The sequence below is a fragment of the Squalius cephalus genome (assembly GCF_949319135.1).
Source record: "Squalius cephalus genome assembly, chromosome: 21".
In the NCBI taxonomy this organism is placed as follows: Eukaryota; Metazoa; Chordata; class Actinopteri; order Cypriniformes; family Leuciscidae; genus Squalius; species Squalius cephalus.
In genome coordinates, this window is record NC_137142.1 from 7,333,860 (window position 1) to 7,394,673 (window position 60,814).

The 60,814-nt window shown below is 38.9% G+C and overlaps 4 protein-coding genes across 7 annotated transcripts; 1 reads left to right on the top strand and 3 right to left on the bottom strand.

Moving 5' to 3' along the window:
- Nucleotides 1-3,616: 3,616 nt before the first annotated feature.
- On the bottom strand, nt 3,617-8,555 carry LOC307148750 (serine/threonine-protein kinase pim-2-like). Its single transcript, XM_079854544.1, has 11 exons — nt 8,250-8,555; nt 7,799-8,134; nt 6,868-7,053; nt 6,591-6,685; nt 6,380-6,424; nt 5,778-6,159; nt 5,496-5,675; nt 4,799-4,943; nt 4,453-4,533; nt 4,266-4,343; nt 3,617-3,970 (listed from the first exon to the last, which is right to left on the bottom strand). The coding sequence occupies exons 1-8, from the start codon at nt 8,275-8,277 to the stop codon at nt 4,840-4,842; spliced, it is 1,356 nt and encodes a 451-aa protein (XP_079710670.1). The 5' UTR covers nt 8,278-8,555; the 3' UTR covers nt 3,617-3,970; nt 4,266-4,343; nt 4,453-4,533; nt 4,799-4,839.
- On the bottom strand, nt 8,408-12,394 carry LOC307149483 (serine/threonine-protein kinase pim-2-like; the record flags this gene model as incomplete). Its single annotated transcript, XM_079855826.1, has 8 exons — nt 8,408-8,472; nt 9,607-9,786; nt 9,889-10,270; nt 10,491-10,541; nt 10,708-10,802; nt 10,985-11,170; nt 11,917-12,252; nt 12,367-12,394. 8 exons carry the CDS (start codon nt 12,392-12,394, stop codon nt 8,408-8,410), a joined length of 1,323 nt encoding a protein of 440 aa, XP_079711952.1.
- A 19,078-nt stretch (nt 12,395-31,472) lies between these two features.
- Nucleotides 31,473-36,790, bottom strand: c1d (C1D nuclear receptor corepressor). 3 transcript variants are annotated; one of them, XM_079855130.1, is made up of 5 exons: nt 36,747-36,790; nt 36,013-36,164; nt 35,846-35,912; nt 35,707-35,762; nt 31,473-32,550 (listed from the first exon to the last, which is right to left on the bottom strand). In XM_079855130.1, the coding sequence occupies exons 2-5, from the start codon at nt 36,148-36,150 to the stop codon at nt 32,356-32,358; spliced, it is 456 nt and encodes a 151-aa protein (XP_079711256.1). In that variant the 5' UTR covers nt 36,151-36,164; nt 36,747-36,790; the 3' UTR covers nt 31,473-32,355. The 3 variants fall into 3 exon arrangements, with proteins under 3 accessions (XP_079711256.1, XP_079711254.1, XP_079711255.1); XM_079855128.1 differs by having other exon boundaries at nt 36,723-36,775; XM_079855129.1 differs by having other exon boundaries at nt 36,741-36,762.
- A 584-nt stretch (nt 36,791-37,374) lies between these two features.
- slc29a3 (solute carrier family 29 member 3) lies at nt 37,375-56,184 on the top strand. 2 transcript variants are annotated; one of them, XM_079855126.1, is made up of 8 exons: nt 37,381-37,553; nt 39,041-39,172; nt 39,272-39,307; nt 40,856-41,255; nt 45,513-45,595; nt 47,132-47,358; nt 51,228-51,390; nt 55,192-56,073. In XM_079855126.1, exons 4-8 carry the CDS (start codon nt 40,929-40,931, stop codon nt 55,814-55,816), a joined length of 1,425 nt encoding a protein of 474 aa, XP_079711252.1. In that variant the 5' UTR covers nt 37,381-37,553; nt 39,041-39,172; nt 39,272-39,307; nt 40,856-40,928; the 3' UTR covers nt 55,817-56,073. The 2 variants fall into 2 exon arrangements, with proteins under 2 accessions (XP_079711251.1, XP_079711252.1); XM_079855125.1 differs by lacking the exon at nt 39,272-39,307 and having other exon boundaries at nt 37,375-37,553; nt 55,192-56,184.
- The last annotated feature ends 4,630 nt before the right edge of the window (nt 56,185-60,814 follow it).

Genomic DNA, 60,814 nt, shown 5'->3' on the forward strand with positions numbered 1-60,814 from the left:
TTTATGATGTATTGCCAACACCAACAAACCTCCAAAGATGGAGACTGACAGAGGATCCCTCCTGTGTGCTGTGTAAGAGACCGGCAAACCTGGAACACATTCTGTCATCCTGTCGGGCAGGCCTGACTGAAGGCAGGTTTAGGTGGCGCCATGATCAGGTGCTGGCACAACTGGCCGATGGATTGGAGAAGGAGAGGAAGCGGAAAAGAACCAAGGCCCAATACAAAGGCCCCCGCTTCATTGGCTTCCTCAGGCCTGGGGAGAAGGCGGGCAAGGAGGACAGATGTTTAGGGATCCTAGGTACAGCAGAGGACTGGGAGATGAGAGTTGACCTCGGAAGGCAACTCAAGATTCCGGAGGAGATTACCGTAACCAGCCTCCGACCAGACATTGTGCTCTGGTCCCAGGCAACAAGGCAGATGGCCCTAATAGAGCTGACGGTACCCTGGGAGGAAAGAATTGAGGAGGCACATGAACGCAAGCTAGGGAAGTATCAGTCCCTCATTTCTGAGAGCCAGCAGAGGGGTTGGAGAGCCTGGAATTTACCAGTGGAGGTGGGTTGCAGGGGGTTCCCAGGACAGTCACTTTGGAGGGCATTGGGGACTCTTGGGGTTAGAGGGGCAACTCGCAAGCATCTGGTGAATAATATATCAAAGCAGGCAGAGGCAGCATCCAGGTGGCTGTGGTTGAAGAGGAGCGAGCGGTGGCTAAACCAGGCTGGCAGAGAGGGTGGGGGTCAGAGCTGAGTGGTGAAGTCCTGAATGACTGAGGGAGCAGATCCAGGACGCTGGTTTTGCTGTCAAGCCCCATTGAGGTGTCGTGGGCTAGTTGACGAAACACCGGTGAAGTGGGGTGCCCACTTGAAAACCCAGTGAAGCCAACAGGTATGAACCATGCAGCTTTGCCCTCAGTTGAAGACGTCTGAGGGGAGCGACTTCTATGCTAGCCACCCACATAAGGAGCAGGACGTAACTCCTGCCAAGTGAGGTGGCTGCGATATACCCTATCGTTTAAAGACATTTGTCTTAGTTTTTATTTGTCATTTTATTATTATATAATTGTATAATTAAGTAGGCTATAATTATCAACAAATATATATATATATATATATATATATATATATATATATATATATATATATATATATATATATATAATGTCTTAAATACAAAAATTTAGACATTTTATATAGATAATTATAGCCTACTTAACCCTAAAACAGGCAACGTGACCTGGGAGTCACATAGTTTTTATTGTCTTTTTTGGGGCATAAGAACAATTTTTTTCATCAAATGCTTTTTATCATTTATCACAGCCTGGTCTGTCTTGAGTATGCTGGTCACATGATTTGCTTCAAGTTTTTTGTGATAAATTAGTCAGCCTGACCTAAATCCAACATGGCTACCGGTGATGCAGGACAGTCAGATTTTGAGGAAAGTAAATATATATTAAACTTACTTTTCTTCTGGAAAAATAATAAGAATACAGCTAACATTCATTTTGAACATTGTCTTAAGGTGCTGAAGAAGAAAATTAATTAATATGTTGTTCATGTTGTTATTTAGCACGTTTTGAAATACACTCTCAGAAAAAAAGGTACAAAAGCTGTCACTGTGGCGGTACCTTTTCAAAAGGTACACCTGTGTACCTAAAGAGTGCATATAAGTCCCTCAAAGGTACATATTGGTACCAAACGTGTACATATTATTACCTAAATGGTACATATTAGAACCCTTTTGAAGGGTACTGTCCCAGTGACAGCTTTTGTACCTTTTTTCTGAGAGTGTATATGTGTCTCCTGAGTCACGTTGCCTTTTTAGAGTATAAAAAAGGGATTAATTTTGACCATCTTTGTATTTTGAGTTTTTAATTCACTATATTACAATTAAATCCTAATCTAATCATGACAAAATATATATCGTTGGAAAGGTCTAAGACTCCTAAATAGATATTTTAGCACTGTTTTTTGTTACAAATTATGTAGGAACAGTAATAGATAAATTTATGACAAGAGTGCACCTCAAAAAATCTACATAACAGGAGTTCTGGCATTTGTCGCAAAAAAGTCGACACACACACTTTTGATAATTGAAACTTTGGTTTTCATGCTAAAAGTTAATAATAAAACATATAATCTTGTATTTGTCAATAAAAAATTAGCAAATAATATTATCCTCTAAAAAGTATAATATATATATATTATCCTCTAAAATAATATTATCTTTTTTATCGCCTTTCATCATATTTTTATCATAAATTAGAATTTGAAAGCTTACAAACTCAGAATTCATCTTGTGAAAACCGTTTTGAAATTGGACATTGCTTTACCATAGAAACGGTGCTCTAAATTCTTTTATCGGGCTCCTCCCCTTTTGTGCTTAATCATGTTTCATAATTTATGATCAAAACCTTTTCTAATCTTGACAAAATATTGTCAGAAAGGTCTGAGTCTCAAGGTTCGATATTTTCGGGGCAACAAACCAACATCTGGTCAAGATGTTGTAAAACATAACAAATAACAATTTCCCTGGGTCAGAATTGTATGGAAAAATGTGTCCATTTGTCTCTGTGAGTTGTTTACATCAGAAGTTATGGCACTTTATATCACATTAGATTTTTCGGGTTTGGTGCAAAGGGTTAAAAATAAAGCATTTTGGACATTATTTCAGCTTGGTACCCAATTTAATCTTAAAATAGACACTTGAATGATAAAGAAATAACAGGTTGTGGAAAAAAAATCACCCTATGCGCTTGAGAAAACAAAAAAATAGTTGATCCTCTACACATATTTGGCCATTTTTTGCTATTTTTGTCCAGAAATAGGGTCAATATGTTGTCAAATGTCAAAAATAACCATTCCATTAAATTCCTGGGGTCAGAATTGTATGGGAAAATGTGTTCATTTGTCTCTGTATGTTGTTTACTTAAAATGTTATGCCACTTTCTATATCATTTTTTTATTTTACGGGTTCCGGTTGGGTGCAGCAAAGGGTTAAAAATGAAGCCTTTGGGACATTATTTCAGCTTGGTACCTGGCAGATTCTGAAAATAGACACTTTAAGGTTTAAAAAAAATCAGGTGGCATAAAAAAAGCCGGGGGGTGCGCGTGGACCCCTATTTCCATCTAGACTACTGAGATTGTAGCTGGTTTTCTACTCTCAGAATATGATGTTGATGATGATATTATAATAAAGCTAATAAAAGATTTTACAGGATCCACCTCTTAGTTTCTTCAGCTGTTTTAATTCAGTGATGTATAGAAGCTTGTTTCTGCCACAGAATAAAAGGTAATTGTACCTTTTTATCTCACAATTATTCACATTTCTAAACTCCTTATATCCTGCAATACTGACTTTTTTCTCATAATTTCTAGCCTTGATTAATTTGGTCAAAAATCATCCCTGTACAATGTCCATTGCATTATGATGGTGGGAGTGGTCCAATGTCTGTACATACAATGCAGTTTTCTCTAAGCAGTTCTCAGAATTGCGTCCTTGGGACGAGGGCGTTAATTTATATATATATATATATATATATGATGTGCATGGATAAATCATTTATAATACATTATTATTTCTTTATTGCAATATTCAATAAAAACAAGAATTGTCCAATTGTCCATTTCATGGTGACTTTAATATGTTGTTCAGGCAACATGTGCAAAATATGATATAAATTAAATAAAACCGAATCGGGAAATACATGCATACTCTGTTTATCTTCAATGTATATTAATAATACAGAGAATATAGTATATTTATACATGAAAATTAGCTATTTTGGCTTTAAATGTAAACACCATTGTTAATTCATGTGTACCGTCCTAATAAATAAATAGTTTCATTTTTTTATTCAGTTCATTTTACAAAGTACAAATGTTGGTGATGCTTCGTTCCCTTGTTCATTCGCTGGTATCCTTAGGCATGCTCCGCTTTTTACATGGACTTCGCTGACTTGCACCTACATTTTCCTTTTGAGGAAATAGACATAATCAGGTTTAATAAGCTGGAAGGAGGTAAAAAAGACACATCACTTAACTTGTTTTACCACGAGGGGTCTATGAATTTGACTGAAATATACAAAGTATTCTAAATTGAGGATAACAAACAAAGTAGCTTAGTTGAAGACCGTGTTTGTTTTTAATAAATCTGAAAATAATTTATTATAATAAGAGATCATTTTCGACAATTACCCTGAATATCTGGGGGAAAATGTGGGTCGCACTCAATGTCTATGGTGGTTGCAGCCTTAGCTGAAGTTTTTACCTTGGAGGTCAGGAAACCAAGTCTTGCGTTTTCTCTTGAATTCAGCTTTCTCTTCTTTACTTGGTTTAGATTCAGATACTGGTGAAATGAAAAATAATAATTAAAATACAATTGGTGGAAATAATATATTAATAATCTAAAAGAAAACAGTATATTTTGTTGTTGTGGCGCTAGCTGAATTTCTTACCTTCAACGCCAGGAAACCAGGTCTGGAGCTTCCTTCTGAACTCAGCCTTCTCTTCTTCAGCGTGTTTAGAGTCAGAAACTACTGAATTAAAAAAACAAATAATTAAGTGGCACAATTGGTGAAAATAATATATATATATATATATATATATATATATATATATATATATATATATATATATATAAATGAAAGTGACTTGACTATAAAAAGAACATTACAATGAACAAAAATTTGAAAACCTCACTACAAATAATCCAGAATTGAAGACAAATGCTAATAATCAGTAGGATTATTGTCTGTATAATAATAATTATTATTATTAACTGTCTGTTACTCTTCCTCACACCTGAAATCTCTGATCGAGTGAATCTCCTGAAGTTCTCCATCCTACAGTAGATCATTTCTAATCCACTTATGTTGTAAGATCTGCTCTAACGTCGGGCGTTTAGTTGGATCCAGGGTTAGGCACTGGCTAATCAGATCACTGCATTCTGTACACATTTTATTAAGGAGAGAGCTGGTTAGTCATGACCATGTGACACTAATGTTGGCATCTATGAAAGCAGCATCTGAAACATGATTAACATAAGGTAAGGTGTTCTTTATCTTTACTTTAAAGGTGAAGTATGTATTTTCTTCTGCACTAGTGGCACATTGCGAAATTACAAAATAAAGCATATTTTACAAAACCTACGTCATCACGTCATCCCCAACTCAAACATCACAAACGCAGCTCTTACTGGTACTTGTGAAGGCATGTTTCAGGTCCAACATATTAGGAATACTTTTAGCTGTGTTGCATTTGTCTTTATGAACATTTGTCTTTTGATCTGTTCACTTTGACGAGTTCATGACCTGTTTAATCTCCGAAAGTAGAAATGCAGTGAATTTTGGCTTTCACTTCTGTGACTAAAGCTTCATTTCTTATAGTATTTAACTATATATAAAACATTTTACACACTTCACCTTTAACTGTGTCTGTACTGAGCCTTTTGCTTTATGTATGTGTGTGTTTATCAATGTTATCAATATTATTCACTCACCGTTGGATAAGCTGGTGTTCTGAAATGTAACTTTGGCTTCTTTGATTTCCGTTTGATTGTGAAAAGGAGGACATGCGTTCACCATCTCGTACAGCAACACTCCTAGAGCCCAGACATTTGCTGGGACGGCGTGAAATCGAGGTTTTGTGAAGACTTCAGGAGGGCAGTAATCCAGCACTCCTGTAAGCAAGACATTTGTGTGTTGTTGAGCAATTTTTTCAAAGTGTCAAATAATCAGCAAGTCATTACATCCAGGTTTCCACACACTCCCAAAATGCTCACCAATGTAAATGTCGCTGTCATAGCCATCACTACTAAGCAGCTGACCAGAGCCAAAGTCTATCAGCTTGAGCTCTAATGTGTCTTTCTTCAACAGGAAATTGTGTGCATGAACATCATTGTGAAAAACGTCATGATCAATGCAGTGTTGCACTGCCAGCACAGCCTGTCGCATGATGACCCGTGCGGTCGTTTCGTCCAGTTGAGGATTACGAATGATAAAGTCCAGCACGCTCTCGCAGGGTTCGGGATACTCCATCACCAGGGTGAATTTTCGAGGGTGCTCAAACCAATCGTGTAGTTGTATGACGTAGGGGCTTATGGGTTCTTGCCTCATCATTAGCAGCAGAGCCACTTCTGTAATGAGAGGTTCGGGATGTCCAGGCTAGAGAAAAGAAAAGAAGACAGAAGATTAGCTGGGTAAAGATCTGAAGAAAACTTCATTTTTAAAGGTACTTTTCTTCGATCTTTGTAGATCCGATCAACAGAGCCTTTCCAGGCTTATTTGTCTATTACATTTACACCTAAAGCTTCCTACAGGTGTACTGACTACAGTAATCAGCACTTAAACAACTAAATACACATTCAGCTTTTGGCCAACTTACAAGATAAAGATCGTTGCAAGTCTTGTGCATCCGCTTGATGGCAACCTGCAAAAATGAAAAAAGAAACACACTATTCAATAACAGTAACAGCATTCAAGCGCCTGACCTTGCACATAACATTTACGAGTTGAGCATCTAAGTATTAAACCATGTGTATTAAATATGTTTTGATGCATGCAAGAGCAAAATGTTTATACAAATCAGCAAAAACCTTTTTGCCGTCAAATTTGCGTGTTCCCTCGAACACTCTTCCGAATCCTCCGGATCCAATCATCTCTCCCGCGTTATAGAGAGACTCAAAGGAGTCTGAAAAATAAACAGGAAAATATGAGAAATATATGAGCTTGCTAGATCCTTTGTTTTATATTAAAAATATCAGTGCAGGTCGAAAAAATAATATTAATATTCTCTGAAAACAAGCCTCAAGATATCTTTAGTGGAAAACAAGAGGATAATACTGTTTAAAACAATAATGACTGCAGATTTACCATGATCTGGCTCGACGCCGGAGTGATCTGGATCAGAATCTGGCTCTGAGTCCAGATCTAGTGGAGGAACGAAAGGCTCCACAACATCCACAGCTTTACTGTCAGAACAGCAGCGGGACAGACTCGTCCACAAGTTCCTGATGAACCAACAAATTCTTTCCATCTTCTTATGTTTTGTAGGTTTTTCTGAAAAAAAATAAAAATAATTAAAAACATCTCTGACCTCACATTTAACAATGATATAACTTCCATTTTACTGTTAAATTCATATCTTTAATGTCACAAAATCAAAGTAATGCAAATATTTCCAAGCTATCCGCCTGACGAGGCCCTGTTTCTGTTTAATACCTGCATAAATGTCCCTTAGCGGTGACGAAAATTTTTCACAATATTAAGTAATAATCATTTTATTTCACGATAATGATAGTTATTTTTTTGTTATTTTGTTTGATCTTTTATTAAAAAGAGAGCATACATTTCCAGGGCTCATTTGGCACAGTTCTGGCAATGGTAAAGGTCATATGAGCCATCATGTCTTAAAATATATTTCACATTTATTTTTTATGAAATATAATATATTTAAGTAAACATTGATTTTATTAAATACAGCAATGTCTTATTAAAGACATAACTTAACTGACTCTGTTTACATGAATACTGGTCACAACTGCCATTTTGACACAATTTTGTCAGTATTTGACCATACAAACGCAATACAGAACTCTATTCAGGATCGTGCGTGTGTTTTCGGGTGTGTGTCAGACAGCGCAAGTGAGTTCATGGCTAATTGGCTTAACAAAAATATATTCAAAGAACGTTTTGTCCAACTAAAATATTTCAGAAGAATTTCGCTAAGAAACAGTAAATGTGACCAGACCTTAACTTGTCAAACATTTTAAGCAGTCACCATTCTGCCTTATTTCAGTCTCACCTGTCGAGCTCTTGTTCTCATCCTCCATGGCACCGTGAGCAGTCGGGACGTTTGAAGTCTCGACGGGAACTTGACCAGGCAGTGGAGGACACATCCACTCTTGGAAGCTGTCGGATCTGGACAAACTTCTGTTTCCGCCACTGCCTTGTTCATGTTGGCTCTCAGATCTGTTGTTACTGCTCCTCTTCTCGACGATGTACGTGCCTGTGCTGCTCAAGCTCGACGACAACCCACAAAACCGCCGCACCACATCCCTCACACAGCGGGACAAAGATGGTGTGGACATGATGCCCGGTGGAGAATCTGTGGAAGCAGCTCCACTAGATCTGCCTGAGGCTGGAATATACCAGACATTTTTAATAATATTAATAATCAATGTCAGTGGTCACACACAAAAAAAATGCAACTTTCTATTTTAAGCAGTCATCATTCTGCCTTATTTCAGTCTCACCTGTGGGGCTCTTGTTCACATCCTCCATGGCACCGTGAGCAGTCGGGACGTTTACAGATTGGTCATTTATAAAGCACTATATACATGAAGATGACTTGTCTTGACTTTTAAAACAAAGCAAAAGTGGCTGTGATGTCTTGATAACTTCTTTCCAGTCTTCAGTCTCTCATGTTCTGGCTCAGACGTGGACAGGCTCTGATCTCTAGTGTGGCGGCTTGAGTTCCTGTCAGGATGGGGTTGGATTTCAGGCATCAGGTCAAGTCTCGAGCTCGAGCCCTCCACCAAGGACAGCAAGTATGTTATTTCCTGTCCAATACAAAGATTATATAAGCAAGTCAACTCATGAATGTTTTTTTGTTTGTTCATTAAAAAAAAAAAAAAAAAAAGCTGATTTACACAACAGAATTGAATTCTTGGAATTGCATCACTGATTCTGTTATTTTCCTGTTTATTACCATGAAGCCGCTTTGGAACTATCTGTATTGTTTAAAGCGCAATATATATATATATATATTATTTGTGTGTATATATATAAATGAAGGTGACTTGACTATAAAAAGAACATTACAATGAACAAAAATTTGAAAACCTCACTACAAATAATCCAGAATTGAAGACAAATGCTAATAATCCTACTCTGTCTGTTACTCTTCCTCACACCTGAAATCTCTGATCGAGTGAATCTCCTGAAGTTCTCCATCCTACAGTAGATCATTTCTAATCCACTTATGTTGTAAGATCTGCTCTAACGTCGGGCGTTTAGTTGGATCCAGGGTTAGGCACTGGCTAATCAGATCACTGCATTCTGTACACATTTTATTAAGGAGAGAGCTGGTTAGTCATGACCATGTGACACTAATGTTGGCATCTATGAAAGCAGCATCTGAAACATGATTAACATAAGGTAAAGTGTTCTTTATCTTTACTTTAAAGGTGAAGTATGTATTTTCTTCTGCACTAGTGGCACATTGCGAAATTTCAAAATAAAGCATATTTTACAAAACCTACGTCATCACGTCATCCCCAACTCAAACATCACAAACGCAGCTCTTACTGGTACTTGTGAAGGCATGTTTCAGGTCCAACATATTAGGAATACTTTTAGCTGTGTTGCATTTGTCTTTATGAACATTTGTCTTTTGATCTGTTCACTTTGACGAGTTCATGACCTGTTTAATCTCCGAAAGTAGAAATGCAGTGAATTTTGGCTTTCACTTCTGTGACTAAAGCTACATTTCTTATAGTATTTAACTATATATAAAACATTTTACACACTTCACCTTTACCTGTGTCTGTACTGAGCCTTTTGCTTTATGTATGTGTGTGTTTATCAATGTTATCAATATTATTCACTCACCATTGGATAAGCTGGTGTTCTGAAATGTAACTTTGGCTTCTTTGATTTCCGTTTGATTGTGAAAAGGAGGACATGCGTTCACCATCTCGTACAGCAACACTCCTAGAGCCCAGACATTTGCTGGGACGGCGTGAAATCGAGGTTCTGTGAAGACTTCAGGAGGGCAGTAATCCAGTACTCCTGTAAGCAAGACATTTGTGTGTTGTTGAGCAATTTTTTCAAAGTGTCAAATAATCAGCAAGTCATTACATCCAGGTTTCCACACACTCCCAAAATGCTCACCAATGTAAATATCGCTGTCATAGCCATCACTACTAAGCAGCTGACCAGAGCCAAAGTCTATCAGCTTGAGCTCTAATGTGTCTTTCTTCAACAGGAAATTGTGTGCATGAACATCATTGTGAAAAACGTCATGATCAATGCAGTGTTGCACTGCCAGCACAGCCTGTCGCATGATGACCCGTGCGGTCGCCTCGTCCAGTTGAGGATTACGAATGATAAAGTCCAGCACGCTCTCGCAGGGTTCGGGATACTCCATCACCAGGGTGAATTTTCGAGGGTGCTCAAACCAATCGTGTAGTTGTATGACGTAGGGGCTTATGGGTTCTTGCCTCATCATTAGCAGCAGAGCCACTTCTGTAATGAGAGGTTCGGGACGCCCAGGCTAGAGAAAAGAAAAGAAGACAGAAGATTAGCTGGGTAAAAATCTGAAGAAAACTTCATTTTTAAAGGTACTTTTCTTTGATCTTTGTAGATCTGATCAACAGAGCCTTTCCAGGCTTATTTGTCTATTACATTTACACCTAAAGCTTCCTACAGGTGTACTGACTACAGTAATCAGCACTTAAACAACTAAATACACATTCAGCTTTTGGCCAACTTACAATAGCAAGATAAAGATCGTTGCAAGTCTTGCGCATCCGCTTGATGGCAACCTGCAAAAATGAAAAAAGAAACACACTATTCAATAACAGTAACAGCATTCAAGCGCCTGACCTTGCACATAACATTTACGAGTTGAGCATCTAAGTATTAAACCATGTGTATTAAATATGTTTTGATGCATGCAAGAGCTAAATGTTTATACAAATCAGCAAAAACCTTTTTGCCGTCAAATTTGCGTGTTCCCTCGAACACTCTTCCGAATCCTCCGGATCCAATCATCTCTCCCGCGTTATAGAGAGACTCAAAGCAGTCTGAAAAATAAACAGGAAAATATGAGAAATATATGAGCTTGCTAGATCCTTTGTTTTATATTAAAAATATCAGTGCAGGTCGAAAAAATAATATTAATATTCTCTGAAAACAAGCCTCAAGATATCTTTAGTGGAAAACAAGAGGATAATACTGTTTAAAACAATAATGACTGCAGATTTACCATGATCTGGCTCGACGCCGGAGTGATCTGGATCAGAATCTGGCTCTGAGTCCAGATCTAGTGGAGGAACGAAAGGCTCCACAACATCCACAGCTTTACTGTCAGAACAGCAGCGGGACAGACTCGTCCACAAGTTCCTGATGAACCAACAAATTCTTTCCATCTTCTTATGTTTTGTAGGTTTTTCTGAAAAAAAAAAAAAATGTTTTAAAAACATCTCTGACCTCACATTTAACAATGATATAACTTCCATTTTACTGTTAAATTCATATCTTTAATGTCACAAATCCAAAGTAATGCAAATATTTCCAAGCTATCCGCCTGACGACGCCCTGTTTCTGCTTAATACCTGCATAAATGTCCCTTAGCGGTGACGAAAATTTTTCACAATATTAAGTAATAATCATTTTATTTCACGATAATGATAGTTATTTTTTTGTTATTTTGTTTGATCTTTTATTAAAAAGAGAGCATACATTTCCAGGGCTCATTTGGCACAGTTCTGGCAATGGTAAAGGTCATATGAGCCATCATGTCTTAAAATATATTTCACATTTATTTTTTATGAAATATAATATATTTAAGTAAACATTGATTTTATTAAATACAGCAATGTCTTATTAAAGACATAACTTAACTGACTCTGTTTACATGAATACTGGTCACAACAGCCATTTTGACACAATTTTGTCAGTATTTGACCATACAAACGCAATACAGAACTCTATTCAGGATCGTGCGTGTGTTTTCGGGTGTGTGTCAGACAGCGCAAGTGAGTTCATGGCTAATTGGCTTAACAAAAATATATTCAAAGAACGTTTTGTCCAACTAAAATATTTCAGAAGAATTTCGCTAAGAAACAGTAAATGTGACCAGACCTTAACTTGTCAAACATTTTAAGCAGTCACCATTCTGCCTTATTTCAGTCTCACCTGTCGAGCTCTTGTTCTCATCCTCCATGGCACCGTGAGCAGTCGGGACGTTTGAAGTCTCGACGGGAACTTGACCAGGCAGTGGAGGACACATCCACTCTTGGAAGCTGTCGGATCTGGACAAACTTCTGTTTCCGCCACTGCCTTGTTCATGTTGGCTCTCAGATCTGTTGTTACTGCTCCTCTTCTCGACGATGTACGTGCCTGTGCTGCTCAAGCTCGACGACAACCCACAAAACCGCCGCACCACATCCCTCACACAGCGGGACAAAGATGGTGTGGACATGATGCCCGGTGGAGAATCTGTGGAAGCAGCTCCACTAGATCTGCCTGAGGCTGGAATATACCAGACATTTTTAATAATATTAATAATCAATGTCAGTGGTCACACCAAAAAAAATGCAACTTTCCATTTTAAGCAGTCATCATTCTGCCTTATTTCAGTCTCACCTGTGGAGCTCTTGTTCTCATCCTCCATTGCACCCAGAGCAGTCGCGACGTTTGAAGTCTTCATTGGCTCGACGGGAACTTGACCAGGCAGTGGAGGACACATCCACTCTTGGAACATTTCTAATAATATTAATAATCAATGTCAGTGGTCACACCCCCAAAAAATGCAACTTTCTATTTTCAATGACAAATAATTTATGATTCTTTAATAAAAGCCTCTTCTGACCTCTGCGAGAGCGTTTGGATGAAGTGGACGGACGTCCATCATCTGGCCTCTGCAACTCTCTCTTCCTCTGAGCCGGACCTGTGGACACAGAAACAAACTCACAAGACAGAGGTGTTAAATGTCCAGGAATAAGCTCCTGGCTCTGTGCCTGGCTCGGGCCTGGCATCCTCCTTCAAACTGTAATAAAAACAATACAAATACAATACAAAATACAAAATAATACAATAAAATAAAATTCTCCTCAGAAAAAACCCTCCCCCCAAAAAATAAAATAAAATAAATAATAAAATAAAACTCCAAACTCCCTCTAAATTTAGAAAAGAACAATCAAATAGAAGTGTCCTCAAAAATAATATGATAAAACTATAAATAAAACTATGTAAATGAGTATATCCTCCGATCTCCTTCTAGAATAAAAGTCTCCTCTCTGAAATCCTCCAAACAGCTTTAAAATCGCAAGATCAGCACAGAAAATATTCAGCAGAAATCTCTGAATTCGCCTCGCCTCAAACAACAGAAAGCGATCTAGCCTGTTGATATTTGCAGACAGAATTCATAACACGCGTCGCAATAACAAATTCATAACACGCGTCGCTTTAGCAACAAAAATTCGAAGCATTACAGTTACAGTATTATTCGAAATACCTGAAGTCGCGCGTGAGCGTACATCGCATCTGGAAACAAACTGAATCAGGACTGAATGTTTAGCTAAAAATTGAATAAAGCATTAAATAAGGTACTACGAATCAGTGAATTTGAGTTTGATGTATGTAACGTATATTATTATATCAGTAACAAAAATATATAAAAAATTGTAATCGTTCAAAAAAGTATTAGACATTTATGTCAATGCTATTCAGAGACGAATACTATGTTGTCCACCAGAGGGAGCCCCAGAACAGCAAATTAAAAGACTATGAAAATTGTTCAATAACTTGCAGTCAAAATAGCATACATTCATTATAGTTTCATAAAGTTAAATAAAGCCCAATAATGAGTTTGCAAAAACTTACAGACTTTTATTTTAATGATATTGACAGCATATTTGTCAAGTTGCAGACATGACAGAATGTATGTCCAATTGAAGAAGAGGCACTAAACTGTCTACTTTTATATAGTACCTATATTAATACTTCCATAAAGAGACACTTAAAAACTTATATTTTATTTGAAAAGAGACATGTCCATTGTATAACTATATATCATCAACACAAGCCATTGTGCTTGAACACCGACGATCGCCTCAAGTTAAACTGCATTGTTTCATTGACCTTCTGTGTCATTGCCCACAACGCTTACGTGACAGGACTTTGAAACAGCAAACAGCTAAAACAATAAAAGGCATGACTTACATCGCATCCAGCTAGCCAACTCCGTCCAAGCTCCATCATCCTTATTTTTTCTTCGTTTGAACGCCCTGAGAAAGGATTTTGTAAAGATAAAACCGATTTTAAATTCATCTTGAAAGAGATATTGCGGCTGGCTTTACCTTGAAAGTCGAGAATGGTCCAATCACACAAGGTCAAAATATTAAAAAAAACAACTTTGATTCGCTGAAATAAACAAGGGCAATATGAAACAAACCAATTAGAGCTCAGCCTCAAGTCACATGCGTTTAAAAAAAATAATAATTAGGCACGTTGATTTTCTGATCATATTTTTTTTCTCCAGGCACATTTCACCAATTCCAAACCACATTAATCTTAATAACTACTATTCATTTTGTATTGAATCATTTATAAGTGATATATAATTGTTCATGAAAGCTGGAAATGAAAAACGCCGTGTATTCAGGTATGCATAATTATTAGGCAAGTTTTCTTTTACAGATAAACTAAGCCACAAAAAAAGAGAGGTAAAGAATCAGAATCAAATAAAATCAGAATCATTCTCGCGTTTCGATGCCTCCCTAGTTATGTTTTGTCACTGAAGTTTTAATCAGGCTACTTATCCGGTAAAAAAAAATGTGAAACATCTCTGACCTCACATCACATTTGATGTAACTTTTGCTGTTAAATAAAAAAAATTTATGTTACAAATTCAAAGTAATGCAAATATTTCCAAGCTATCCACCTGACGACGCCCTGTTTCTGCTTAATACCTGCATAAATGGGACATTAGGGGTGACCAAAAATTTATTTCACAATATTAAGTAATAATAGTTGTTTTCTAACTAATTATAATAATTACTGTATTTTATTTGATATTTTATTAAAAAGAGAGCATACATTTCCAGGCCTCATTTGTTCTGCCAATAGCAAAGGTCATATGAGCTACAGTGAGGAAAATAAGTATTTGAACACCCTGCTATTTTGCAAGTTCTCTCACTTAGAAATCATGGAGGGGTCTGAAATTGTCATCGTAGGTGCATGTCCACTGTGAGAGACATAATCTAAAAAAAAAAATCCAGAAATCACAATGTATGATTTTTTAAACTATTTATTTATTTGTATGATACAAATAAGTATTTGAACACCTGAGAAAATCAATGTTAATATTTGGTACAGTAGCCTTTGTTTGCAATTACAGAGGTCAAACGTTTCCTGTAGTTTTTCACCAGGTTTGCACCATAGACTGTAAAAAAAGATGGACGACGCCCCTTCGCTCTCTTCCATTGATGAGAACTGAAGCCGCCAGAGTCCCGATATGGCGCTGACATATTGGAACTTGAGTCTGCGCAGTAGTGAGCAGGAAGTAAAGCCGCGAAATCAACGCTCCGCCCTCACTCTCGCAGGGAAAGTGCATTCTGCACACTTTTTAAAAAAATTGATTGCAGTACGACAAGAGGCTTGTTAAAATAAAGTAAATACAATCTCCTCAGTCCTCCGAAGATCCCGGAAAAAATGTCCGTTGGTGCTTCAGTGACTACTTCGCTCGGAGAACCTGTCAATCACAGCTGTCAATCATGACGTTACACCACCGCATCACGTAACTAACTAAAAACCAACTTATTTTTGAAACAGACACTTGAACTTACATCAGCGTGATAAAAACGACAGCAAATGAAAGAAACCACCTTTGGAAAAAAGATATTTGAAGTGTAATTTAATTGTTTAGTTGGTCTCGCGTCCCGTTGAATAACACAGGGAGGCGGGGCTTATGACCTATACTAGGACCAGTCACCGGGGGGCGATCGAGACGTTTTGGCTTCACTTTTCAGGGCTTGTGCGGCACACTTGGTTTGCACACACTGCAGGAGGGATTTTGGCCCACTCCTCCACACAGATCTTCTCTAGATCAGTCAGGTTTCTGGGCTGTCGCTGAGAAACACAGAGTTTGAGCTCCCTCCAAAGATTCTCTATTGGGTTTAGGTCTGGAGACTGGCTAGGCCACGCCAGAACCTTGATATGCTTCTTACAGAGCCACTCCTTGGTTATCCTGGCTGTGTGCTTCGGGTCATTGTCATGTTGGAAGACCCAGCCTCGACCCATCTTCAATGCTCTAACTGAGGGAAGGAGGTTGTTCCCCAAAATCTCGCAATACATGGCCCCGGTCATCCTCTCCTTAATACAGTGCAGTCGCCCTGTCCCTTGTGCAGAAAAACACACCCAAAGCATGATGCTACCACCCCCATGCTTCACAGTAGGGATGGTGTTCTTGGGATGGTACTCATCATTCTTCTTCCTCCAAACACGTTTAGTGGAATTATGACCAAAAAGTTCTATTTTGGTCTCATCTGACCACATGACTTTCTCCCATGACTCCTCTGGATCATCCAAATGGTCATTGGCAAACTTAAGACGGGCCTTGACGTGCTGGTTTAAGCAGGGGAACCTTCCGTGCCATGCATGATTTCAAACCATGACGTCTTAGTGTATTACCAACAGTAACCTTGGAAACGGTGGTCCCAGCTCTTTTCAGGTCATTGACCAGCTCCTCCCGTGTAGTTCTGGGCTGATTTTTTTCACCTTTATTAGGATCATTGAGACCCCACGAGGTGAGATCTTGCATGGAGCCCCAGTCCGAGGGAGATTGACAGTCATGTTTAGCTTCTTCCATTTTCTAATGATTGCTCCAACAGTGGACCTTTTTTCACCAAGCTGCTTGGCAATTTCCCCGTAGCCCTTTCCAGCCTTGTGGAGGTGTACAATTTTGTCTCTAGTGTCTTTGGACAGCTCTTTGGTCTTGGCCATGTTAGTAGTTGGATTCTTACTGATTGTATGGGGTGGACAGGTGTCTTTATGCAGCTAACGACCTCAAACAGGTGCATCTAATTTAGGATAATAAATGGAGTGGAGGTGGACATTTTAAAGGCAGACTAACAGGTCTTTGAGGGTCAGAATTCTAGCTGATAGACAGGTGTTCAAATACTTATTTGCAGCTGTATCATACAAATAAATAGTTAAAAAAATCATATATTGTGATTTCTGGATTTTTTTTTTTAGATTATGTCTCTCACAGTGGACATGCACCTACGATGACAATTTCAGACCCCTCCATGATTTCCAAGTGGGAGAACTTGCAAAATAGCAGGGTGTTCAAATACTTATTTTCCTCATGTCTTGTGCCCCTATTATGGATTTTTGAAAATTACCTCTCATGTATTGTGTAACATAGCTGTAAGTGAATGAAAACATCCTGCAAAGTTTTAAATCTGAAAGTGCACCGTATATATAAAGTTATTGTCTTTAAAATGTAAGAGTCGACTCTGAGTCAATTAAATGAATCGTTTATCAAACAAGTCATAAGCCGTTTCGTTGTGACATGAAGACGAAACATTAGCATATTGCCCGCCCACTTATCGCGCGCAGACACTAGGGAAAACTTGAACCTCAAACACTGCAGCTGATTCCTGTGGAGACTGGATAGCATCATTTTGAGTAGAAGCTGTGCTCTACAATGTGACGGTAAAGGCAGTATTTTTTCACTGCCCAAGGACATAAAAAAAAAGGAAATAAATAAGTACAAGTAAAATAATTGGTTTGTTGATGGACATGCACTTGTTAATGCTGATGGTGAGGAGTTACAGTTGCATCATTTCATAATGTACCTCAAAATGAGTAGTGCATCACTGAGAAACGTCCTGCTCGAGTCGTCCTTGAGATGGAGGTTCAGGTTGAATAACTAGCTCTTCCAATGTTTCATCATCGGACTCGCGCTCGTTTTGATATGCTAAAATCAACGTCATTGTTCGTTACTGTGTTTAGTTTACGGTGTAGGAAGCCTCAGGACAAGCAGAGCTGACATTGTTATGGAAATGGACATTTTTGTTTTCGACACGCGGAAAAAAAATACCGTTTGTTTTGTACACGGTAGACCAATCACAACAGACTGTCAATCAGAGCAGAGTAGCTCGTGGAAAGGAGGGATTTAGAGAGATTCATCTGACGAGTTGTTTGAGAATGACTGAAAATGTGGTGATGTGCAAATGTATATGATGAGAAAATTAAACAGTTTTTTGACCTTTGATGCATGTAAACCTGTTGTAGGGGACTCCAAAACAACATGTACCATATATGGGCTATGAATCATTCGTTCGTTTGTTCTGAATTAACAAATTCGGACTCTCTGTGTTTTCTAAGCACATTTATTCTGAAACCCAAAGCCTTTTTACACTCTAGACTGAGATATGTAAATCAAGGCTCTCGACAATCTAAATTACCATCATGGCTCCGACATGGCTGGGTTTAGATTGCTTTCTGAAACTTTTACAGCTCTCCCGACACTCTATGGCACCCTGGAGTATTACCAGAACAACATACACACACACACGCAAGCCTCAAAGAGATAAGGACTCTCTCTCTCTCTATGTGACATTCCAGACACAGAGCATTACACACACACACACACACACACACACACACACACACACACACACACACACACACACACACACACACACACACACACACACACCTTTGTATTAGAACTTAGCAATATCCTTTTGATATATGTACAATTCCATTATGCATGTGTGATTAATTTTCCTGCTTTATAATAGAGGTGTGGTTTTCTGGTGTGTAACTTCGAATCTTAAGGCCCCGTCCACACTACAGCGTTTTTGTTTAGAAACGGAGAATTAAAACGAATACGATCTCCGTCCACACCAGCGTTTTTAGCTGCGTATTAGAATTGATCTCCGTCCACATTAAAACGACTGAAAACGCGGATCACGTGACCATTCACCAACACTGGGCATGCGCGTGCCGGTGTAAACAGGAAACGGATTGACTATTCCTCAGATTTGATGAAGAAGAAAGTAGCTAACATTACCGCTGCACACGAGAATTGTCAAACATCGATCGAATTGGCAGTTATAGCATTGTAAAATGCAGAATTTAGGGAAGGAAGGGAAGGATACGCCATGACCGATGACACCCAATCATAGAGCCGAGCGTGAGCTTCTGCGTCATCGTTTCTAAAGTCCTCCGTTTTGACCCGTCCACACTAAAACGCCCTCCGGAGATTCAAAACGGAAAACGGGTCGGCAGCGTTTCTAAACTTTTCCGTTTTGGGTCTCCGTTTTTACCGTTTTAGTGTGGACGGGAGGTGCAAACGTAGCAAAAGTTCTCCGTTTTTAAACGAAAACGCAGTAGTGTGGACGGGGCCTAAGTGTATTTCTAAAGAATGAATCCCTAACAGGATCACATTCCTGTAACATTACCTCTGCTAGGTCATAAACTTTATGACCCCCCCCCCCCCAACAGGAATTTCAAGGGGAACACAACTCTCACTTGAATTCCGACAAAGAAAGAGGAATAAACCCTGCAATCATATATTTTCTATAGGTATAGCCACTTAAGAAATGTATAAACATGGATTTGATTTCCCTGTGTCATAGTAGCCGATATCATGGCTTGGTAGTGTGTGAATCGAACTTTAAATGTTTGTAAGATGCATACCGTATGTAACTTTGTGTTCCTATAATCTCCAAATGACGTGTTTCATAGCTCTGTAATTCTCTCAATCTAACGATAACCAACTGCAGTAATTTGTATCATTTGACACATTTCATATGTCTTGAGCAAATCTTCTCAAATTCGATCTCACTCATGACTCAGTCCAGTGGGCGTGGCCTACAGGACAAAGAAACTTCTTCCCGCTCTGAAATCTGAAGGTGATTGGTTCACGTACGCGAAATAGGCGTGAACCCATCTTCTCCATATGAGACTGACACCGAAGTTTCTGAGTCAGTGTGCACTTTTTCTGTGAGAGGTTTTCAAGATCCATGGCTCCTTCGGGAGCTTTTCTCCGTTTTCTCTTTTATTTTTCTTTAAGTCTTTTCTTTATTTTCGTCTTCGGACTCTCCCTACGTTCAGCGAAGCGAACGTAGCCGGCAACGTCAACTCAAAGAAAAAGACTCTTTTGAAATGACCGCGCTCCTCTTCCTTAGGGACACACGAGAGAGCACTTCGTCTGAGAGAATTCCTGGCTCCATGGCTCCTTAGGGAGTCCTCATCTCCGTTTTCTTTTCTTTACTAAGTTTTATTTTCATATTCACCTCTCCCTTCAAGAGGGAGATGAACTCTGAATCATGTCGTTGGTAACTTCACGTTCAGTGAAGCTTTAAAACTTCGCGCGAGTCTGCTCACACCGGAAGACACGCACGCCTTCACTCAGAACGACACACACGCGCCTTCGGGTGTCAGCACAACAGACCACATGCAAGTCTCGAAATCTAAATGCTGTTTAAGGTTGTATATTCCCTTTTTCAAGGTGATCTGATTCCTTGTTGTCTGTCAAAAGGTTGCTGTCTGTGAGTTTTGCCTAAACTGTGCTTTCTCTGATCGCACAGGTTGCTTTCATTTTCGCTCGCTCACCCATTCTCTATCTATCATTTTCCGATCTCTCTCTCTCTCTCTCTCTCTCTCATTATCTGTTATTTGTTTTTGTCTTGTATTGTTTTTACTGTTTATATTGTTATACGCATATTTACTCGTGTAAATTGTAGTATTTTGTATTCCTTACTTCAATGTATTAGTCCAATTATTAAAATTCCATATATCCTTGATTGCATCTGTCTTAAATGCTCATAATTACAAAGTCAATGATTTGTTGATCTTAAGCTACATGCTTACGGCCGTTTTGCTGGACAAACAACCGTTTGATGATTACATTAATTTCCATTAAGGGTTATCTCATAATCGATCTGAAATAGGATTATTGATATATGAATGAGGAATTATAATTCGTTGTGATTGATTATTCATATATACAAATTGATCTATTTTCAACTTCGAATAAATTAATGTAACTGTAAAATGCAAAATATTAATCATATTCATGATTAATTATTTAAATTCCCTATAAATCATTTGAGCTAATGTTAATGTTCTACCCAGTGCGGTTACAAACATTAGGAAACATTAAAATAGTATAATAGGGGCACTTTAAAATATTTCACATTTATTTATATGAAATATTTACATTGATTTTATTGTCTTATTAAAGGCAATCAACTCTGTATCCATGAACACTGGCCACAACAGCTATTTTGACATAATTTTGTGTGTATTTTACCATTCAAGCGCAATAAGTCTTGTAACAGAGCTCTATTCGGGATCGTATATGCGGTCTGAGAAGCGTCTTTCTGTGCGCGTTTCGGGTGTGTGTCAGACAGTGCGAGTGAGTTCATGGCTTATTGCGCTTCCCAGCTAACAAAAATACATTCCGAGAACATTTTGTCCAACTAAAATATTTCAGGAAAATTTAGCAGAGCAACGCTAACCTTAACTTGCCAAAAAAATTGAAGCAGTCATCATACTGCCCATCATTATTTCAGTCTCACCTGTCGAGCTCTTGTTCACAGGTGAATCTGTGGCACCCTGAGCAGTCGGGACATTAGAAGTCTTCATTGGCTCGAGGGGAACTTGACCAGGCAGTGGAGGACACATCAACTCTTGGAAGCTGTTGGATCTGGACAAACTCTTGCTGAGGCTGTCGGATCTGGACAAACTTCTATCATGTTTTCCGCTGAGGAGCCAAGACTGAATTCCAGGCCGTTCCAGCGGTACAGCGGTTGTGGCAGAGGGACGTAACATCTCCGTTCCTTCCTCAGGGAACGAGGGTTACATACGTAACCGAGATGTTCCCTTTCGTTTAGTCACTACGAGTTATGTCAGTGAATGACGAAATGGGGGTCTCAATTCAATCACGCCACAGCGACTGTCTTCCAGTGCCCTGTACAAGACTGAGCACAGATGAAGGGCTAGGCTTAACGCAGGAATACCAAGGTACACTGGGTGGCATATCCCAAGTGGAATATGTAACACAGCACCTACCCGTAGAGAGGACTTAGAATACACATATGACCCGAGGCCGGGATGCATATGGAAAACTCAGAGGTATTCAGCCCGCAGGGTGGAATGTTTCAACCTCGAGATGGCAAGAGGGGACTTGCCGAGGGAAAACGCATGCTCGGAGGCGACTTACCATGGAAATACACATGGAGCACCTAGCCAATCATGAGGGTTGACCGACTGGGCATGCACTCTTGTAACGGCACCGACAGTGCAGGAGGAACTCAGGGTCTAATGAGAACTCATCTGAGTGAAATAGCGCACATATCCAGTCCATGGAGTGGAATGGTGCAGCAAGTGATGACACCGAGCAGGTCTTACTTACTGGCTAGTGGAAGCGAGTACATGAGAGGACACTGGCTCTATCCGGAGATTATAGAATCTCGCAAAAGTGTTGGGTGTCGCCCAGCCTGCAACTCTACAGATGTCTGTTAGCGAGGCGCCATGCGCTAAAACCTAGGGAGAGGCCACACTCCACACTCACCCCTAGGGGGGAATGGTTGACCCTGCGTCGGTAAGCCAAGACAATGGCGTCCACTATCCAGTGAGACAACCTTTGCTTGGAGAGAGCCTTTTCCTTCAGCTTCCCACCAAAACAGACCAAGAGCTGATCTGAAACTGGGGGAAACGCATACTTGCAGAGGCAAGTAGACGCTGGGGTCCTGTCCAGGAGCCCGCGGCAGCATGCCCATTGCACATGGCACCCCAACCCATGGTGGAGGCATCTGTTGAGACAAGGAAACTCATTCTAAGGGCACTCCAGCCCGTAGAAAGGAGAGGTTCGACCACGGAGTGAAGGTCTGATGGCAGGCCAGAGTAACTGGTACTCGGAGTGTGCCCTGTTGCCATGCCCATCTTGGGACTCGATCGCAAAGCCAGTGCTGAAGCGGTCTGACATGAAGCAGTCTGAGCGGAGTGGCTGCCGCTGCTTATGCCATATGCCAAAGGAGTCTCTGAAATAACTTCAGTGGAACCGCACTCTTGCCCTCGAACTGACTCTAATTAAATATAATTCAGCAGTGACTGCACGCGCTCGCTAGTAAGCTGCGCGTACGTGGCAACCGAGTTGATTTCCATACCAATAAAAGAGATCCTCTGCATGGGGGAGAGTTGGCTCTTTTCGCAGTTGACCAGATGGCCCAAACGGGCGAGGTGCCGGAGCACCAGATCCCTGTGTTCGCAAACCTGGTCTCGAGAGTGAGCAAGAATCAGCCAGTCGTCGAGATAGTTCAGGATGTGAACCCCATGTTGCCAGAGTGGCACAAGGGCTGCCTCGACAACCTTGGTGAAGACGCGAGGGGACAGGGCTAACCCGAATGGGAGGACCGTGTACTGCTATGCCTGCGCCTCGAAAGCAAACCGTAGAAACGGTCTGTGTCGAGGAAGAATGGAGACCTGAAAGTACGCGTCCTTCTGGTCGATCACTGCAAACCAATCCAGTGGACAAACACATTCGAAAATGCGTTTGGCTGTCAACATCTTGAATGGAAGCCTGTGAAGGGTTCGGTTCAAGACCCACCGGTTTTCGTGGGTACAATGAAGTAGGGGCTGTAGAAGCCGGACTTCATTTCGGCTGGAGGGACGGTCTCAATCGCACCCTTCACCAGTAGGGTGGCGACCTCCGCACGCATGACAGGGGCGTTGCCACCCACCATGGTATAGTGGACTCCCCGGAAGTGGGGAGGAGACCGTGCAAACTGAATCGCATAGCCGAGCCTGATGGTTCTCGCGAGCCAGCTGGACAGATTGGGAAGCTCTAGCCAGGCTCCAGCGGGGTCATGCGAACCACAGACGTACCCACGATGGGGCAGCGAGGCGGAGTGACCGGCCCAGACGTGGTAGGTGGAGCGTCCCGGTGTGGGGGCATGGTCATATGCCGCATCTTGACAGAGTAAGCTAGGGAAGGACGAGCGTTCCACAGGGGTTTGGCGACAGAGGGGGATGAGAGTGGCGAGGCAGAGCATCGCACACTGCCATCCGCAGCCTCTGGGAGCTCAGAGATGGGAATGTCAGTTCTTTCTTTAACCACAAAAGATTCTCCGGAGGGCCGGGGGAAGGAGTGGCCCTCGTACCATCTCCTGTAAAGAACTGCAGCCCATCTCTGAGCAGTCCGCATCAGGGGTGCTGCTTCGCCTGGTGTTTGGCAGGCTGCGGGGCTGGTTCCCTAGGACGTTGGGACGTAGACGGGGGAGTGGCGCCGATGAGTTGGCAGCCTGTAGCGTGCAGCTGTGTGTAGTATTGTGTTTTAAGTGTTTTTTAAAAGTGCTTTTAATTTTTTTTTTTATTATTATTTTTAGCGTCGGATTCATGAGGATAAATTAATCAATTGATTGTTGATATGGACTTGATATCGGAAAAGTTTATGCGGGCAGAGGACTGTAACATTAGCCGAGAGGCACCTGCTTTTGTATATCCCCGGCGAGAACTACTAGACCTGGTACAAGGTTCAAAATTCGGGATTAAACATGATATCCCAAAGGAAATATTACGGAGGAGACACCGCGGAATTAGAGCTGGGGTGAAGAGAAATAAGAAGAGTAGAGAAAGAGTATGGAAAGAAACCTTTAAACCAGCCCTGCCATCTATCACCATGGGAAATGTTTGTTGTTTGACTAACAAGCTCGAAGAACTAGAGACTCTTGTCAGGAGCCAGAAAATGTATCGGGAGAGCAGTCTTATATGTCTGACCGAGTCGTGGCTGACGGACAATATCCCTGATCTCTTGACCAGCTTTACCGGCTTCAGGACGATACGAGCGGATAGGAACGCCGAATCGAGCGGTAAGCATAAAGGAGGGGGGCTTATCTTGCTTATCAATAACAAGTGGTGTAATCCCAATCATGCTACTATTAAGGAACAGATATGTAATAAGGACATTGAACTATTGGCAGTTAGTTTAAGACCTTATTACCTGCCGAGGGAGTTCACTGTGGTGATCGCCGTTGTTGTTTATATCCCTCCATCTGCCAATGCGGAAGTGGCCTATGACATTGTGCATTCTGTTGTCGCGCGACTCCAGGCGAAGTACACAGATGCGTTCATTTTTCTTTCTGGTGATTATAACCATGTATCACTTTCTAAGACCCTGCCCACATTTAAGCAGTTTGTTGATTGTACAACACGGGGAGATAAGATCTTGGACCTTCTGTATGCTAATGTGAAAAATGCATACAAATGTGTTGCACTGCCCCCTCTTGGCCGATCCGACCATGGTATGGTACATCTCTCTCCTTCCTACATGGCAGTTGTTAAGAGGCAGCCTGTTATTAACAGAACACTAAAATACTGGTCTCCGGAGAGAGAAGAAGCCCTAATGTGCTGTTTTGAATCAACATGCTGGGATGTTTTCTGTGAGGATTATGGGGATGACATTGATGGATTAACAGAATGCATCACCCATTATATTAAATTCTGTAATGATGACATCATGCCCTCCAGAGAAATTCGCTGTTTCCCAAATAATAAACCATGGGTAACTAGCAGTCTGAAGGTACTGTTAAATGAAAAGAAAAAGGCTTTCAGAGAGGGTGACAGGGAAAAGGTCAAAGAAATCCAAAGAGTACTGAGGGTGAAGATTAAGGAGGGGAAAGAAGCATACAGGTGCAAATTAGAACAACAATTGCAGCAGGATGGAGTGAAGCAGGTCTGGGCTGGCATGAGGAAGATCACAGGTATGAAGCAGAAGGGGGGTACGCTACTTGATGGTGACCAGAACCTGGCTGACGATCTGAACAGATTCTTTAATAGATTTGATAACCCAATGCCACATCAGCCAGCCACACCTGGGGCCCGTTCTTCATACGTCGCTAACTCACTTAGCTGGATTTGATTGTTGGCGATTTGGCATGATCTTGGATTGTTTGGTTCTTCAACGCTCATCCTGGACTTGCTGTCATAGCAACATGTGCGCAAACTTAAACCTGCTCGCGAGCAGGCTTATTTCATGTTAACAGGATTAGATCCCGGCTTCATAAGCGGAGCTGATACGGGAAGTCCGGCGCAGCGCGATAGTGCACTTTCTGAGATATTTTTTTTTTCTCGTGATTCGTGAGATTGTCGTTTTTTGTCGCTTTTAGGTTTAAAAAACAGTTTTAGGTTTTTTTGTGGCATTTCCAAGCCACTTAAGACCCAATGTTGTAAAGAATTTTTTTATATTTTTTTTAGGCTATCATAATTTTTTATGAAGATCATACAATCATGACCATGCCGATTACAGATATGTCACTCAGGCTTCACTAATTGATTGGTACCATAGACTATATGCTATAGACTGCCATCAAGGCCTCAATGAAGGGGATTATGTGAACAGAAAGGGGATTCACAATGTAAATGTGCAGCCCAGTTACTATTGGGATTCTTAATATTCCAGATTAGTAATATTATATCAAATAAAAAAAAGGCAGTTGACTAAAATCTTCCATATCACAAATGTGAAAGCAAAATGGCCAGGAACTGTGCATGACTTAAGAATTTTCAGAGATTCACATTTATGCACATTATTTGAAAGTGGTAAGAAAAGTTCCACAATTAAATATCAAGCTCACTGTATTACATACACTTATGCTGATCCTAACAGAACTGCATTTTTTCATAGGTGATTATGACATGTTCCTGCCTGCAGACAGGTGTTTTATGACCCCATTCCCTGACCCAAACCAGTTACAATGCAGCTCTAGCCAGGACAAGAGCACACAATGAAATTAACTTTGGCTAAAGGGAAGATTTCAGTGTCTGAAAAGTCTGAGGGTTGCACACCTGACAGGGCCTGTGACATTGTTGCATGTGCCATATTACACAACATTGCCAAAAAAAAAAAAAACACTTTTCATTAAATGTTTAATAAAAGACAAATATGCTTAGTTCCTTGAGTTTTATTTCAATTGTTCTTTGTAAAGAAAAGCCAGTGGTCAAGTGCCTGCAACATGAGATATTAGACACATGCCTCATGCAACAAATAAAAAGGAAAAGATGGCTATACACTGCCCACCTGTAGGCCTATGTCTCCTCTGTCTGTGCAGACTCTTCTGTAGGCCTTTCTGTAGATGTGGAATCCTGCAACTTATATTGCAGCCATAAAGCATACAAGTATAAATGAAGTAAAGTTATTTATGCACTTGCACGTAGGCTAGTTCCTCCATATGACCGTTATCTGAGAGGCTTTATTCACTGTCCAGCAATGGAAACAAATGGACATTACAAAGTCTTATACTTTCTTTCCTTTGGAAAGTTAGAAAATGTCCACTTACTGCACATATTTCAGCCACTGCTTTCTTGGGAACAGATACAAGTGTTGGTGTATTATGTAAAAGTGCACAAAAGAGGAAAACACAATGTCATTACAATGAACTACACTGGGGAAAAATGTGATCAATAACTCATGGCAAAATATTTTTACATTAACATAAGTTTATCAGTTTTCACTTTCACAAGTCAAAGCAATTCATCATTACTCAAGATTTAACAGTTGAAATGACTATACAGCCTTAATTTAATGCAGCAAAGCTACTAAGATCTTTTCTATTTTTTCTCAGCCTTTTTCTTGGTTGCTTTTATAAACAGAACACCATTTATTTAACAGTACCTTTTATAAAAGAGACTAATATAACTAAAAATTACCATTATGTAGAATATTTTTGTACTTCACTTTTATTTGTTCCCATGTTCTAGTATGGGGACTGACATTACAATGTACAAAGTAATTATGCAATTATTAAAATACAAAAATATAGGCTAATAAGTGATAAAAACATCTAACATGGCCACTTCTAACGGATTTAAATTGTCTGCTACTTTTTGCCAGCCCTCTCTCCTGGCTTTTGCAGACTTTGAGGTGTTCCCTGGCGTTTTGATTAAACATTAAAATTCCGAATAAACTTCGACTATTAGTTCTTGCTCTGCTGAGGAGAAAAACTGAGCGCGCTCTTTGGCCACGCTGAGCAGCCAATAGCAGCGTTGCTGATCAATGTTTCTACTATCGATACATATCCCCTTTTAACCAGCGCATGAACGCGCAATTATCTCAGATAACTCAATCCAGCGATACTAATCATATCCGGCAAGTGTGTTCGAAGAACCGAGTTAGCCAGATCATGATTCGCACGATGATATCATCTTGGATGTGTCATTTGATCTCGGATGTAATAAGCAACGTACGAAGAAGGGGCCCTTGGTCTGCTGCTGCCTGGTGTTTCCCTTCCCTCACTCATCCCATCCATGACATCATCCCCCCATTCTCCCATCGGCGACATCACCTCCCAAAATATCTTTCTCTCCCCCATCTTCTCTCCAACTGTAACCCCACCGACGGTGCTACATCAATCTCAGGTCAAGGGTGAACTGGACCGTCTGAAGCCAGGGAAGGCAGTGGGGCCTGATGATATTGGGCCCAGACTGTTGAGGACATGTTCTACCCAGTTGAGTGGTATTTTTACATACCTATTTAACCTAAGCCTGCACCTACAAAAGGTCCCGAAATTGTGGAAAACATCTTGTTTGATTCCAATTCCAAAGAAGAGATATCCATCTAACCATAACGATTACAGACCTGTAGCACTCACCTCCCATATCATGAAGACGTTCGAGAGACAGGTCCTTTTTTACATCAAGGCCAGTATGTCAAATTGCGTGGATCCGTTGCAGTTTGCATACCAGTCCAACATGGGTGTGGATGATGCTCTTATTTACATGCTACAAAGAACCTATGCACATCTGGACACTCCTGATGCATCCGTGAGGCTCACATTTTTTGACTTCTCGAGCGCCTTCAATACGATCCAGCCCCGACTGCTGTGAGAAGATGAGGAGGATGCAGCTGGATTCATCATTGGTCCAATGGTGTATGAACTATTTATCCAGTAGACCACAGTACGTGTGTCTGCAGAATAGTGTCTCTAACACTATTCTGAGTAATACGGGGGTGCCACAAGGAACCGTGCTGGCCCCGTTACTGTTTACTATCTATACAGCAGACTTCCAGTACAATAGTGGCAGTTGCTTCCTCCAGAAATTTTCAGACGATACGGTCGTTGTTGGCCTAATTAAAGGAGGTGAGGAGGAGGAGTACAGGAGAACTATTAAGGAGTTTGTGGGTTGGAGTGACCACAACCATCTCCAACTTAACATCTCAAAAACAAAGGAGATGGTTGTGGATTTTAGGAGGAGGAAGAAGACACCGTTAATCCCAATCGCCATCCAGGGCAGTGAAGTGGAGATGGTCTCCAGTCACAGATATCTCGGCGTACAGCTTGATGATAAGCTGGACTGGAAGAGCCACATGGAGACAGTGTATAAGAAGGGTCAAAGCTGACTTTATTTTCTAAGAAGGCTGAGGTCATTTAACATCTGCCGTCCTCTACTGTGCAACGTCTATCAGACAGTGGTGGCAAGTGCTCTGTTCTTTGCTGTGGTGTGCTGGGGAGAGGGTGCTCACATGGGAGATCTAAATCGAGTCAACAAATTGATAAAGAAAGCAGGCTCGGTTGTGGGGACTGAATTTGATATGATCCAGCATGTGGCTGAGAAAAGGATACTCTCTAAGCTAAAATCAATCATGGACAATTCCTCACATCCAATCCATGCTCTTGGGGTGATCAACAAGAGCACCTTCAGCCATAGATTGATTGCAACAAAGTGCAAGTCTGAACGTACCAGGAAGTCCTTTGTATCAGCGGCCATCAGAATGTTTAATGTGTTATGAATATTCACATGTTACTGAATATTCTATATTAATTTCTGTTATTGAATATTCTGTACTGAATATGCATCTGTTACTGAATATTCTATACAGGTATTATTATTATTATTATTATTATTTGTTGTTTAACGGTAGATTGGTTAGAAGTAATCTGTTCTGTTAAATGTGGTGTTGTTTTGTTTTTTGTTTTATTTTGTTTTTTGAGTGTTAAAACTGCCGTGACAATATAATTTCCTGCAAAGGATCAATAAAGTATCAACAACAACAACAACAACAAAAACTGGTGCGGACTGGGGCGCAGACGGTGCGGCCCGGGTGAAGGCTACTGCTGGGGCCGGGCGGGAGGGGCAAGAGCCGCAGGAGGTCGCCCTCAGCGGCGGCTGGGTGGGGCATCGTCGGGGCTTTGTAACCCTCAGGTCACCCTGGCCACCAGCCAAAGTATCGCCTCTCGCAGAGGGGATAGATCGGGGTGTGGCAGAGGGGACTCTATACCTCCGCGGAGGTCATTGAGGCTTGACCACAGCACCCGCAATGAGAACATGATTCATCCACAAACGCTGCCTGAGCGTGATCGAAGCCCAAATACGCCAGGCTGCGATTGTGCCCATCAGATGGTAAAATGAGCCAACCGCACCCAGAAGTGCACGGGTGAGACATCTTTAAAAAGACGTGCCACGCACAAGCTCTTTTGTGATGAGAGGAAAAAGCTCAGGAGAGTGTTGAAGCACCCAGGGAGAAGCACACAAACTGTTGGCAGATCACTGCACAGATCAAACACAGGCAATGTGATTTCGCTGGAACGCGCCGTTGCACCAACACACTCGTCTCGTAGGTTTCACGAAGAACTCAGAAACAGGCTTGCAGAGGAGTGAAGAGATGCTCTTGGCTCTGAAGCAAAAACCTGATGCGTGATTGCCAGCATCCTCCTTTTATACCCACGCGGTGGGGCAGAGTTGCGCTATGCAAATTCCACAGACCCATGGCATTTCCATTGCCATTGGCTCGTTTTGTAGAACTCGAAGGTGATAGGCTTCTAAGCGAAACCCCCATTTCATCATACACTGACGTAACTCGTAGTGACTGAATGAAAGGGAACCTGAATATTTGCTGTGTTTGGAAATAAAGCTTTTGAAAATGTAAGTATTTTTACTGTGCATGGACTCTTCCTTACATGTTTTGTCAGTGTGACATTTCATTTCAAAGGTCAGGTTTTTGTCCAAAACAGCATGTACAGGAGTACTGATTTATCCACTCATGTAAGAGGTATTTATTACAGTACTGTTTTGCATTTCTTTTGTCAGGGTTGTCCCTGAAAGAGTTATCAGTCAGTGCTGTGATTTCACAAAGTTCCAAATTATTTATCTGAAAACCTATTGTAAAGCGTTTGGTAGCGGTGTTTTGAATGAATCCCTCCAGTGTGTAACAAACAGTCATGTAGTCTGTGTTTTTGACAGTTTGTGTGTATTGTTGTCTGAGGGAAAAGTCTGAATAGGTATTCAGCTGTTTGTACCGTTGGGTGTGAGTTTTTAAAATTGTTTGTGAAGATTTGAGAAAATGGTGAGTTGTTCCCAGAATTGTGTCTAAGCAATTGATAAAATGTGTATGCAAAAAAAATTAATAAATAATTATATATATATATATATATATATATATATATATATATAAACAACAACAAAATCCTGAAGCAATAATAATTACAAAACAACGACAACGACAACAAGCCCCCCTCCCCCCACAAAAAACATGTCTAGTATAATCCTATATGTGCAGTAGGAATCCCTGCGGTCAGGAGGCCCTTCTGTGGTCATTGAATGCATTTTGTGGGAAAGCAATAAAAACTGATTCACTGTTTGGTCCATATAGACTTCTGGTTCGCTGACTTTGTGAAGAGCTTTGAAAATGTGGCTTCAGTATTGATCAATGCTTATTAGTAATTTTTTTTTTTTTTAAACTAACCAGATATATGATTTTATCTCGGATCAATATGATACGTTTGTTTGTACATGTGTATAATAAAAAGGAAGAGTAGTAGTTAAAAATATCTTCGTGGCTGATTAACCAAGGTTTCCATAAAACAAGCCGTTAATAAGCCGTTTATCTACCGTTTAATAAAATAACATATTATAGAAACACTTCATATTTAGTTGTATTAGATGATTTGTTAATTGCATTAGATAGAATACACTTTTAATAAAACATTTGCAGTTGGTTTATAAAAGGTGTTTTTAAGTGTTTGTGCAGAGTTTTTTAGTCGGCATTTACACTGTTCTGACCCGGTGTGTGGCGTTTCGATACAGGGAATCATTTTGCGAAGCAGTTAGTTCAATTGATTCAAAGTTTCAAAACGCTTCATTTCTCCCATCACTACATAAAGGATTCATAATTTACAGAAATCTAAATACAAAAACAGAAAGAAAAGAAAGAAAGAAAAACATTGAATCAGAAGACAATAATTTCAAATGAATTGACAAGAAAAATAGGATTTAGTAGTTTTAATGGGACTGGTATTATTGATGGTCCGCATCACACATTTTAGATTTTGTAACCCCAGATATAAAACAAACTTAAGACTATATGAAAGAATAAAACAATTAAAGAAATGCTAAAAAAGCATCTAACTAACATGGGGTGAGTAACTTTGATTTTTAGTTAGAAACAAGCCATCTTGAAAAGAATGATGCTACTCAACACATGTACACCATGAACAACACATCATCATGGACAGTCACATGGTAAATAGCAAGCTTCTTAAATCTTAAGTCCAAGTGCATTGAGATATTTGTTGCGCTTAATCTCAAAGTCTGCTAAATATGTTTCGCCAGTCAACTCAATCAAGAAAACCTTATGTGTTTTCCTTTGTGGGAATGCTCAGTTGTGTCTTTCCTTTTCATGTCCTTTCTTTTCTTGTCCTCTGGCTCCCACAGTGCATTCCGGACAAACCGTGATGCTGCACCTTTGTCCAGACGTGCAGCTTTTCTTTTGTCCGTGATCTCTTTAACTTTGTTCATATATGTCCTGATTCTCTCCTGTGAGGTGGAGGAGGATGTTAGTTTCCTTACTCTGTCAGTACAAATACTAAACCAATATTCACAAAGACAAGTAGTGACTTTACACAGAATTCTACTTTTACATACTGGATTTCTGTTCACAGATTTAATCAGGGTTTCTGTTGATTTTACGAAAGTACATTTTTTAAAAGATCTAAAATTTAAGGAATACATTGAAGGGAAAACAATATGTTTTGTAAATGTAAATGTCAAGGGAGAAACACAATGAGTTGTATTAGCAACACTACAGGGTTTGAAAATATAACTTCCAACAGATATCCATTATTTTTTATTCATTTTACAAAACAAGTAGCTTGAATTCCTCTGCTCCCAACCACTAGAATTTGGACATAACTTTTACTTTTCATTCTGATGATAACACTGCAAAAAAAGTGATGTTCCTGCTTTTTGTGAAATTAATCAAAGCGTAGTGACTTTGATTAAAACAAGAACAGATATCTGGTTGTGGACTCAGAAAAATCAAGGGAAGTTTTCATAACTTATTGACAGATATTTGTTCTTGTTTTAAGCATGAACACACTTAATTTGGTTCAGTTTTTCCAAAACAATGTATCTTAATTTAAAGATGTTTAGATATGTGTATTGGGAAACAAGATTTTTGCAATGCGGGCAACATTTAATGCTCTGCTCTGATTTAAGACCTTTTTAAGGGCTTAATTGACGTAAATTAAGACCATAATTGAGAGACCTGAATTAAGACTTTTTGGCCTGGTTTTTAGATTAATACAAGATTAGGACTTGGTTCTATTTGGACAGTTAAGCAGCTTTTATAAACCTTCCTTAGAAAAAAAACATGTGTTCATCTTTAGACAAAACAATGGCACTGACATATTTTAAGATATGTCAGTGCAAGTTGCATTTAGTGTGGAACTAGGCTTAAGCCTTGCCTGTGAAACCGGGTGTTTAAGACCATTTTAAGACCCGCAAAAACCCCGTTAAAGCCACAGCATGTAATTTTCGCCACTAGAGGTCGCTTATTCAGAACAATAATAAAATAACGCTGTGAATGAGCGTGGAATCATGGGATGTGTCGTCTTCAAGCCAATAGAAAGCAATCCGACGGGACTCATTTTCATGTAGGAGCTTAATGTAGGCTATTAAAGTTGTATTAACGTTACTATGGTATGAAGCAGGGCGTGGCGAGAGCCTGGGACATTTTACCTGGCTGTTTTTATTATGCTTATATGCTGCAGTCATCCTTTTGTTTTGTAGTTTATGCATATTGTACGATTAAAGTTACATTTAACGTCTGCCTATTTTTTCCCTGATCTTGAACTTTGTTACGGTTACATTTCATCACTTAAATTCACATTATTTTATTTCATTCCAATTAAACAGCCACAAGTGATGAATTACTACTCACACAGGACACTTTATTTTACGTATTAAAATTGCGGGGTAATGCAGCGCTGTTTAACTCAAAACAATCATAATAAAAACACATTTGAGTGTGTTGAAAGTTATAAGGTTACTGTGCATTCGCTTGGTGGCTGGTATAAGACACTTGTTGCAAATTGCCATAACTGCTATGGATATGGACTTTGAATTTATGGTATAATATTGATTATCATTCAACAAAAGAAAAAAATGTTAGTTTGTTTTTAATGTGGTTACAGACATGCCCTAACAATGTCAGTTTATCGCTCTTAGGCTCTTTACACTAATGCGTTTTTGTTTTAAAACGCTGAACTTTTGCTAAGGTTACGCCTGGCGTCTACACTACGCTGGAGTTTACAGACCCGTTTTAGTTTGAAAACTCCAGGATTGCGTTTCAGTATAAACGGAGACTTCTGAAAAAGATGGCATGGCTGCCCACATTACGCTCCCTGAACACAACAATAACAGACCAGGGCTGCGTTCCAGTCCACTTGTACACTTGTGAACTTCCCTAAGCACTTCCCCTTGGGGGAATCCCTGCCGCCATTTTGAAGTGCGTTCCACTTCATGAAGTGGACGAGGGAAGTTTATATGGACAGACCCTCGCTCCCTCAATTTTGACAGAGGCACCGATATGTCCCACAATGCAGTACGATTGTGACGTCACCACATATCTCGTCTAATCACCACCACATCAAACAACTCTATGATATATTAATTATAATTTATTTTATTTAAAACAACCCAAACACACCTATATACATTTGGATGCTGCATTAAACAAATTCTTAAAGGGAATTTTTTTTTAATAATAAATCAACTCCATAGCTGATTCCAAGTGATCAAGGGCTTAGGACGTTCCAGTTCAGCCCATTGCACTCGTGCAACTTAAGCAATGACGTACAAGTGAACGAGATGGAGGGAAGTTAGCAAGTGAAGGGCATGACAATTTTGGACTGGAACGCAGCCCACAGCCGTCTCTCTCAACGGCTCTGTAACAGACCAGCCTCGACGACCGTGTAAACAATAACATGGAGACAGAACTGCAAGCTTTGCTGACTTTGTTGTCCTTTTTTTAGCAGCCATTGTGCAGTTTAAACTCTGCATTTATAATACTGCAGCTGCCCACATGCGCAAGAGGCAAGCTATTATTATTAGAGCAATCGGCAACAGTTTACACTTGTAAGTGCATGCCCAGTCAGTGTGCATGAGTGGTTATGTGAAATGCATTTTCGTTTGTGAAGTGTGGACGGAGATCGTTTCTGAAATGCAATGGAAGCACCAGTATGGACGAGGATGGCGTGTTAAAACGAAAACGCAAAAGTGTAAACAGGGCCTCAGAAAACCCTATGGTTCTTGATGGAATTTTAAAAAACATTTATGCCAAAAAAGGTTCTACATAAGGGGAAATGTCTTATTTCATGTTTAATGTTTTTTTTTTTTTTTTTCTAGTGATACATTGTTTACAAGATAATTCATACAATTTCAAATTTAAAGTTTGACGACAATGACACTAGAGTGATTAAAATAACTTACTAACCTTGTCTGTACAAAATGATATGCAATATTTGCACAACTGTTCTCATGAGTTAAATGAATTAAAAATTAAATGAATTAAATTATAGGCAATTAAAATTATTTACTGTGGTTATCCACAATGTCACAAATGCTACTGATGAATATTAACTTGTAATTTGAACCTAAAACATTTTAAGTAAAATGGCAGTCTTTTCTTACCAATTCTTGTTTGATCGCATGGTCTTTCGGATTGACTCCTTGTGTCACCAGATACACTAAGGAGGAAAGTTAAATCTTGTCATAACCTTTTAAATTTCATTACAACTGACAAGAAAAACACGAAGGTGTAAAATCTTACTCCAGAACATAGAGTTGAGGGCATATGCAGACATCAGGTCCAATTTAGCTTGATCAAGAGGATCCAGCTGGAAATGAGGTACAAAAAGATCCAAACATTCCAATAACAAGCCATTCATATGTAACAAGTTTATTTAACTGTTGATTTGTGCATTTGATTCCACATACCTTACGCAGATGGTCACTTCTGGATACAGACACAAGTGTTTGGACCATATTCTCAACACAGCTCACAGAGGAGTCAAAATCATTGAGGTTTTCCTCGATTTCGGTGGGATAATCCTCTGCTGGACCGTCATCAGCCATTGTCTGACAACTGACTGAAAAAATAATGATATATTTAAATCAATTTGATATAAATTCTAAGTTCCTACAAACTGACACTGAATGACCTGAAAAACCTGGAAGAAAAAAAAATGACCTGAAAAAATTACAATTTTAAAAATACATTTGAATAGGAATATTTAGACGTCTACATGATATTTTAAGCTTTAATTAGCTTGACTTTTCAGGCCTAGGCTGGACGTTTTAAATTCCTTGATATTTTACTGTGGGGAAATGTATGAGAGACGCTTTAATATACAGTTGTGGACACCACATTAATGTTATTGTTATAATATTATATAACAATAAAAGCATATCTAATAAATAATAATACACATAAAACATCCAAGATTATAACAAGTGTACAGATTTAATGTGATTGTATGGAGATGTCCAGCTTTATCCACGTGTGTTGGTGACTGCGTGTTTTTACTGCACAATTGCTTTTCTGGACAAAATAGATCAATGCGACGCCCTCCGAGACAGCTCATTAAACATTTATTATAATCATATTTTCACACAAGTATGTTTATGTTATTTAAAAAAGCCCTTACCTGTACACACACACACACACACACACACACACACACACGACAATTCACTTCCGGCGAACACAGGAAAAATGAGCGGAATTCAATTCTCGTGTATTTCAAAATAAAAGCCACGCAAGATTACCTTTATAAGCAAACCCCATAATGTGCTGTTGTGTGGATTGCGAAATGAAATCTAAAACATTTTAATTTACTAAGTGTTAGCAGTGTTTTTACAATAATACACTAAGTAATTATTACACTGATAAACACGGCACACTTAAATAATGTGTGTTACTGTAAAAAAAAAAAAAAGAAAAAAAAAAAAAGATATATATATATATATATATATATATATATATATATATAATTATAATTATTTATTACTCATCCTCCTTTTCAGATACTCGTCCTTGCATAAAATGGATAAGAAGCTGTGCTTGCATAGTATTTATTTACTTAATTTATTAGTGGATGTTTCAGTTTGTAAGAGGAAAAATGGGTTTACCTTTAAATTTAAAGTTCAAATAATCTACCTGTTGAGACTTTATTTTGTATACTCTTTCTGTATAAAATCCTCTGCTGACTGCAATTTCGTGAACACAGAATTCCTTATCATAAATTTGTCTATTTTTTTGGTTACATGACTTTTAACTTGCCGTGAAGCTTTTAATTTGAAGTCGTGTTATTCGTATAACTGTTACACCAAGTGAACTGTACTGTACACTATACGAATGTTGTTGTTGTGAACTCTTCTATGTTTGTGTAACGGGCACCACGTCGACTCAGAGTGTTATTGTCTATATGTGGAAACCAGGTACAAGAAAGATGAATTCAGCTCAAATCAAGCTATTGGTGAGCAAGTTATCTTACGTGAAAATTCAAACTGTTGCAGTTCACAGTTCAACCTAAAGTAGTTCAGCAGGTTTGAATTGATTCATATGTGAAGGAATGTCATAAAGTCACCTGATTGCGATAAACATTAGACTAAACAAGGTTAAACACGAGACTTTTATCTGGTGTAAGTGTAATATTGTCATTATAGCCTCCAAAACAGCTGTTTCGTCTCTCATAACAGCTGTACGTTACATTTATTACTATACAGTAACTTTACCTCAACTTTGTATATCATTCGTCTGACTTCTGATTTCTTTTCTTAGCTATAACGTTAACTTTACTGGTTTTCTGTTTGAAATGTCATTTTCCTACACATTTTTAAAAATGCTGAATCTGTCTTTCCTGTCACACTGAACACACTTCCCATCACTGTTTCGTTTCGGAATCGGGTGACATGTGCTGTCTCGAAACCCAGCTGACTAACGACACACAACATTATCACGATAAGCAGAAATGTTGCTGCCTAGGAGCACCTATAGGAAAGAACAAAATTACATTTAACCCTCTTTATGATCTCATTTGTTTCTCCCAGACAGCATTGAGAGTGAGAGAACAAACTGATACATTTTGCTGCAAATTCTACAAGGACAAATTTTCTGAGCTCCTCTTCACACTGATTTTATATTGATACTCTTTTACTGTATGCCAACAGTTGTCTCGTTTGTCTTTTTCTTCTAATGAATTTGAGGAAAAACCTCTGAGACAAAGTTAATTTTTCAGTAAAACATATTTGAGAACTTTAGAACTAAATGAATGAGCAGCTTCCAAGCAATAAATCTTTTTTTCTTGGTGTCTATATTGTCAAGTATTCTTTGTAGTAGCATCTAGCATGTGAACTCTATATTACATGTGTATGGTAATCATTAGTTCAATGATATTACCATCGGACACTATCAACTGTACCCTTTTGTAATGACATCTTATCTTTCTAATGGCTCTGCATAAAACCTTTTGCACTGTAGTGATCATATTTGTCACCGTTGTCTTTTTTTGACAGAGCAGAGTGAGCAACGGGCAACAATGCAATTCAATGCTAGTAAATAAAATAAAGGCAAAATTTATGAATTTAAAATGAAGACTTATGATACACAATATTTATTTCAACTTATAATAAAAAATAGTAAATGCGCACTGTTCATTGATGAGGATATCATATTATCAGTTGTATATTAGAGAGTGTAATTTGTTATAACACAGTGGGTATGTATGCAGTCTTCTAGGTAAATGTCAGTCTGGTGTCATGTGATTGAGTGGAGTACAGGAAGAGCATGTGAGAATTTTGTAATTAGTGTGAGCAAATGCACATAAGGCATTACCAGTTACTCCAGCATTCCTTGAGTGACGCATCAGAGGGGACTGGGATAGAGACAGATTGTTCTGTGTAACTGGCTCACATGCTGTACTGTGAGTAATGTGGTGGAGGTGTTCTCTCATATCTCTTGCAGCGCTGTGAGTCCTGACGGAGTGTTTGCTTCTTTCTCCCTCATGATCTGAGCGGCCAGCATCTCCAGAATGGCAGACTGGTTTTAAAAGCAGACTGACAGTAATCTCACAGCAGCAGAGGGGCTGACGGTCCGGTAAGTTTGGATACTCTCTTTCCTTCGTTTTTTATGGGTTGTGTGTTTTATTGAAGTGGTTGTTATATTTGTGAAATTCCTTCCTCTTTATTGCTTAAGCAAACATGGACATGCATGATCATGTGACTTATGGAGGTAAGGCATGCTATTAGATTACTTTTTAAATAATGAGTTACTTATTTTACTTTTTTATCAGACTTATGATTTTCGCCTGGTGGATTATAAACAGGCATAAATATCCCAAAAGGGAGAAACTGAGCCATGTCTAGAGATCTGAATAGCCTTTCTCAAGCACCAATGTTTTCACTCATGTATTCTTATGCAGATATGATGAATTGAAACACCAGGTAAGGTGTGCTTAAAAAACAACAACAACAAAAAACTGCACTCAGTTGAAGTGGATATTTTTTATGAAGACATGCTCATAAACTACTGTGGAAACGCATTTACCAATTAATGTGCAACAAAAAAATTAATGTGATTAGATAACTGCACTAACCAGCGCACAAATCTCATTGAACACCATCTCAAATGTTGTTTTCGTCATTCTAAAATGCCTGAGGCAAAAAAAGCTTTAGTTGCTTCCCACGGTTGCAGCTTTGTTTCTCTATGTCCAAATGAAAACCACCTAACCACTGCCCAGAACACTTGACTCATTAATAGTACCACTTTCTGTTCTATTTCTATTGTATCTTTGTTATCTACTTAAAAAAACTAACTGCCAAAGATGCTTTTCTTACTTAGTATTTGTCTTGTTTCCAGTCCCAATACCTACAAATTATTTTTTTAAATTAAATAGAACTATTTCTATTTAAAATAGAATAGGCCTCCCTTATTGCAAATGCATTTGTAGGAGTTTCCCTTTCAGACGCAAAATTTATGGGAGGAAAGTATTGAAATGAATCATGAAAGGTGATTTACTAAGGTTTACGCTCGTCAATTTACAGGTGTTTGCGCAATTATTTAATGCCCAAAAAAAGCACGTCTTAAACCAGATGCTAATTTGCTCTGCTATTGGTGGATTGTGTTGGTCATTATGGAAATGATCTGGCTGCCTCTGTGTTCTTTCATTTGCCTGTCGTCAGTAGATCAAGCACTGAACTTTCCACTCCCATCGGCGCTTTTGTGGAATTGCCTTCTCAGGATAATTTGCCTTGTTTAGTAAATCTGTCCCTTTGTCTTGTTTTCTGGGAGGAAAAAATATCTAAAATATCTTAAAACAAGCAAAATTATCTGAAAATAAGATCTCTTAGCCCATTGGCAGATCATTTTGCTTGTTTTAAGCAAAAACTCACTTAATTTCTAGTAAATGCATCTTGATTTAATAATTTTTAGATATTTGGACTGAAAACAAGACAAAAAGACTCACATATTGTTGCTCTTTTGTTGGTTCAACTGCTTCTATTGTTTTCCTCATAAGTCGCTTTGGTCAAAAGCATCTGCTAAAAGATTTATAAGCAAAATAGTATTTATACATTTTTTGTCTTTTGATTTTGGGGCAAAAAATGTCCATATAGTTATATTCCTGACAGTTTTTGTAAGATTCACACCGGTTTACCCCCATTATTGTATTGGCAAGCTTTGCAAGGACAGGCACCACTCACTTTTTTTACTCTGAAAATGTAAAAATTTAGTTTTTAATTTCTAGTTTTTACCCTTCTCCTCTTTTTCTCTCTTTTCCAGCATTAGTTTATCCTGGTCACCCTCACATATACAATCCGTTGGATTTCCCTTCCTCCATCCTCTCTCTTTGAGAATGGATGGTAAGTCTCTTCAGGCCAGCACAAACTCCTCCTACATTCCCACTGCCATATCCTCCATGTCTGACGAAGAGCATTCAGAAGGTGAGGCGGCGGGGGGCGACACTTCCCCATTGCTGTCCCGACAGCAGCCAGCGGGACCCCTGGCGACCCGTCGCTGCCCGGAGGACTCCTACAATCTAGTGTACATCATCTTCTTCCTGATGGGCATCGGCTCTCTGCTGCCCTGGAATGTCTTCATCACAGCCAAACAGTACTGGCTGTACAAGCTCGGCAACAACTCCAGCCCTGCTGGTCAGGAGGAACCTCACAATGACCTCAGCGTAAGTGTGTTAAAAAATTAAATAAATCTTTTGTTTATAATTTACATGATTTTATCTATTTGCACACTGTAAAAAAAGAAAAGAAACGGGTGGTTGCCAGAAATTCACCATGAAAAATATGATGACAGTATTTTAGTGTGTGTATATTTGAATATTTTACAACTTATAATTGTATATTAAACAATATAATGTTAATTATAAACTAATCTACTTAAAGTTCCAAAAATTGCTTTTTACCTAAAAATGTAATGATAAGCACCACAATAATACAGGTGGTAAAACTATAAGTGGCCTTTCCATAAAACATGGTGCACCGGGTCATAAACACAAAGACAAAACACCATCAGAGTAACACATATGACACTAAAATTAAGCAATAAACATTAAATAAATAACAGAAAATGTATATTAAATAATTAATTTATTTTGTGAAAAATCAGACAATTCAGAAACTTGTAATTGCAAGGAAAAAGGTCAGAATTGCGAGTTTATATCTCTCATTTCTGACTTTTTTCTCACAATTGCGAGTTTATTTTACTGTTTTGCTTTACATTATATTGTAATTCATAGTTTTTGCATACAAAAACTATACATTTGACAGTATTTTACAATATAATTTAAATATAATTTGATGTTAAGTCGTTTACAAAAAGTTGTGTCATGAAACTCTAGCTGGCGCAGGCTAATAGGTGAACCGGAAGTTGCAAACGACTTTTCTCCAGTGTTGTGACGTATTTCCCAGTGAAAAGGAATATTGAACAGAGGGCAGGGTTTTACTCTAGCGCTCCTCCTCTCCATCTCTGCTCATAACAGACTAACGGTTTGAGGGGAGTGGTTAAGCGTTTCCCAACCCAAGCCTTCAAACCTACATCATCAGAGAAGGAACGCCATTCCAGACCAGAAGTAACTTTTCAGACTTTGATTAAAGATTACGACGGCAAACAATTTTTTTCTGTGTATTAACTTGCACGGATTCATTTTTCACCACAAGACTAGTAATATGCGCTAACAAAGTAAATTGGGTCAATTTTGATTTCAGTTGGACTTTAACTCAATCTGCTTGCAATCACGTCTTTCTCTATAGGGCAGAGCTGATTGGTTCCTGTTGTATCAGTAGCCGATAAGCTTGTGTGCTCAGCCTTCAAATACTTGGTTAGCATTTGACTTAGTAGTGCAGTGTGCTTTCAGAAACCCTCCATTTTCCCCAGCTCCACCTGTATAGATTTGCTACAGCTAATTCATGTACGCTATATTGTACAGCAGCAGCATGTCTTACTTGCTCACAGTAGTGTGTCATGTATGTAGTGGCAGTAGCAAGTCCCGTACTTGCTCTGCAGAAGCAGCATCATAGCAGATCTATTCCACCAAGACCAAAAACCCATTACCAAGCCAAACACTCAGAATTGTCATGACAGAACTTACAGTAAACCACCGGACAGGATTTTACCGTGGCAATTTAAAGGTTTTATTTATTTTTTCTGTAAAATTACCGAAAAAAATTTCAGTGCGGCTTTGAAGAATAGTAGGTTTTACACAGTATATACAGTACATTGCACAGACATGTGCCAGATGTTACTAAAGCGTGTCAGGTGACAGAGAAAGTGTTTGTCACCTACTTGCTGCCACACTGAAGAACTATTTAAAGGAATCACAATGTTTCTGTGCTTTCTGCTCACCCCAGCATTCTCAAGGTCTTGTGATATTTGACAGAACTGCTATTTTCATATGCAGAATACCAGGACCTCTTTTTGTTTTCTAGGGTCACTGAAGGTAAAAGAAAGTAATAATGGGTCGAACATGTCCCCTTTAGATGGGGACATTAGTTGCATTAGTGTGTGATTTATAGTGTTAGGGCTGATTTGCACGTGACAGAACGTGTTTTTTCCACTACGCTACTTTTCCATTGTTTTTCTATGTAAACACGCACTAGCACACCATTATGCTCACGTTTTTTTACAGCATCTTGTGCATCACACGTGTTCAAAAATGTACCATTGCCATCTCATGTTTTTCAAAGCAAAAAGGCATTCTGTGTGAATGGCCCCTTAGTCTACTGTTGTCATTCCTTCTAGACTGCAATTGATCTAATTACGCCCACTGGCTGCATTTTCATGTTTGTTTCTAAATATATTGAATTAGCAGGCTTTCATAGCTTTTATGTTTGTATTTCTCTCTTAGTTGCTGGGGTGTCAAAGGCAGATCACATGATTTTAAACACGAAGAAAAACCATCAGGTTTTTACATCAGCTCTAGTATTTGGATCATTAACTTTTAAACTAAGTTAAGCATTCTTGGTTAAGTTGCCATAAACAGAAATCTGGACGCTTTTTCTGAAGAGATTAAATGCATAAGTTGCAAATTCAAAAGTATGATTTGATTTTTTTTCTTTTCTTCCCTGTTTGTCACTCTCACTTCTGCTTTAAACTTTAGTTTTATCTGACAGGGCAGGAAATGGTAAAAATTATAGTGTGTAATTTTATGAGACTCTTCCACTTGTGTTTGTGCGTGCCTGTCATCAGGAGCACATGAGCTCTGCCCTTTTGAGTATGTGGCATATTTCTCAAGGAATTATAAGATGCATCACTAAGGATGACTGACATATTTATTGCTTAGCTTTAAAGGGGCTATATTCAGAATTCAGAAACCCTTGTTATTAGCGACACCGGTGGCGATTAAGTGAACTGAACATGCTCGTACTCGTGCACACGTAACATACAAGAGACTGAACGTGATTCAAGGCCCTGATATACTCATTGCAAAGTTCTTTATTGTTCTTCGCTTAGAAGTAAGAAGTTGGAAATACCTTTGCAGCGATCTACTGTTAACGAACATCCCGACGCCTTTCACGCTGCTGAGAGAGACGTTTAGATCTCGTTTAGATCTGTGCTGCACACATTGGTAAGAAAGCAGCAGTTAAGGAAGCATCTGATCATAGCGATGTGGATATGTTTGCACGAGCTCTGAGATTCACATGCATCATGACAACAACAGATAGTAATAGGTAATTTGGGATTACAAAGTTAAGAATCATCACATCATGACATCACATGAAAAACTAAGGGGAACTACACTGTATTGGGCATTCAAGGTGAACATGATGGCATCAGTTTCCAGTGAGGGGGGTTTATCAGTCTTTGATCTTCCTACTGAGAGTCAAACTATGTGTGAATATTTACATAGTCTTAGTTCTCGTGACCAACTACTGTTTATACCATTTGGGGTACTATTTTCTTCACAGTCGGGGGTAATTGCCTGTATTGTCTTTTAGATGCTTTTGTTTTAGTGGTCACTTCTAAGGCTGTGTAAGGTCAACACCTTTAAGGACTGCCCACTTATAAAGCCTATAAAATACAATGTACAGCTCCTCAGACTTGATGACTGCAGCTACTCGATGAAAAATCCTGCTGAAGATACAACCAAGTCTCCTGGTCTTCGCTTCTGACATTTCCAACAGTAATCTAAATTACTGAGGAAAGCTAGGTCACAGGACAGAACCAAAACACAATGAAAAGAACAGAACGGGGCATACCTGTGGCTTCTTAACTATTAAAAAAGATTTATTTTGCTATATTTTTCTGTCTGTAATTTGTAAAAAGTTTTTCAGTGGATGATATCTAGAAACCTGGGTGACCAATACATGTCAATAAATTATATAATACTATTAATGATTGCGAATAAAAACCGATAAAATGGCTGAAATGAACCTTTATTGTACACAAGGTTTCTCAAAAATATTTGGAAACAGAAAATGTGGGTTATCTATTTACAAATCTGATACTGGACATATAAACACTGAATCACTATTATCAGGTAATGATCTCGTGTCAAATAATGTCAAATAGCAGCCAATTAATCATCCAAGGCAACCTATTGGTCTGTCACAACTTGATATGAATTTAAAGCTGAATACTCTTTGCAATACGTCTGATTCTAAATGGTCAATTGTGGTATTCTGCAATCAGATATGTTTGTATAATGACCTTAAGCTAACTGTGTAATTGACTGTTGTCCTAAGTAACCATTGCCTTATGTAGCTGTGCTAGTTTCCTCTTTTATCATTCTGCTATCTATTTATTCTTGCATAATAATAATATTTCATGCCCATTTATTGATTGGGTTAGTAATAGCCATAAAAGAAGTGTTATTTAGGAAAAATGACTGCCATTGTCCCATACATACACCACTGAATCACTGATACATGTATTGATTTTGAGTAACGTGAGTTGACTGATGTTTTTTTGTGTGTCTGGTGTCCAGGATTACTTTGAGAGTTACATCTCCATCGCTTCCACAATTCCATCAGTGCTGTGTCTCATCCTCAACTACCTCCTGGTCAACAGGTAAAACAAACACATCTGCACACTTTCTGCATTATCCAGCCAGAGCATGTGCTTTATGATTCCAAATGCCTATAAATCAAGGAGGGACTTTGAGATTTGCAGTTCAGATTCTACAGCAGTTGAAAAGTAGCATTTGTTTGTCTTCCCATAAAAAACAAAAATGTTTTCTAAAACAGGCGCAAAAGGTTGCAACTTCTTGTGCAGCACAAACAAAGCATCTGTCTCAGCCTAAATTAAATCAGTTAATACACACAGTGTCCTGTTCAAGTGTACTGTGGTATCTTTGTAACTGCTGCCAATTCCTGTACTCTTAGAGAATAAAGATTCACTGTGTCTGTTTTCCAACATCACATGTTCATCTCCAGGATTCCCTTTCTTGTGGGTTTTTTCTTTTTAGGAACATTGGGCTCTAATTTTAAAGAGTCAATACAAGTTGCAAATGAGATCTTTGTGGCCAGCAAGTAAAGGAGAAACATCATGCCTGATGAGCACACTGCTGTTTTGCTTGAAGACTAACTGAATTGGGATGAGTGATAGGATCATACAAAACTGGATTGCCAAAATAAATAAATAAATAATAATAATAATAATAATGTTGGCCCTCCTCGGCATTGATGTCGACCTGTAAACGGGCTAAATTGGCTTTAGAACATTCCTTGACTTTCTGCAAACTACTGAAGGAGCATGAGCAGCATTTCAATAAGCCTACACTGCAAGAAATTGGTGTAAAAAAATAAATAATAATTGGCAAGTAGGAGTGCACTGATCTTTGAAAATACCATCTGCCTCAAATTTCCTAATTGGTGCACCAGTATTGGCGAGGTTTAACTAGCCGTAACATATATATATACAGCGGAGGTGCAGACAATAATTTTTTGGAACAGTTATACATTTCCATCGTGGCAGTCATAGTTCTTTGTAAAAGAAAACATCCTAAACGCTCAAAACAATCATCAAAGATGAGATTCTTGGGCCCCGAGGCCAAGAGCTAAAGTTGTGATGTCTAAGAATTTGTATCTATATTTACCAAAAAAAAGTATATATTTCTCCCTACTGGGTATAAAAAGGTTAGATCAGATGTTTTTTGTTGTTGTTGTTGTTTACATTTAGACATGTGAATAGCACATAGAAGCCTTGGGACTGAGAAAACATACTGGGGGTGCAGGGTTTACCTCTTAAGAAAAGTATGGACCATTTTCATATTTTGCACAAAGTAATAAACTACTAAAAACAAACATTGTGCATAATCTAATAATCAAAACTCTCATCATGAGGACAAAACAAAGTTAACTAGTAATTTCAAAGTTTTTTTGTCATTCCTTGCCATCTTTAAATAATTTTCAAAATTATAACATTGTTTTTATGAAATGCTCTTAATATGCTGATTAATAATGATAAATGTATGAAAAAATCTAAAGGTGCCATGTGTCAACTTAAACGGTCGGAGTCACCTGTATAACAGATACAAATAATTGTGTAATAATTCTGTAGCGTTTTAGCAAAAGTATCTATTTTATGTATGTGTATTTCTTTCAGGTTGTCCTCTCGGGTCCGGATACTGTTCTCTCTCCTGGTGATCTTGGTTGTGTTTGTGGTGACCACAGTGCTGGTGAAAGTGGACATGTCTGGCTGTAGGATGCAGTTTTTTGGGGGTACACTGGCCAGTGTGGCGCTGGTCAGTGGGGCGTCCAACATCTTCTCTGGCAGTGTGTTCGGTATCAGTGGCCATTTTCCCATGAGGATATCTCAAGCTATCATATCAGGTACAGCTGAACCTCCTTCTGAGTTGACTGAATAAAAAATCTCCCATATGCCACCAGCACATTGTTACAATACTTTTGGCTAGACTTTCCGCTTATCTCACGCACACCTTAGTCATTTAAGCCGTTTGTCCACCAAAGTGTTTTTTCCTAAGGTTAAAGTATTTTTTCAATTGTTTTCAATGGGAGCGCCACATATTTAAAGGGTTAGTTCACCCAAAAATGAAAATTCTGTCACTTACTCAACCTCATGTCGCTCCAATCCAAACCCATAAGACTTTCAACGTTCATCTTCGGAACACAAATGAAGATCTTTTTAATGAAATGTGAGAGCTTTCTTTCCCTCCATTGACAAGCTACGCAACTACCACTTTGACGCTTTAAAAAGTTAATAAAGAGATCGTAAAACTAATCCATATGAATTGAGCGGTCTAGTCCAAATTTTCTGAAGAGACACAATCGCTTTATATGATGAACATATTGAGTTTAGGCTTTTATTCACATATAAACATTGATCAACTCACACATCAGTTGTGGTAAATAGAAGCTCAAGCATGTTTGCTTGACGTGCAAGAACCAATGAAGTTCATTCTCATGTTACGCAGTACATTTAAGCTTCCACAAGAACCAATGAGGTTTGTTCTCATGTTACTCAGCACATTTAAGCTTCCACAAGAACCAATGAGGTTTGTTCTCATGTTACTCAGCACATTTAAGCTTCCACAAGAACCAATGAGGTTTGTTCTCGCGTGTCAAGCATGTACTGTTGAGCTTCTATTTTTTTTTTTTGCTGATTAATGTTAAATGGGAATAAAAGCCTAAATTAAATCTGTTCATCATATAAAGCAATCAAGTTTCTTCAGAACATTTGGACTAAACTGCTCTATTCATATGGATTAGTTTTACGATCTCTTAATGAACTTTTTGAAGCGTCAAAGTGGTAGTTGCGTAGCTGTCAACGTAGGTACAGAAATTGACCACCGTCATGTCCTTCTTGTACAACGACAAGAGACGACAACAAGAAGTACAACTACGGAACAAGATCATTTAAAACAAGGGCCAGAGCAAGCACTTTACATTGTGCCAACATTTTTATATTCAGAAACAAACTATTTGCAAAATCAAATACTAGTAACACTGCCGTGGATATTCCATTTCATGCCAATCAATGCATCTCAACTGGAAAACTGCACCCACAGCTAGGCGTTTTCAGCTGGCTAAAAAATGATTTGATGGACACAGCCTTATTGTCAGTGCTCTTGCCATTGTACTGTTTGCTGAAATTATAGGGTGAGGTTTGGAGAAAAAAAATATCTAAAGAAACTGAAAGTAGCTGTGAGAAGTAGTAGTCTGGCAGAACAATCGTCAAACTTCAATCTAGTTTTTGTGTTTATGTCAAAAAATGTATGGGGTTAGAATTGTTGCATATTTCCAGATAAATAGATTTTGAGTCACAAATAAAAAAGTATCCACAAATATGTGTTCATGTCACAAATACAACTTTGCCTGCTGTTTTTTTGTGGACCGCATAACACAAATTATTTGTGGATTTTGAAACATTTCTAGTGTCAAGACGCCCACAAATAGGTAAACTCGACCCACTGTCTACTTAAGCCAATCAGATAACAGCTACTGACCAATCATAGCACGCTCTCACTCCAACCAATCATGTTTTATTTAACAATCAGGGAGGGAACGAAGGTACGTGTTAGGTTCAGTTAGTTTTATTGTGGCCAAAACATTTTAGTTCGTGGGAACGTGATAATAAGTCATAGGTGGCCCAAGATCATTTCGTCAAGGTAACAACATCCTTATGTTGTGGCCATGCGATCTTGTGTTCAGGGAACAACATTATTTTCTTGTGGTCTCATTAATAAAGTGCTGTGGTGATGACACATTTTTGTAGGCCAGCCTGGAAGTTAACGTCACCTTAGACCCCTCGACAAAAACACATTAGGCCAGCCCTATAGGCTAAAGAGAGTCAGAGAAAAAGAAAACCGTCTCAATATTCTGGTCTGGGAAAAAAATTATAAGTCATTTCCATATCATATAAACCTTCAAGATGTAAACAAATAAGATTTATAAAATTGAATAAAATTTAACAAGGATTTTATTCAACAATTCTCGGAGTTCCTTTCTAATATTGTGTCTCTTTGTGATAGACTGTTGATTCTTGGAGACTTTAATATTCAGCTTTGCTGTCCATCTTCGGTGAAAGAGTTTTTATGTCTCATTGAATCTTTAAATCTGTCACAATCAGTTTTTAGCCCTACTCCAATTTGGGGCACACATTGGATTTGGTGTTGTCCCATAACAAATCTGAGAGTGATTGATGCTGCTATCTCTGACCATTTGCCAATCGTGTTTGAATCTGTCTGTGTTTTTCCCACCTCCACTTGCTCTCAGTCTATGAGTTATTCTGGTTTCATTCAACCTTCCACTGCCAGTTTATTTTCAGAGTACTATCAAGCTAACTTTGCGGATGCCATCTTCTTTGACAAATTAGAGTTGAAGAGATGGTGGAGGATTTTACTGAATCCTGCTCCATTTCGATAGACTCTGTTGCTCCCCTTAAGCCCAGGAAAGCCAAGGGAAAGGGCACTGCTCAGCCTTGGTTAAATAATAAAAACCCGCTCTCTTAGACAAGAGTGTGGGAAGGCAGAGCGAAAGTGGAAAAGAGACAAACTCCAAGTGACCAGTTAACCAAAAGTCAATGAAAGAGTCCGAATTCCTCACAAAACTCATCACTGAAAATGCTAACCGACCGAGAATGCTGTTTAAGACAATTGATTCAGTTTTAAATCCCTTACCAGCTCCTTCTCTTGTTCCATCTCGGGAAAACTGTGAGAACCTTTTAAATTTTTTTAGATAATTAAGTTTTGTTAAAGGAGAACTCCGGTCAATTTTAACATTGAGCTAATTTTTTAGTAAATTTGGAGTGCTGTCAGTACAGAGAACAACGACAAAAATCGGTGTTGCCTACACCGTGTTATCCTCTTTTTAAAATTTGCACCCTGTTGACTTCAATGGGGCAAGTTTTAAACCTGCTTTTAGCCTCTTGATATCCTTGATGTGTCATTACAAGTGCACAGGTCATGTGAGTGATTCCTTCAGAGTGAACGCGGGTGAATCTGACTGCTGGTTCGCTAACGCTATCCAGTTATCAGCTAGCTGATATTGTTTCCAAGGCTAAATGGTCCAGCTGTGAGTCTGATGTCATGCCAACTCGTGTTTTCAAGGAAGTAACAGCTGTAACAGCTATTATTAACAATTCTCTAGCGAATGGAGTTGTACCTGCTAGTTTTAAACATGCTGTGGTTCACCCATTTTATTTATTTGTGAATTTAATACATTTTTGTAAAACTTTTGTATATATTTGTGGATCTCATTCTAATTGTTTGTGAATTTGTTTAATATTTGTGAATCTCTTTACATTTATTTGTGGCTATTTATCTGGAAATATGCAACAATTCTTTTTTCGAAATACTATTTTTTATTAATATGCAACAATTCTAACCCCCCGTCACCATGAAATCAAAATGAGCAATTCTTGTTTTTGATGTAATATTGCAGTATTTATAAATGATTTGCCCATGCACATCATTTTATTTTTTTAATTCATTTTCCCAGGTAATCTTTAATTGAATAACTTCCCACATTACATGTTCTTTCCACATCTTTCTTTCCACAACATGCTCGCTCAAGTTGCAAAACAAATGGGATGCACACCGATGTGCGAAAGAGGGTCTAGCAAAGTCAACGTGCATGTCTGCCAGCACTGTGATGACATAATTTTTTGTTACATGCAACCAAGCGAACTTGAGGACGTGGAGAGTACAAACCAGGCTTAATCTGGCATCTTTTGACTTCAGGTCAGGCCATGGGCGGCACTTTGAGTGCATTGGCGTCGATAGTAGATCTGGCTGCCTCAAGTGACGTGACCGACAGTGCACTGGTGTACTTCATCACAGCTGACGTCTTCACTGTTATCTGTATCATCATGTACCTGCTGCTGCCCATACTGCCTTACTCGAGGTAAGTGAGTCTCCATAACATGTAGCGCAAACACATTTCAGGTATGAACAGACCAGCTGACACATTTTCATCGTTGCCCTGTATATGTCATCATACCACCCAACACTTGATAACCATTATGAACATTTCACTACACTAAACATTTGACCCTACGAATACAAAAGGAACATAGTTTTCTTTCATTTGTCTCATGAGTATCTTCCGTAAACCCTCACCACATGATATTCACAGTGTCCCTGTTGAAAGGGAGCAGAAAGAGGAACTGTGCTGCTGGTAGTGGATCCTTGAGTTTCATCAGCGGTTTCGTGACACCACAGTTTCGTGACACAGTTGTGATGTTGGGATCAGGAGTTGACGATGTGCCAATATACTATTGTTATACACTTGGGTTAGGGATTTCTTTTTTTAAAAGTCAGTCAGCCAGACACAAAAAGAGAAGTTTAGCAGAATCTCTCTTCCATACAATGTCACTGAAAGGAGACAGACTCTATCAAACCTTAACAATGCAGTAAAAGAACCACAAAACCATAGTTAAAGTTCATATGATTTGTGAATTATATTCTAAATCTTCTGAAACCATATGATGGAATTGTTTGAAGAACAGCTCTCAAATTTACTTTCATCGTATGGAAAAGAGCATCTTGGAGATTCTGCTAGATATCTCCTTTGTTCCAAAGAAGAAAGAAAGCAAAGAAGATTTTAGAACAATATAAGGGTAAATGATGATATCATTTTTGGATTAAAACTATTGGTGTAAATGCAGTACTCCGAGATACCATTAAGTGGCACTAGAATTTACATGATGCGATTATATCACATATACAGTATAAGACAGTATCGCTACATCATTTAATTATTACTTGTTTAAATCACAAGAAATTATTTAAATGATGATGCAAGAGAATCACTTCTGTTTTGTGTTTTTGTCTAAATCATTGCTTGTAAATCCTTACTTTTAAGAAGATCATTTTAATGTTGTCTATTCTTTTGGTCAGCACTATTTTCATGGCATATAGAATTGTTATCTTATTCTTTTTGGTTAGAAGACACTACTGTTCAAAATGTTGGGTCAGTAAAACTTTAAAAAAAGAGAAAATTAACATACTCTTATCTTAATTACTTTTAAAAAGTACTTTTATTCAGCATGGATGCATTACCGGTAAATATATCAAAAGCAACAGTAAAGACATTTTTGGTTGCACTTTATTTTACAGTATGTTTACTTACAGTGTACTTACCTAAGAAAGTACTGGGTAATGTAAGGTAACTACATGGGTTAAGGTTAGGTTTAGGGCTAGGTTCAAGGTTAGTACAGTTATTACCCAATTACTGTAATTACTATAATACGTACATAGTATGTACATGGAGAACGGGACTGTAAAATAAAGAGCTACCGACATTTATTATGTTACAAAAGATTTCTATTCCATATAAATGTTGTTCTTTCAGACTTTATATTCATCAAAGAATCCAAAATTTCATGGTTTCCACAAAAATAAATAAATAACCAGAACAACTGTTTTTTAATAATGATAAGAAATGTTTCTTGAGCAGCAAATCAGCATATTAGAATGATTTCTGAAGGATCATGTGACACTGAAGACTGGAGTAATGATGTTGAAAATTTAGCTTTGATCACAGCAATAAATTTATTCAAATAGAACATTTTGAATTGTATTTATATTATACAACATTGTTATTTTGACCAAACAAATGCAATCTTGGTGAGCAGAAGAGACTTCTTTTAAAAACATTTAAAAAATCTTACTGACCCCAAACAGTAACGGATAGAAAAAATGTGGAAAATAATAAAGCAATAATAAAACAACAGCACACAAATCACTGGCAAAATGCTCAAAATGGTTACTGAGAGTCTATTATTAAATATGTAAGGCCCGTGAAATTGGTCCAATTGCCGGTTCGCCAATACACGGGGAAGGAATCACGTGTTCTGTCCCCACTCATGCAAAGTATTGGTTGGTTAAATTTGTAATACATTAATCATGTATTCTCTCGTAATTTCATCTGACTCCATAAATGAAAGGTTTTAATAATATCTGTGCCTCACTAAAAGTGAGCGAATGTTTGACTATTCCATTTAACTCAATGAAAATAATGTCAAAGTCAGTTATAATAATCAAATGTAACAATTTATTATGTCAGGTAAATGTATCATGCCAATTTCATAATCAATTCAAAGATAATCGATACAAAACATCAAATGCTCTGGAATAGAGAGAAGATGCAAACCCTCACGGGCCGATCTGAAGTACAGAAAAGGCCCCGAACTCTCTGCTGCATCTCATTAAATAGTCAGACCTCTTTCACATGGAAACATGTGCTAACAAAAGAAATTTGCATGCAGTGGTCACACCTTCATGGGGGTGGGTGACCATTTGCTTGAGAGACCACCTTCCTTTGTAAGTCAGTTATCCATAAACTCTTAAAACCTTATTACCTTTTATTTTATCTATCTGGATATGAGATATCTGTACCACTCACTTTGAGACATTTCAAATGACACCAAAAACATAACAGTCAATGATAAACATTCACATTAAACCATATTCTTGTGTGAGTTCTTAGTAGTTTGCGGAAGTGAGGTCGTATGGGGGAGGTCAAATGGTAATTAGCCCTTTGTCTCAGACCAGGGCCTCAACCAGTATTTTCAGTCTTACAAATACTTGATTTTTTTTAATCAGTATAATTCTTAAACACTGTAAAAAGTGATCAGTTGACTTAACTTAAAAAAGTGAGGAAACACGTTGCCTTAAAATTATTAAGTAAATAAACCATGCGTAATTGAAAAAATTAAGTTATGTTGAATTGTCAAGTTCACATAAATACATTTTTTCAATTACGTGTGAAGTTTATTTACTTAATAATTTTGAGGCAACATGTTTCCTCACCTTTTTTTAACTCAGCTGATCTCTCTTTACAGTCCACATAGTGACCTTCACGCACAACCACGAGGGTCTACAGGGGTTTTTTGCTTAATATAAATTACTGTTTTATGTTTTTCTTGTCACAACACAAAAAGGTTGCACTACATTGACTTTTCAAACAAATGAAAAAAAGTTTTAAAATCATTGATATTATTTATATAGATGTTACGTTTCAGCAGTAGAAGAGGTGAGGGTCTTAATGCAGCAGTCTTTATTTTTAAATAACCAAAACAAGATTATCCACAAGACGATGATAGCAAAAAGAATAATCCAAAAAGGGAAACACAAAGAAACAGTCTTGTATTCAAACAAAGACAACAAACTGAAGAAATATACAGTATAAACACAATATAATAAAAGCACTAAACTTGACACAGGTGAAGAAAATAATTTGTAACTATAGAAACCAATGAAAACATACTTAGAAACCAAGGAAACAGGAAATAAACAAAGGAAAACAACAGAAGCAATGGAACAGAAATAGCATTCAAAATAAGAGTTTTTGAACAGAAACGAACACAACTAGCTGTGACAATAGAAATGTATAGTATTTAATAGAAATGATAAAAGATTTGACAAAATACTATTTAAAAAAAATCAGTCTATTATATATTAATAGTCCATTATATATTATTAAATAACAATAATATATAATAATCAATGAAACCATTTATTTCAGTACCCAGACAGTTACACCACCTAAACATTTTTGACTTTAAGACCCACAACACAATTTTAACGCAGAATTGGAAAACGTATTCATCACAGTCATTGTCTGTATGAATTGCAGTTTTGATTTACTTTTCTTTCTTTCATTTTCATTGACCATAATACCAGGTGTCAATCTGTCTTTCAGATATTACATGGACCTGGCAGCTGCTCCCTTTAATGAGTCTAACAGCCACACCAGCAGCTCAGACTCGTCAGATGTATCCGTGCCCCCCCTCAGACCCATCCTGAAGAAGACCTGGGTGCTGGGCGCCTGCGTCTTCTACGTTTTTTTCATCTCCATCATGATTTTCCCCGCCGTCTCCTCGGGAATCCAGTCAATGAATAAAGACTCTGGAAACCCTTTGACTACCACATACTTTGTGCCTCTGACTAGTTTTTTACTGTACAATGTTGCAGACTTCTGTGGCCGCCAGGTCACAGCCTGGTTGCAAGTGCCGGGTCCGACCAGTCGCGTGCTGCCATTGCTGGTCATCTCCAGAACCGTCTTAGTTCCTCTGTTCATGTTCTGCAACTATCAGCCACGGTATCACCTGCACAATGTATTTTTTGCACATGACCTCTTCCCCGTGGTCTTCATCTGTCTGCTGGGGATTTCTAACGGGTACCTGGGCACACTGCCCATGATCTACGGGCCCAAAGTCGTGCCGCGGGAGCTGGCTGAACCTGCAGGTGTCATCATGTCCTTCTTCCTCACGCTAGGACTAGCTGTGGGTTCAGCCGTCTCTGTGGCGCTCGTTCACTGTATCTGAGTCTCTATGACAGGCTGCCCTTCAGACTTTTAAAAGGATTGTCACAAGACTGATCATTTACACTACATAACACCATTTTTCTCTCATATTTTTTTGTTACAGTCTTTATGCATTTTAATGGTCCTAATGACATGTATAGGTTTTTTCTTTATTTTAATCTTTTACTTTTTTAAATTTTTATTGTCATCTTTTAACAGAATATATGTGGTCATGTTCAGGGCCAATTTAGGGCCCTTTTATAATAAAATATTTGTATAAAAAGAAGCATTGTATATTATTTTCCTGCCATAATACACAGACAAACTAGAAGGGTTTTAGTGTGGTTTAAAGGTTTTAGTAATATTTTATTAAAGTGTTCTTTTTATTGTGATAGTACATTTGTAATGTTCAATGCAAAAAAACAAAAAAAACAATTGCATATCTAACATTATATTGCTAACATTATAAATGCAAAAATATAAACCTATCAGCTATACAAATGTCTCTTAGACTTTTGACCTGACAGGTTATGCTTGAATGCTTAAAATTAATTTTGTTGTCAAATATAAATTATACACATGAATTTAGACCTTTTTTTAAGAGTTGAAGCAGAGGAAGGAAAAGCAGCCAATAAGTGTCCAGCACACATCTGAAGTCCTTCAATGCTGATAAAAAAAGCTTCCCAGGATGCACTTCATTAAGTTGGGTGTAAGAAACTTGCAGTGTGCAGAGCTGGAATCTGGACAAAGAAGCAGCTCAAATATATTTAATATATTTAAATATATTTTGTCAAATACATTTTTGATTATTTCTTAGTTTTGATTACTATTTTTAAAAAATTTGGGAAATGTTTATAATAAAGAATTAGTAAGTGTATTTACACTTTTGGACAATTAAAATCTTCAAGTTTGTGATCTTCAAGGGTGTGATCTTAAACCTGTGACCCTATCCATAATTATATGACTGTCCCCTTTATACGCATTAGTGTTTTTATGTAATATTAACAGATACAACTTTTAACCTTAAAAATGTTTTAGTAAATGTTGAGATTAACATTAAATAAGATTAGTAAATGCTGTAGAAGTATTGCTCATTGTTAGCTCGTGTTAACTAAGTAGTTAACTAATGTTAACAAATGAAACGTATTTGTTTACTAACGTAACCTCGGTTCCCTGAGATAACGGGAACAAGTACTGCATCGTTAGACGTGATGGAGAAATAATCCTTTTTCTCTGAATGTTGAAAACTTTTTATTAAATAACGCATAACGCACAAGCCATAACAGTGCAGGAATCTGCGTGAGTCTTATGGTTGAGCAGTGACAACTCCACAAACCCATGGCGATGTAGCGTATGTGCATGAACCAATCAGTGGGCAGCCAGCCGAGCGGGCACTGAAGTTCGCCAGAATGGGCGGAGCATCTGTCTATAAAACTGGTCTCGTCTCGCCATAGGATTCAGATTAACACGACTGAATCGACGGACGCCTAGTCGTGTAGCATAATAGCATGGCAAGCTACGCAATACTCGTTCCCGTTATCTCAGGGAACCGAGGTTACGTTAGTAACAGAGTAAGTTCCCTATCGATACGGTTTACTTGTATTGTGTCACTAGACGCGATGAGGAACCAATCCAATCACGCCCCACTATAATTGCGGAACGACAATCATTCTAAGGCCCCAGCTTAAGACACTTGAAATAAGGGCCTTGAGTGCAGTAGGGCTAAACTAGGGCAAAGTATTCACCCGACAGACAAGGGGCTCGGACCCTGGGTCTGAGCCTACAGGGAGATATTAGCTGGTCACTCCGAGGTCAACTATAGCTAAATAGAGAGGACTCGTGCTTGTAACACAGGAATGTCCAGGTTATAAAACCTGGTGAAGGTGGATGGCGAGGACCAGCCGGCCGCTACACAGATGTCGCCAATAGATACACCACTGGACCACGCCCAAGAAGTGGAGTGTGCTCTTACACCGATGGGGCATTGAAGGCCCATCGAAGTATAGGCCAAATCAATAGAGTCCACTATCCAGCGGGATAATCTTTGCTTCGTGACCGGGTGCCCTTTGGTCCGGCCTCCGAAGCACACAAAAAGCTGATCTGACTGTCTGAACTGGGCAGAGCGCTTGATATATACTCTTAGGGCCCAAACGGGGCAGAGTAAGCTCAATTCTCACTCGTCTTCAGAAACGGGAAGAGCAGTCAGTGAAATGACCTGTGCTCTGAATGGAGTAGATGGCACTTTAGGCACATAGCCATGTCTTGGTTTGAGGATGACTTTGCAGTCGTTAGGCCCAAATTCAAGGCAAGATGCACTCACGGAGAGTGCTTGCAAATCACCCACTCGCTTGACCAATGCTAATGCTAGCAGGAGGGTGGTCATAAGCGAAAGTGGCCATAATTTGACCGACTATAGCGACTCAAAGGGAAGTCCTTTGAGGGCCCTAAGGGCCGTCGACAGGGGGGACGAGGGGCTGAGCCTCCTAGCCCCTTTGAGAAAACGAACAACCAGGTTGTTCCTGCCAAGTGTCTGGCCGGCCACAGAAGCGTGGTATGCTGCTATGGCCGCCACATAGACTTTAAGTGTGTAAAGGGTATGACCACCACCAGTTGGAGAAAACAGACCACTTAAGAGCGTAGAGGCGTCTTGTGGACGGGGCTCTAGCCTCAGATATAGTGTTCAGGACTCCCGATGGGAGGTCCATAAGTTCCTGTTGAGGGGCCATGGAGGCCAAATCGTTCCTTTCGCCTTGGAAAGGGGGTCCTTCCTCAGGGGAATTGGCCATGGGGCTGTTGCTAACAGCTGCATCAACTCAGGGAACCAAGGCTGTGTCTGCTAGAGAGGGGCCACTAGAAAGACTAAGTGTCTGTCCTCCCTGATCCGTTTGATTACCTGAGGGAGCAGCGCGACTGGAGGAAAGGCATAAAGGGATAGACTGGGCCATTCCCTGCTCTTTGAGAAAAATATTGGTCAGTGAGAGTTCCTGAAGATACTCCATATTCTCAGAACCGCCTGGGGATGGAGTGTCCTCTCCCCTGGGGACAGATTGTCTCGGGACAGCATGTCTGCTCCCTGGTTCAGGGAGTGCAGGTTACGATGTGCCCATAAGAGGAGGCTTCTGTACAGCTTGTACAGAGGCCTTGACCTGAGTCCACCCTGATAGTTTATGTAGTACACCACTGCCATGTTGTCCGAGCGGACTAAGACGCAGTGTCCTATCGTGTCTGGTAGGAAGGATTTGAGGGCTAGAAAAACCACCAGCATTTCCACTCAGTTGATATGTAGCCGCTTTTTCGTCCTCGACCAGGAGCCGGAAGTCGGTCTGCCTTCGCAAAGAGTTCTCCAACCCGTGTTGGGAGCGTCTGTCGAGACCACCTTCCTCCTCGAGACCAACCCCATGCTCACACTGGTTTGGTATCAGCTTGGAGTGGAAGAAAACGGGAGAGCACGAGGGGCAGGGCCCTCTGAAAAGAAAGCGATCCGCTAGCGTAGAGAGGAGAAACTCATGCTCTCGCAGTGAGAGCAGCTCATCTCGGTGAGCACGGCTTCTGCATGGGATTTCCCCAGACAGGCGACACACTTACTGTGCTCGTCAGATGGGTGCAGAGGGGCTCGACATTTGCAACAATGCCGTGAAATTTGCTCTTTAATAATTTGCTCTTTGAATGCAAGCCGGATATCCGCAGGGGAAGTGCTAAAATCAGCTGTCAGCAGCGCTGTGTCAGCTTGCTCGAGAGTGTGCCGATCAGCAGGCTGCTTGCAGCTGTAGTCTGCTTGATTGCAGAGCGCTGAGTCAGCTCGTTCCGCTGCAAGGCTCGTTCTACTACTTGAAGGGCTTCAGCTTCTCCAGGAGTTCAGCGAAGAGATATCGATCATCACTGAAGGAGATTTAATCTGAATCCTATGGCGAGACGAGCCCCGTCTTATAGACGGATGCTCCGCCCATTCTGGCGGGCTTCAGTGCCGCTCCGATTGGTTCGCGCACATACGTTGCTTCTCCATAGGTTCGTGGAGTTGTCACTGCTCAGCCAATAGACTCAACACAAATTCCTGCACTGCTATGGCTTGTGCAGTTTCACTGCTTTATTTAACCCATTCAGACCTGAATTATGTTTTAGGTTTCTGAAAAATATAAAAGTACATTTTCCCAGCTCATGAGGCTTCTATAAATGAGACCAAATGAAAAAAAATGTAAAAATGTTTTGCTTTAATTGTAATTTTTTTTTGTCCATTTCAATGGACGTCAGGTCAAAACAGGTGTACTTCACAAAAATGTACCAACATAAAATTAAATAATAAACATAAAAATTGTTAGTATATACTTAAAGCTTTTTCTCAAGGTCAAAAACTTTCCAACAGTATACCATTTCAACTTTAATTTTGAGGTTTTTGTTTTACAGATTGCACATTGTTTGTAACAAACTAAATATCTTAGAATCAATCAATATGGTCATGTTAGAGTCATTTTCTTTGCGCATCTTTCTTTTTTTAGATCAAAAACTTGAACATTACAACATTTCAACTTTAATTGTAAGGTTTTTGCTTTATAGATCGCACATTTGTTTATTCATAACAAAATAAACCTAGAAATCAATCAACGCATTCACGTTAGAGTAATTTACTGTGTGCATCTTTGAAACAATTTCTCTCTTAACGATTTTCTTGTATTTCTACAGTACATTATGGCAGCACGGTTGCCATCCATGATACATGTATTTCGATTTCCAGTAACTGTACTGTAATTCACTTTACAGTACACAAGATCAGTACTGTAAACTACCAAATAGTACTTTACTGTATTTGTACTGTATTTCATCATTTGATCTGCTTTTGCTGTAATTAATAATACGGTGTTGTACTGTAATATCTATATTGATAAATTGCTGATAAATATTATTATAATTTTCAAAATAATTACTAATAATGATAATATTATATTATAATAATATAATATGTCGTTATTAGGAAATATAGGCTATAGTAGGAAAAAATATGGAAATCAATGGCTATACTGTCAAC

What these genes read in the sequence shown, in the direction of transcription:
- LOC307148750 (XM_079854544.1), bottom strand. Translation starts at nt 8,277, where the DNA reads ATGGAGGATGTGAACAAGAGCCCCACAG. An exon ending in TGAGAACAAGAGCTCGACAG is followed by an intron (nt 7,054 to 7,798) that starts GTGAGACTGAAA and finishes ATTTTTTTTCAG; the next exon opens with AAAAACCTACAAAACATAAG. An exon ending in TGACAGCGACATTTACATTG is followed by an intron (nt 5,676 to 5,777) that starts GTGAGCATTTTG and finishes TCTTGCTTACAG; the next exon opens with GAGTGCTGGATTACTGCCCT.
- c1d (XM_079855130.1), bottom strand. Translation starts at nt 36,150, where the DNA reads ATGGCTGATGACGGTCCAGCAGAGGATTATCCCACCGAAATCGAGGAA. An exon ending in CCTCAACTCTATGTTCTGGA is followed by an intron (nt 35,763 to 35,845) that starts GTAAGATTTTAC and finishes TTTCCTCCTTAG; the next exon opens with TGTATCTGGTGACACAAGGA. An exon ending in ATGCGATCAAACAAGAATTG is followed by an intron (nt 32,551 to 35,706) that starts GTAAGAAAAGAC and finishes TCCACCTCACAG; the next exon opens with GAGAGAATCAGGACATATAT.
- slc29a3 (XM_079855125.1), top strand. Translation starts at nt 40,929, where the DNA reads ATGGATGGTAAGTCTCTTCAGGCCAGCACAAACTCCTCCTACATTCCC. An exon ending in AACTACCTCCTGGTCAACAG is followed by an intron (nt 45,596 to 47,131) that starts GTAAAACAAACA and finishes TATTTCTTTCAG; the next exon opens with GTTGTCCTCTCGGGTCCGGA. An exon ending in ATCTCAAGCTATCATATCAG is followed by an intron (nt 47,359 to 51,227) that starts GTACAGCTGAAC and finishes TTTTGACTTCAG; the next exon opens with GTCAGGCCATGGGCGGCACT.